General features: G+C 34.5%; 2 protein-coding genes across 4 annotated transcripts; one reads left to right on the top strand and one right to left on the bottom strand.

Moving 5' to 3' along the window:
- Nucleotides 1-25,329: 25,329 nt before the first annotated feature.
- On the top strand, nt 25,330-36,992 carry LOC122586962 (CBBY-like protein). Its single transcript, XM_043759007.1, has 11 exons — nt 25,330-25,660; nt 26,152-26,201; nt 26,292-26,355; nt 26,745-26,793; nt 26,872-26,940; nt 27,295-27,356; nt 27,768-27,848; nt 34,090-34,244; nt 34,356-34,440; nt 35,210-35,353; nt 36,667-36,992. The coding sequence occupies exons 1-11, from the start codon at nt 25,416-25,418 to the stop codon at nt 36,767-36,769; spliced, it is 1,107 nt and encodes a 368-aa protein (XP_043614942.1). The 5' UTR covers nt 25,330-25,415; the 3' UTR covers nt 36,770-36,992.
- A 337-nt stretch (nt 36,993-37,329) lies between these two features.
- On the bottom strand, nt 37,330-58,148 carry LOC122587027 (protein ZINC INDUCED FACILITATOR-LIKE 1-like). 3 transcript variants are annotated; one of them, XM_043759087.1, is made up of 17 exons: nt 57,979-58,148; nt 43,505-43,545; nt 43,362-43,422; nt 42,827-42,929; nt 42,634-42,736; nt 42,477-42,530; nt 42,223-42,285; nt 41,933-41,982; nt 41,712-41,790; nt 40,981-41,160; nt 39,622-39,709; nt 39,415-39,500; nt 39,213-39,320; nt 38,659-38,703; nt 38,469-38,557; nt 38,321-38,364; nt 37,330-37,691 (listed from the first exon to the last, which is right to left on the bottom strand). In XM_043759087.1, the coding sequence occupies exons 1-17, from the start codon at nt 58,124-58,126 to the stop codon at nt 37,600-37,602; spliced, it is 1,434 nt and encodes a 477-aa protein (XP_043615022.1). In that variant the 5' UTR covers nt 58,127-58,148; the 3' UTR covers nt 37,330-37,599. The 3 variants fall into 3 exon arrangements, with proteins under 3 accessions (XP_043615022.1, XP_043615023.1, XP_043615024.1); XM_043759088.1 differs by lacking the exon at nt 57,979-58,148 and adding an exon at nt 43,816-43,866; XM_043759089.1 differs by lacking the exon at nt 57,979-58,148 and adding an exon at nt 43,640-43,800.
- Between the last annotated feature and the right edge of the window lie 13,941 nt (nt 58,149-72,089).

Raw genomic sequence — 72,089 nt, 5'->3', positions numbered from 1 at the left:
CCTAGCGGCGCTACTGGGCCAAAACTTGAATCTCGTGGCACGAGGCAAGGAGATCGCGGCGCGAGTTTGGCACCCTCGAGGTCAGAAACATTTTGTTTGCACATCTCGTGGCGCTAGGTTGTGGCTAGCGACGCTACTGGGTCCCAAAAGAGAAATCTCGTGGCGCGAGGCAAGGAGGTCGCGGCGTGAGTCGAGGGGGTTTGAAGTCAGAACTTTAGCTTGAAGGAATTAGCGGCGCAACTGGGACGAATTTGGCCACCTCGCGACGCGAGGTAAGAAGCTAGCGGCGCGAGATTTGGAGGTCTGGGTCAGGGAGTTTCACTCAGAGAGATAGCGGCGCGAGTCATCCAGGTAAGTTTCCTTTTCCTTATATAAAAAAAAAAGAAAAAAAAGAAAAGGAAGATAAAAATAAATTACCACAGGGACCGATCCATTTTCTTTCTTACCCTCATTCTTTTCCCTCTAAAATTTCTTTCTTCTCCAAAATCACACACACTCACACGACCCATCACACACACACACACACTAAAGTTTATGATTTCTTCTCTTCTTCTACCCTTCAAGATCATCATCTCTTAATCTCCATTCCATCATCATCATGTCAAGAGGGGTATGTATTCTCATCTTTTCTTTTTTAATTTTTTTTTTATTTCAATTTTATTAGGGTTTTAATTAGTTCTTTAATTTCTTTTGATTAATGATAAATTATAGTGTAGTCATGTTTATGTTATTGTTTATTGTACCTAGAATTGATTAATTTTGCATGAATCTTAGAAAAACCTAATTAGGATTCATGTGACTACAAATTGGGGGTTTTTAATTTCAAGACATTCTTAGTTTCTTTTAATTAAAGTTTCTTTATACATTGTTCTTTAGAGTCATTTCACATCAGAAAAACCTAAAAACAAAAAAAAAAAAATCGAACAGACTAGCGGCGCTAGCTAGGGCACTAGCGGCGCGAGATCTGTTCTGTTTGACCCGTTTTCGTCATTTCTTCGCTGTAACTTTTCGTTATCGCTTCCAAGTTGTCTCCTTTTACTTATTTAGTATGTTTTTGGTTGTTTTTACAGAGACAACAGGGTGTTGAGAGGTATGAGGGCAACATTTGGCCCCGAGGTTATCAGTTCGATTATGTGGATGAACGCTACAATGCCCCTTCTGAGACACCAAGCAGCGTATTCAGGACATTGAGAACACCAACCCATCCTTGGCTTAAGTTCCTGAATACTTCAAAAGGGGAGCGGCAAGCCTACTTGAATAAGTTGTGTGAGATTGAAACTTTGATTTGGTCTCCCCTAGGACCATAGATTGCCAAATGATTAGGGAAGCTGGTCTCATGGAGTACTTTGAACAAAGAATGTTAACTGAGTTTTGGTCTGAACCAAGGGAGGAGATGGTGCAAATACCGATGTGGAAGAGAATCTTTAAATTGAGGAAAACAGTTGTTAAAAAGTGGTGCCAGGAGTTTTAGAGGATCGGGTGATCCACTTTCGATTGGGGGTAGGAAGCGCCACTGTACCGTTGTTGAGTTTGGATATCTATGTGGAATGTTCGAGGTTCTAGAAATTGAGGATGGCTCGGTATATCCGTTTGTAGACAGGAGTTCATTTCATACTTCTTCCTTTGATGATAACATGCCAATTGACGCTTATTGGTTTAGTATTTCGGGGAACGAAAAGTTTTATTCTGGGGTGAGTAAGGTGTCGGACATTCGGTCCAAGAGATTGAAGATTCTTCATAAGATGATCACCTACTCATTCCTCCATAGGGGAAATGCCACTGATAAGGTCACTGTTGATGATTTATGGTAGCTCAGACAGTTTGAGGAGCTTCCCACTTCTGGTTGGTTTTGTTGTGCTCCATATATTTTGGCTAGACACATGTATAGGTGTAAGGAGCATAGGTATATATGTGGTCATTTTGTAACCAAGATGGTGGAAAGGCTTGGTTGTGATACCCCCGAGGGTCGGTCGGAGATTACGCTTAGAATGGAGACCACCCTTTTGGACATCAAGGAGATGAAAAAGGCAAAAGTGATAAGGACCACTAACCCGAGTGATTTACACTCAGATGGGGAGCAGGAGCCGCCTGCACAGAGACCGAGGATGGACTCGCCACCTAGGGAGCAACAGCCACCTCCTAACCTTTATCCTTCTTATGATTTTACAGATTGGGGGACTAAGCTTGATCAGATATTGATGGAGCAGAGGCAGGTGCGAGATACTCAAGATATGCTATTGGATGGTACACGGACGATGTGGAGTCAGGTGACCCGCTTGGGTTACCAGAACGAGTATTGGAAACCTTATATTGACCATATGATTCGACCAGAGACTCCACCTCCACCACCACCTACTCAGGACTTTAGTCCTCCTCCCATCTTCATGCCTGCCAGCACTACTTTTGGGTTTTTCTGTCCACAACCTGGGCAACCCCCTCCGCAGCAACAACCCGGTTGGGTGGGCCAGAGTTCGAGCACGGCCGGAACTAGTGGGACACCAGGGGACGCTCCTGATATTCCCCAGTTTGGCACATATAGACATACGAGTGGGGAGCGCTACTCGGGGCATGCTTTTGACTTTTACAGGGGTATCTTTGGTGAGCCAGCCGATCCTGATGCCGGTGATGGTGTCCCTTCTTCTCATGACATGGAGGAGAATTGATTCACTCTCTCTTCTTTCTATTTTCTGCAACTTATTAGACATTTGAACTTTAATTTCTTTCAATTTGGTTGTAATTCCGCCGTGTTGGCGATGAGACACTTGTTTGTTTGTTTCTTGTACTTTATTTTATTTTGAACTATGTTGTTGGATATTTGGTTTTTCTTTTTGTTATTGGTGTTATCAGGGGATTGTTTCAAGTTAGCAAGTTGTTTTGTTTCGAGATTGCTTTTGGAATTTATGGAACAAACAAGCGGGCATGCTGCCCACTTAATTTTGGCAGTCAACCGTGCTATGGAAAATTCATGGTTTCACCTGGAGGTTTTTCATTTCTTTTCCTTTCTACATTTTGCATTTTTCCCTTTTTCCCATTATTCGCCTTAGTTATCCGTCCATTGAGCACAATGAACAACTTAAGTGTGGGGAGGGGGATGGTAAATTGGAAAAAATGAAAATTTCTTTTGAAGTTTCCTTCCTTTATTAGAATTTTGGTTATGTTTTTAAATTTTTGAGGCTTTAGGTTTTGTGCAAAGACGAAAAATGAAGTTAATTAAAGATTTTGGTAATCTAGGATAGAACTTGAGATTGTTTAACTTTAGCTTTCTTTTTCTAGTGCTTGTGGCATTTCATCATTCCAAGGGGCAATAGGCTTGTTCTAAACTTCAATATAATCTAGGTTGCTTGCTAATTGTACCTTAATGATAAATCAAATGTGAATAATAGCTTCACTAGATGATGTATTGGTAGGCACCGCTTGAGGTTTTCCATTTGAATTTTGCAAGTTGTATGCATAAAGTGCTTGAAATGTGTTAAATATACTTGTGGTAATTTGACTTAACATATGGTTTGCACACCGGATGTCCGGTCCTTAATTCTTATGTTATAGGTTGTAGCTCTAGTCATTCTGTTGGGTCTTCATATCGGGGTGTCTGGGGTGTTTCGGCATCAAATGGGTGGCACATGCGGGAACACGCGCAAAACATTTTCAATAGTCTAATGCTAATGTGGGCTTTGAGATTTGAACAAGTAGGTCCTAGGGGTGACTTCGTCTTACCTAGTTCACCTAAAGCTTCCAACTTGGGATGAGTTGTCCGAAAATTCGCTACACGGGTCTCATAGAAACTCACGGGTATTAAATTATAAAACTTTTTGTTCTCGTATGTGTTAGTATTTAGAGCATGGCCTTTGGATATGCAACCCAACCTTGAGTTCTAGTGTATGTCTCTTAACGATACTCACGTATCCGTAGCGAACCGCTGGTCGGACGCTTAAAGTACACTTTCGTATGACCACCTAATATGTGGATAGAGTTGCAATTCTAGACCGTAGGAGTATGTTTTGTCAAGAGACTCATAAGTATAACGTAATGAAAACCTTATGGAAAACCAATGGCGTGAGTGTTTAAGTGGACGAATATACCAATAGTCATTGTGGAATATTGCTAATAATAATTGTGATGCTTGCTAGTGGATTATAAGCTTAGTAAGAGCGAGCTTAAGGCAAAATGGAATGATAGAAATGTTAAAGAGGTGAACACAAGCATAGCAAGGATTCTAATTGTAACCGAAAGATGGTTTTGCTTTAGATTAGTAGAATTTGCTGATTTCGTCTAAAACTTTACTCATTAGTTTTTAAATGCATTTGCATTTGGTATTCAACACCGCTTGGTTGGAAACTTCCCCTTTAACTATAGATCGTTTTATAAAATTTTGTCGTGTTTTGTTTGAGTTTTGAGGTTTGTTTAAGTGCATACTTGCTTGAGGACAAGCAAGGTTTAAGTGTAGGGAGGTTTGATATGTCTCAATTTATACATGTTTCCCTCATATGATTTGGACGTTTTAGACACGTTTGATAACCGTTTATACATGTTTTGTGGTGCTTTATGGTATTTGCTAGTGATTTCAGGTCTAAAGCAAGTTTATCGCTCACAAATGGTAGAAAACGACTTAGGAAAGGTCCATATGCACTAACGAATGAGTATGGGTGAAGAACGAAGCTGAAACGGCAACTCCAGGCAAGACTAGCGGCACGAGGCAAGGAGCTAGCAGCGCTAGTCAAAGAACACAACCCAGTAGCGGCGCGAGCTAGTGTCCTAGCGGCGCTAGTTTCTAGTTTTTCGGTAAGAAATGCTCAAAAACACCTCTAGCGGCGCGACCCGAGTTCCTAGCGGCGTGAGATCGAGCTGACATCACCATTTTCAATCTCTTGGGTATAAATACCATCCACCATTCCACCCAAACCCTAGTCTTGGACACTTTAGCTCACACACTTATACTTCAGCCGTTTTTCAAGGTTTTCTAAGGGTTTTCATCACTCCAACATCATTGGAAGATTTGAAGATTGAATTTGGCTCTTGTTTAGTGATTGTAGCTAGATTATAACCTCAATTTGGATTATTACTTCATATTTGGTACATTATGTCTTCCTTCTTATTTCAATCTTTAGCTTTTAACATTATGAGTAGCTAAATCTTTATACATCTATGAAGATGAAGTGAAACAATTAGTTATGGTTGCATAGTATTTTGAATTCAAGTTGGTTTTACTTAACATTTTGTCAAGATCTTAATGAAGTGATTTCTTCTACTTAAATTTGTGTTCTTGGTAGTATTTGTGTTCTTCGATAGTGGTACTAGTTGAATGCAAGTATTATTTTAGTTGTTTGTCTATGAATAACTTTTGCTAGGTCATGGTATGATAGTAAAGAATACAAGTTTAATAGAAATTACTTTGTTAAGTGGATTTAACGGTTGGTGGTACCACGTTTCTTTCACAAAGATAAAATTGTTATTTAAATAATCAAACGAACTAGTTAGTTCAAGGAATTGCAATAGAGTTGGTGGTACCACTTGTTGCAAGAAATTGAGTTGATTAGGTGATTGAGTTGATTTTACAAACGTAGTGCACCCGTTTGTGTTTTTGACTTGTCACGATTATTATCACCAACAATATTGAATTTTGAGCTTAAACCATATGCAACCTAGACTTTTTGTGGAGCGGATTCGACATAGATGGCTTTTTAATTATTGTTTACACTAAAACCATTTTCGATTAATTCTTCGGAATTACTAATTTGTTTTAATTTCCGCAAACTAACTTTTCTAAACGCAAAGTGACAATTCGGTCACAAACCAAACTTTCTCTTGATTTACATTTTTACAACCTTAAGTACAACATTCAGTCCTTGTGTTCGATCCTGGTCTTACCAATTAACTATATTACATACGAACGGGTACACTGCCCGTAAGTGTGTGGTAGTCAGTAAGCGGTAGATCTTGTTATAAATTATTAAACTCGATTTCACACATCAATGAAGAAACATTAGGATTGTCTTTCGGAAGTTTCACTTTGGTGTACTTTGTTCTGGGAGTGGTCTCAGCTTGTTCCTTTTTGACATGTTTAACCGGGGTAGGACACTTCTTTGGTTCAGTTTTGACGAGTTTGGTCTTAACTCGTTTCTTTGAATAATATGAAGTTGGAGCTTTGGAAATTGGATTTTGAGGTTTGGATTTCTCTTTTGTTTCAACTTTGATTTTGGTAGATTCAATCTTTTTCTCTGTTTCCGAATCAAAAACATGTTCTCCCTCCATGAATTTATCAAAATCATCTTTAGTGAAATCATTTGTAAAATTAAATTGCACTGGAGAGTGAATTGTTTTGGATTTTTTCAAAAGTTTTGAACAATTAGAAATCTTGGTGTCCAACTTCACATCACGGGTAGTCTCGGAAATTAGGTCAACTTGAACTGACACATCTTTAATCTCACTAGAAAATTGAGTAGAAGTATCAACACATATACTAGCACTAAGCTTAGGGTGAACAACTAACTCTTCAAGAGTATTGCAAGTGAAAAACCTATAGAAGTACCATATCAAAACTAAATTATGCACAAGTTCTTCATCAGATAAATGTAGCAACATTTTGATAAGTACACTCAAGAGAATCAGTCAAGGTCTGAGTGGAGGTATCGGTATATGAAACACAAGTAGTCTGGGTAGAATGGTCTGCTAAAGAACTTAGGTTAGTTTGAGTAGAAACATTCACACAAACTTTCTTAGTATCAACAACAATAAATTCATCCTCTGAATTCGGACTTTGAGACTTTAGGTGATTAATTACATTTTGTTGAGATTCCACCTTTTGTTGCAAACCTTCTATTTGTTTTTCCAAAATTGTGGTTGGAACATACATTTTAGTTGGTTTAGGTGAATTACCGACAGACTCTTGATTTTGAAAATTTGATGCTATTTCTTCCAAATTAAAAATTGAAGATTCTTTAGATTTGTATGAAGCATTTATAGCATCATAATTAATCAAAAATTCATCTTTAGGTATTTTCTCAACTTCATCAGTCTCAAATTCGTTATCCAATGGACGAATAAATTGTTGTACCATACCAAGTCGAAGAAATTTTTCATCATACAAAGGTTCAATTTCCTCTTTGGCTTTTTGTAATGGAGTGATATTCTCAAATCCCAACCCGAGAAGAAGATCCGTTTTGTCAATTTTTGACTTGTTAAAATAGGCAGTGAAATCCAAGAGAGGGTTTTGTTCAACTTTATATAACTTCTCTTGATAGAAAAGTATATTCTTTTTAAATTCCTCAACTTGTTTTTCAAGATTTTCAATCTCAACGCCTTTTAAAAAACAAGTGTGATTTAAGTCGGAAATCTTTCTTTCGAGTTCAATATTGTTTGGTTTAGCTTCTTGGAGCTTTTTATTAAGAATATCAACATCCATTTGTCTAGCATTTGCCCGAAGCCATTCATTGGTCTTTTGAATTTCAAGATCTTGATTGGCTATTTCAAGATCATGAATGATCTTTTCAAGATTATGACATTTATTCAGTAACTTAGAATCAGGAGAGGCATTCAACTCACATTCTTTAACCAACACTTGGTCTTTATATGATTGAAAGTCTTGTTTAATAGCATCATGTTCAAAAAGTAATTTTGAATGTTCTTTAAGAAGTTTTGAAAATTCACTTTTAGACAATGAAATACTATTTTGCAACTTTTTGTTTTTGTTGGCTAAAGACTTAATATGAGTTGTCAAGTTTGACAAAGCTAATCTACATGACTCTTTATCCTTAATTGATGAAAAAGTAGAGTCGAGATTTACCTCATCATCCGGGTACTCATCATCAGTGCTTTCTGCTTCAAAAACCTTGTCCTTGGCCAACCTCGCCATAAAGCAAACATTAGCAGATAAATCTTCATCTTCATCATCGGAGAGTAATAGCCATTTGTCATCTTCAGCAAGCAATGCATGACTTCCACTTGTTTGGCTAACAACATCTTCTGCTTGTAATACTCATAGTTCCGCTTCCGAGGTTGCTTGCAATCAATAGCAAAATGACCTGGTTTTCCACAATTGTAGCACTTTTTATCTGATGCTTTACCCTTCTCAACAACTTGTTTCTCAAGTCCTTCCTTCTTCTCACCATGCTTTGATCCACTTCCTTCACCTTGCTCATAACTCTTTGAATGATAGTGTTCCTTCTTTGGAAATGCACTTGTAGAAGAAGTGCGGAGATTGTTGTTTGTTGGCCTTGCTTTGTAGAATTTCTTCTTGAAATGCTTAGTTACCGCGGCAAGAGCTTGATATAGTTCATCTGAGACACCATCTCTTGTAGCCATCATATCATCTCCCTCCTCATCAGATGAAGAAACAACTACCATTTGCCTTTTAAGAGCTTCAGAAACCTTCTTCAACAATCAATGCCAAAGGATCAGAAGATACAACTTCTGGCATTTTGCTTGATGAAGCTCTGTTTAGAACTTGATGTTCATTGAGTTTGAAAGATTCATGAAGATTATGGATGGTGAACTTGGTCAGATTTTGATGTTGCTTAATCTGTGTTCCAAAATTTTCCCATTCTGGACCAAGAGCTTTGATGAATTTGATGTTTAACTCAATCTCTGATTTCTTCACATTGTTCTTCCTAAGTTCATTTATGACATTGCAGAACCTACAGTAGACAGCCTCTAGAGATTCATTTGGTAATTTGCTGAAGTTGTCAAACTCAGTCAACACATTTGTCAATCTTATTGTTGAAGTCACGTCAGATCCTTCCATTTGTCTTGCCACCTCATCCCATATTTCCTTGGCTGTATCATAAGAATCAACAGAGCCATAGATTTCATCTGGTAGTGCTTTGTATAAGCATGATATAGCTCTGTTATCTGCAGTTGTTCTATCATTTTGTTCAGCATTCAAAAGATCAAGAGTAAGTATTGCACCAGTAGTGCGATGGCGATGAACTGCAAGTCCATTAAGGATGGAATCTTTAAGCAGGTGACCATTTGTTTGACATTCCACATAGTCTATAAATCTTTTCTTCCATAGTCCATAGGAACCACGGTAAAGAACTGGAGGTCTTGTATCTGAACACAATGCCAATGCTTCACGACAAGCCATTTGAAAATGATTTAAATTGAAAATTGAGTTGAAATAAGAGTTGAATAAAATTTGAAATGAAATGATCTTGGAGAGATCGTCCTAGAAGATCGTTCTAGAATGAAGATCGTCTTGTGAAAAAAAAACAGTTGAGACGATTTTGAAGAGATCGTCTTGAAAACTTTGAATAAACTTGAGTGGAATTTGTCTAAGTCTGAAATGAAATTGAAATTGAGGTTTGTTTTGTTATTCTGAGAAGTGAGATTCTGGAAATGAAACGATCTTGAAGAGGATCGTTTTGAACTTTGGAAATGAGACGGTCTTGGATGAAGATCGTCCTAGAGTACTTAAAAAAAAGTCTAAGTATTTTGATGAAAATCAGACAGAGTGTTAATATGAATTGGAAGGAAATGAATTGAGCAAAACCAATCTAGAAGATCAGTTACCCAAGAAGTGTGTGATTCCCAATCACAACAACTTCGAATGATTAACCAAACACACTAACTTTCAGAAAAATACTGAGACAATCTTGATGAAGATCGTCCTAGTATCAGGGAGCTGAGACGATCTTGGCAAGATCGTCTTAGCTTTCTGCCTTAATATTTTCAAAGTATAAACACTTTGAATTGACCAAACCAATCCGTGAGGATTAGTTAGCCACAACCAACACTTTCCAACACACAACACTTGTCAGAACGATCTTGTGAGGATCGTCCTACAAGGCTCAAACCACAAAAATGAAAGTATGAAGTATCAGACACTAAGACGATCTTGGGAAGATCGTCCTAGTGAGGATCGTCTGGTGGTCATCTTCTCCATCATGAAACAAGTCATTTTCATAAACTCCATTAATGACTTCATAAAACTTCAATATCTTCTGAATTACTTAGAGTTAGAACTTGAAACAACTTGCAAAATGCTTGTTTTCACCTCAGTTACAAATCTACAAACAAATTTCAACACAAAACACAACAGATTCGAAACCCAAAAATCGCGCCAAAAAAAGCTAAAATTCGAGCTAGAGATTTAGATCGAATTGGAACTTGAAATTTGACAGAAATGTGTTTTAAACTATCACGAATCTATTGGTGAACAAAAAACTATGATTTTATGAGATTTGATAGGCGAAAATTGAAGAAAAAGTGACGTGAAGAAAAACGGTTTTGTCTTTGAAATTTTGATGAATCTGTGATCAAATTCAGTAATGGATCGATATCAGAATGATGTTTTGCTCTGATACCATGTAACAACACGATTTTATCACTCAAATTCACATCAACAATGGCGGTTTAGTGTGAGTGTGTGTTCTTCGTGTTTGTATGTGTGTTGAGAGAGAATTGGGATCAAGTGTGTGTTATTCAGATGTAAGGGTATGAAAAATGTGTGTCAAAGTTATGTCAAGGTTATGATTTCTAAGGAATTGAGGGCTATTTATAGTCTAAACAAACCAACTATGCTAATTATCACAATTAGCCCCTCAACCTTAGAAATCATCAACACATGACTTAACAACAAGTAAGTCCATAACTTAAATTACAATGTATCACTATTTTTTGGATTTCTAACATTCTCCCCCTTAGTGATATATTGTAAGGTCTGAAGTACGTGTTGTTTTGTCTTGTAGGAATGAATTTGATGAGCCCGGTGGTGAAGACAATTGGTGTGTTGAAACAAGTCTTCAAAGCTTTCTCATTGTCTTTGGAGAACTTGATTCAATCTTGGTCTTGGACTTCTTGAAGTTAAATCATTTGTTGATTCTCAATGTTCTTTTTGAACAGAGAATGATGAGTGTGTGTATTAAATCTTCGAGGATTGTTGAATCAAAGATCAGAGTTGTCTTTTGAAATGCGTAAGGTATGAACTTGTCTTGAATTCTTCAATCTTCGAATCTTGAAGTCTTTTCTTTGAAGTCTTGGAATGAATTTTCAGAAATATGTACTCTCCCCCTTGATATGTGCAATGTAGCTTTTGGTAAAGTGTTGTTGTATGACTTGAAGATCTTTAATTTGATGAAGACTCTTTTTGAAGCTTTTCTTCTTTTGTCTTGAATCTTCAGCCTTTTGTCCTTTGAAGCTTTGATCTTTGTCACATCGTCTTGAACACTTTTGAGAGTAAACATTTGAATAAGGTTTTGGAAATTCTTTTATGAAAGTAATCATGCTCCTCCTCAATTCATGAGTAATCACAGTCTTTGATTGGAGCATTTTTGAACTTTTTGTAACATCTTGAGTGAGCATCCATTCATTATTGATCTTGATCTTCTTATCCTTAAAATCATTCTAATTTCTTCCCCAATCAAAAATCAATCATACTAACGGGTTGCATACAGAATATATGCAAGCCACTATGAAATAAATAACACAAATAAGCACGGGTTATACACTGAGTGTGCATAAGCCATTTTGAAATAAATAGTTCAATGAAGAACGGGTTGCATACAGAATATATGCAAGCCACTATGAAATAAATAACACAAATAAGCACGGGTTATACATTGAGTGTGCATAAGCCATTTTGAAATAAATAGTTCAATGAAGAACGGGTTGCATACAGAATATATGCAAGCCACTATGAAATAAATAACACAAATAAGCACGGGTTATACATTGAGTGTGCATAAGCCATTTTGAAATAAATAGTTCAATGAAGAACGGGTTGCATACAGAATATATGCAAGCCACTATGAAATAGAAGAAGAAAAGAAAAAAATGAAGAAAATCTTTTTGTTATTTTTCAAAATTTTATATTTTTGTATTTGATTTTTGTCTTTTCAAATTTTTATAATTTTTGAAAAAATGAATCAAGAATTCCTTCCATGGTAAAGTGAATCAAGGATCAAGATTTAGCATACCAAGTTTAGAGATTAAGAAATTAAACCTCTTTTCGTCCAGTGGTTTTGTGAACAAATCAGCGAGTTGGTAGTCAGTTCCCACGAAGTAGAGTTCGATGTCACCTTTCTCAACATGATCTTTGAGAAAATGATATCTCACATCAATGTGCTTTGAGCGTGAGTGATTGACTGAGTTGACAGCAATTGCAATGGCACTTTGTGAATCACAATAGATAAGGACACGATCATATTTCAGACCATAATCAGTAAGCTGTGTCTTCATCCATAACACTTGAGCACAGCAACTAGCAGCAGCCACATATTCAGCCTCCGCTGTTGACCTACACAATTTTGCTTCTTGGATGACCAACTTACAATCTTATCCCCTAAGAATTGTAAAGTACCAGATGTGCTCTTACGATCAAGCTTACAACATGCATGATCTGCATCTGAATAGGCAGTTAAATTGAAACCAGTATCCCTTGGATACCAGAGACCAAGATTGGGTGTACCCTTCAGATAACGAAAAATTCGTTTCATAGCTTGGTAATGTAAATCAGTCGGAGCGGCTTGATACCTAGCACACATACATGTTGCAAACATTATATCTAGGCGAGATGCTGTAAGATACAACAACGAACCAATCATGCTTCTATACCTCTTTTGGTCAAATGGTTTCCCATTTTTATCAGCATTAATGTTTGTATGAGCAGCCATTGGGGTTGAAATTGAAGAACATGTAGTCATATCAAACTTTTTCAACATATCCTTTATGTACTTACCTTGTGATATAAAAATACCAGTTGGTAATTGTTTGATTTGTAAACCCAAAAAGTAATGCATTTCCCCAATCATGCTCATTTCAAAATGATTGACCATTAGAGATGAAAAGTTTCGGCAAAAAGTTTGACTGGTTGACCCAAAAATAATGTCATCAACATATATTTGGACAAGTAAAACATGCTTACCTTGCTTACGAATAAACAGGGTAGGGTCAATAGTGTCTTTGGTAAAGCCTCCTTTGAGTAAGAAAGTATTTAAGGAATCATACCATGCTCGGGGTGCCTGCTTTAAACCATAGAGAGCCTTGTCTAACTTGTAGACATGGTTTGGCTTCTTAGGATCCACAAAACCTTCAGGTTGCTCCACGTAAACTTCTTCTTTGAGTTCTCCATTCAAGAACGCTGTCTTCACATCCATTTGAAACACTGTGAAGTTTCTGAATGCGGCATAAGCTAAGAATATACGAATGGCTTCCATTCTTGCAACAGGAGCGAAAGTTTCGTTGAAATCCACACCAGGTTGTTGGTAGTAACCCCTTGCGACCAATCTAACTTTGTTCCTTACTACAACTCCATTTTCATCCTTCTTGTTCTTGAAAATCCACTTGGTGCAAATTGGTTCTTCTTTCCTTGGATTTGGAACCAATCTCCATACCTTCAGTCTCACAAACTGAGCTAATTCATCTTGCATTGCTTTAACCCACTCTGGATCACTAAGAGCTTCAGAGACAGTTTTGGATTCGATGTTACTCAGTGAAAGTGCAACAAGACACTCATTGACTGTAGTACGGGTAGAAACACCAGCTTGTGGATCTCCGATGATCTGTTTTGTAGGATGATCTTTGCGCATACGCAACCACTTGTTGCCATGAGGAAGAGGATCTTGTTGATGAATGTCAACATTATCATCATTAAATCCAGAGTTCTGTTGAGAAATGGAATCATAGCTCGGAAGAACTCTTTCCTCAAAATTTGGATGATCAAAATCCAGTGGTACATACACATTTGGAGTATTCGATGGATTTGTTGTTTGGGTGATTTGAGAAGGTTGTTCTTGAAAATTCTTTTGAGAATAAATATCACTTGAAGATGATTCTTCTTGCTCTGAAGAATTTGAAGATGATTCACGATTGTTGTCAGGAACTGGTTCATTTGTTTGAATAGGATCATTGTTCGGAATTGGTTCATTGATGACTTGAGGTTCCTTTTCTTGAATCGGTTTTGAATTGTAGAATTCTTCGAAAAGAATATCTAGCTCTTCACTTGTTGGAGTTGGATATTTCTTGAACTTTGAAGCTAAGGTAGACGTCCTTGAGGAAGCACTTGAAGTACTTGGATCACTGATTGTTGGTAGCAAACTTTCTTGTTCAAATATCATGCCAAACATCTCGTCAAACCAAACATTCATGGTTTCTTGAATCGTGTTTGTTCGACGATTAAAGATGCGATATGCAATCGATGTCTTTGAGTAACCAACAAAGTAACCTTCGTCACCTTTCCTTTCAAACTTTCCAACATTTTCCCGATCATTCAAGGTATAACAGACACACCCAAAAATATGAAAGTAATTGATGTTGGGTTTGCGTTTGTTAATAACCTCATAAGGAGTCTTCTCACGACGCTGATTGATGATGGACCGATTTTGAGTGTGACAAGCAGTGTCAACAGCTTCAGCCCACATATTTGATGGTAACTTGGAATAAGCAAGCATTGTCCTTGCTGCTTCCACCAGCGTACGGTTTCTCCTTTCAACGACACCATTTTGTTGCGGGGTACGAGCAGTAGAGAATTGGTGAGTAATGCCTTTTGATTTGCAAAATTCATTGAAGATGGCATTTTTTGAACTCAGTACCGTTATCCGAACGGATATAACGGACTGGAAGTTGAAGATTCACTTGAGTGGAAGTGATGAACTCGATCAAAATTTGAGTTGTTTCATCTTTTGAAGCAAGAAACTTGACCCAAGCGTATCTTGAATAATCATCAACGATAACCAGAATATATCTCTTCCCGTTTCTGCTTTGTACTTTCATAGGCCCACAAAGATCCATGTGAAGCAAATGAAGAGGTGCCAAAGTATGTGGAATTTTCTTTGGTTTATGAGAAGTTCTCTTGATCTTCCCAACTGCACAAGAAGGACAGACATGCTCACTCTCATACTTGTAGTCAAGCAAGCCTACAACAAGTTGCTTGTTGACTAAAGCATTGATGGTTTGATAATTCAAGTGAGAAAGCCTTCTATGCCACAACCAAGAATTTTTCGAAGTAGCTTTTGAAACAAGACAGATATTATGAGTTGGTTGGTTATCATCAAGATTAATTGTGAAAAGATTATCTTCACGATCTCCGCATAGGATATCAATTCCATTTAGAGTTTGGACTTTGCACAGAGATTGTCGAAAAAGAACTTGAAGGTTGTTGTCACAGAACTGTCCAACACTGAACAAGTTATGACTCAGACCTTCAACATAATGGACTTTCTTAATGACAATTCCGTTTCTTTCAATATTTCCATAACCTAGAATTGGAGCAAAATTGTTGTTTCCGAAACGAACAGTTCCCATGAACCTTTCAACAAAGTTCTTGAGCAATGATTTATTGTCAGTCATGTGTTTTGAACACCCGGAATCGAGTATCCATACACAGATGGTTATTTCCTGCAATCAAAAATTTTAACCGACTTTAGGTACCCACTTAAAGACAGGTCCTTTGTGGTTAGTTAACACAGGCAGGGAGTATAACTTAGGATATGCATACAAACATGCTTTAGAATCAATATGAGCATTAACAAGCACACCATCAATAAGCACATTCGTATAAAAAGTACGCACATTCACATTTGAATTAAAAGTAACATGTTTAACAGCATTCAAACAAGCACAACCATTATCATTGTTTACAGCCCCACAAGGCATAGCCTTGGATTTATTAACATTGTTCACTAAAGATGAATTGTTTAAATCAACAGAAACTCTTTTCTTTCTGTTACCAACACTCTTTCTCCACCTCCTCTTCTTCTTTTCCTCAATAGACAATTGCTTAAAATTGATCTTAGGTTCTAATGACTTAGGAACCCATTTGGTTTTTTCACCTATTGAATTGACACTAAGAAGATTAGAACGAGGGGTTTTAAACTTATTCATCTTTTTTGTCTCTTTTGGGGTTGAGGAAACTTCTTGCTTCTTAGGTTTTGCAATTGAAAACCATCCATATCTATCCCTATATCTAGTTACACCATTTGAAGTATCCCTAGTTAGCAAAACGGAGCTAGACTTAGGTACTTTAGAAATTGAACTAGATTGAGAGTTAGACAAAGAAGCATTTGGATTGTCATTTGGAAGTTTCACTTTGTGATACCTTGGTTTTGGTGAGGTCTCAGCTTGTTTCTTTTTAACATGTTTGTCAGGTTTTGGAGGGTTAGGACTCTTTTGTTCAGTCTTGACAGAAGGGGTAGAACTCTTTTGTTCAGCCTTGACGAGTTAGGGTTTAACTCGTTCTTGGAAGTAATATGATGTTGGAGCTTTGGACACTGATTTTAGTTTTTGAGATTCTCCTTTTATTTCTTTTTGAAAATTTATGATTTTGATAGATTCAATCTTTTTCTCAGTTTCTGAGTCAAAAACATATTCTCCCTCCATGAATTTATCAAAATTATCTTTGGTGAATTCATTCGAAAATGTAGAAATATCAGGAATCTTGTTGTCCAACATCATACCACGGGTAGTCTCAGGAATAAGATCGACTTGGACTGAAACATCCTTGGTTTCACAAGAAGATTGAGTAGAAGTATCAACACCTATACTAGCACAAAGCTTAGGGTGAACAACTAGCTCATCAAGATTTTTGCATGTGAAAAATCTATAAAAGTACCATATCAAAACTAAGTTATGCGCAAGATCTTCATCAGATAAATCAGATTGCACATAATTTGCAGCTATAGAAGTAGCAGTAGTTTGACAATAACATGTAAAACAGTCAATCACAGTCTGGGTGGATGAACTTGTAGATGATTCACAAGTAGTCTGAGTGAAATGTTCTACTAAGAGATTGAAATTAGTTTGGGTAGAAACATTCACATAAACTTTTTTGATATCAACAACAACTGATTCATTCTTTGAATTCGGACCTTGAGACTGTAGACTATGAATGAGTTTTTGTTGAGATTCCACTGTTTGTTGTAAACCTTCTATTTGTTTTTCCAAAAATGTGGATGAAATATACAATTTAGTTGGTTTTGGTGGAGAAATGACAAATTCTTGGTTTTGAAAATTAGACGCAATCTCTTCTAATTCAAAAATTGTTGAATTTTTCGTTTCATAGGAAGTATTGATAGCATCATAATTAACCAAAAATTTATTCTTTTGAATCTTCTCAACTTCATCAGTCTCAAATTCGTCATCCAAAGGACGAATGAATTGTTGTACCATACCAAGTCTCAAAAATTTCTCATCATACAAAGGTATAATTTCTTCTTTTGCTTTTTGTAATGGAGTGATATTCTCAAAACCCAACCCAAGAAGAAGTTCCGATCTATCAATCTTTGATTTATTGAAATAGGCAGTGAAATCCAAAAGAGGATTTTGTTCAACTTTGTACAACTTTTCTTGATAGAAAAGTATATTCTTTTTATGTTCCTCAATTTGTCTTTCAAGGTTTTCAATCTCAATGCCTTTTAAAAAACAATTATGATTTAAATCAGAAACTTTTCTTTCGAGTTCAATTGTTTTTGGTGTAGCTTCTTGAAGCTTCTTATTCAGAATATCAACATCCATTTGTCTTGCATTTGCCCGAAGCCATTCATTGGTCTTTTGAACTTCAAGATCTTGATTGGCTTTTTCAAGATCAAAAATGGTCTTTTCTAAATTATGGCACTTTTCCAATAACTTAAAACCAGGAGACGCATTCATCTCACATTCTTTAACCAACAATTGTTCTTTATAGTTTTGAAATTCTTGTTTCACAGCATCATACTCAAAAAGTAGTTTAGAATTTTCTTCAAGAAGTTTTGTGTACTCCCCTTTTGAAAATAAAATGCTATTTTTCAATTTCTTGTTTTTGTTGGCTAAAGAAGTGTAATGATTTGTCAGGTTTGATAAGGCAATTCTACAAGACTCTTTATCCTTAATTGATGAAAAAGTAGAGTCGAGATTTACCTCATCATCGGGATATTCCTCGTTAATACTGTCAGCCTCCAACACTTTGTCTTTGCTCAACGTTGCCATGAAACATACATTTGCAGACAGATCTTCATCTTCATCATCAGACAGCAAAAGCCATTTGTCATCTTCAGCAATTAAGGCTTGACCGGCTCTAACTTGTTTTGCCAAGAGCATCTTCTGCTTGTAGTATTCATAATTCTTCTTGGGAGGCAGCTTGCAATCCACAGCAAAATGACCAAGAACTCCACAGTTGTAACACTTTTTGTCAGATATTTTTCCTTTTTCCATGATTTGTTTCTCAGTTTCTGCTTTCTTATCTCCATTCTTGGAACCAGTTGTTTCACCTTGTTCAAAACTCTTGTGATGATATTGTTCCTTCTTTGGAAATGCACTTGTTGATGAAGTACGAAGATTGTTGTTAGTTGGCCTCGCTTTGAAATACTTTTTCTTGAAATGCTTAGTCACAGCGGCAAGAGCTTGGTAGAATTCATCAGGAACACCATCTCTTGGAGCCAAGAAATCTTCTCCTTCCTCATCAGACGAAGAAACAACAGTCATTTGTCTTTTAAGAGCCTCAGAAACCTTTCTTTCAACAACCAATGCCAAAGGATCAGTAGATACAACTTCTGGCACTTTGTTGAATGAATATTTGCTTAGAACTTGATGCTCATTCAACTTGAAAGATTCATAAAGAGTATGAATGGTGAATTTGGTCAGATCTTGATGTTGCTTGATTTGAGTTCCATAATCTTCCCACTCGGGACCAAGTGCTTTGATGAATTTGATGTTCAGCTCAATTTCAGATTTCTTGACTTTGTTCTTTCTCAGTTCATTGATCACATTGCAAAATCTGTAGTACATGGACTCGAGAGATTCATTTGGTGATTTCTGAAAATTGTCAAACTCAGTTAAGACATTTGTCAGTCGGATTGTTGAGGTTACATCGGCACCTTCCATTTGTCTAGCAACTTCATCCCAAATCTCCTTTGTTGTGTCATAAGAATCAACTGAGCCATAGATCTCATCAGGAAGTGCTTGGTACAAGCATGACCTAGCTCTGTTGTTAGCAGCAGTACGATCTCTTTGTTCGGCATTCAAAAGATCAGGAGTCAAAATAGCACCGGTAGTAGGATGATGATGCATAACAAGTCCATTCATGATTGAATCCTTAAGCATGTGACCATTAGTCTGACGTTCCACATAATCCATGAACCTTTTCTTCCAAAGTCCATAGTTACCACGATAAAGAACTGGAGGTCTTGTATCAGTACCCAGAGCCAACGCTTCACGAGTAGCCATTAGAAATTGATTTGAGAATTGAATTGATTTTTGAAGAAAGTATGAAACGATCTAAAATGAGATAGAATGAAACGATCTAAAGTTAGAAAGATAGGAAAACGATCTAAATTGATAAAGGAATTGAGACGATCTAAATTTTTATTGGAAACGAAACGATCTAAATCTTGATTGGAAATGAAACGATCTAAATTGAATTTTGGATGAAAAATTCTAAGTATTCTGAATGAATTTGGACAGAGTTTTGGTATGTAATGTAATGGAATGAATTGAGCAAAACCAATCACGAAGATCAGTTATCCAAGAAGTAATCAAACCAGGAATTTGTTTGAGTGAAATATGAAACGATCTAAAAGAGATCGTTTTGGATTCACCAAAACTGAAACGATCTAAAAGAGATCGTTTTGGTTTTTCAAAGTCTGAAACGATCTAAAAGAGATCGTTTTAGATTTCTTCACTGAATTTCACCAAAACTTGATTATTTTCAAGAAATTAAATTGACCAAAACCAATCCAAATGATCAGTTAGCCACAATCAACTCTTCACACCACAACCACACTTGTCAAAACGATCTAAATTGTATCGTTTTACAAGCCACAACACTGAAATGTAAGTATCCAGGAAAAAAAAACTAAAACGATCTAAATAAGATCGTTTTAGCTTCACAATGTTGTCTTCAACCTCTGAACATGAACAACTCCATTGACAATTTTTAAAACTTCAATATCTTTTGATTTTCTGGGAATTGGAACATGAAACTACTTGCAAACAGTTTGTTTTCACCTTAGCAACGATCCGATTAACACAATTCAGCTTATAACACAACAGAATCAAATCCCAAATTTTAGCGCCAAAAACTCAAAATCTGAACTTTTGATCCAGATCGAATTAGAACACGAAACTTGAGAGGATTATGTAATTAACTATGAGGAATCGAACGGTGAACAAACATTTGTGATTTTATGTGATTTGAGAGGTTATTTTGAATTTTCAGTGATTTTTTTTTTAAAAAAGACGAACAAAAACAGGATTAAAAACAGAATTAAAAGGTGATTGTTTCATGAATTGTAATTGAATTCAGTTATGGATCGAGATCAAAATGATGTTTTGCTCTGATACCACATGTAACAACACAATTTTATCACTCGAATTCACATCAACAATGGCGGTTTAGTGTGAGTGTGTGTTCTTGGTGATTGTATGTGTGTTGAGAGAGAATTGGGATCAAGTGTGTGTTATTCAGATGTAATGGTATGAAAAATGTGTGTCAAAGTTATGTCAAGGTTATGATTTCTAAGGAATTGAGGGCTATTTATAGTCTAAACAAACCAACTATGCAAATTATCACAATTAGCCCCTCAACCTTAAAAATCATCAACACATGACTTAACAACAAGTAAGTCCATAACTTAAATTACAATGTATCACTATTTTTTGGATTTCTAACATACCACATGTAGATAACACGATTTTAGCACCAGATTCACAGATTCAATGGTGGATAGGAAGTGTGTGTTCTTGGTGTTTTAGTGTATGTTTTTAGAGAGAGAGAGAGAGAGAGAGAGAGAGAGGAATGATTGGAATTAAGTGTGTGTAAAGTTACAGTAATGAATGAGAAAGGCTTATAGTTGTTATGATTTCTAAAGTGTGAGGGGTTATTTATAGTCTAACTATACATTTATGCTAATTATCACATCTATTCCCTCAACCTTAGAAATCATTCATCTATGACTTAACAACAAGTATGACCACTAATCTTAAATTACAATTTATCACTATTTTGAATTTCTAACAATGTGAATTTTAAATTTTGAGATAGTGTTTACAACTGTAACCCAAAAGCCAATTGTTTTTCTATTAATTGTTTCCATATATATTATACATAAAAATAAGAAAATATATTATAATATTTTGTTGTTAAAAGTTCACGTGAACTTATTTGACTTTTTTGCACCATAATCTGTATTTTCACATATCTCAAAGTAAGAGATTCAAGTCAGGCAATTATTTTGTGACTTTTCTTCATCTAACTCCCACCCACCCTTATATACCACACATACCATTCCCTCATTTCCCATCAAACAGAATAAGAATAAAACCACCATTTTAGCACACCTTTAACTTCTCGTTCTACATTATATCTTTATTCCATCAGTTGAATTGAGGAAAGCAGACTCTTAAAGGTTTATACAAGCTTGCATTTGATGTAGGTTTCGGGTTTCACGGGTCAAACCGCCAAACTGCGGGTTTTGACCCGGCCCGAACCGGAACCGGAAAACCATTAATATGCTGAATCGTAACCTGATCCGTTTGGTGACTGGGCGGGTTCGTCGCAGGTCACGGGTTTGCGGGTCGTTTGTTCATCCCTAATCGTGGTGCAATGGATTTTGTCGTATGTTATAAAGTGATTCTTGATTTATCTCCTTCAAGAGATTCTTAACAAAATGGATATTTTGACGTGTACCAATTGCGATATGTAGTGGGCTATCATCGTCATCGTTGATTTTAGTAGTTAGTGCATCTTTGTCTTTGATGAGATATTCTTGGGCTTTCTCTAAGTGGTCGTTCACAATAGCTCCATATAATGGTCGATACTTCCTTAAATATATAAACATAAGTAAACACACATTAGTTATATAGAAATTCATAAATTATATCAACTATGGAAAAAATTACATAATAGACAAGAGTATAGTACCTGATAGATGTAATATGTAATTTGCCAGATAGTTTTAAAAGGGAAATCACCTGGGAAACAGAATAACCCCTTAGCTTCACCCGCACCATCTAAAAGCCTATTGTCAGCAATTTCCCCATTTACAAAGCAATTATCAAAGTCGATTAAAGCAATTGATCCATTCTCTTCCCAATATACGAAATCACTTCCTACTAAAGCTTCTGACATCATTGGTGGACGACTGGACGCTCAAATTAGATGGAAGACGATTTTGTTGTTCTTGTTAAATTGATTGAAGATAAAGTGGTTTGATTTGTGATGTTATTGTTTTGATTTGTATAGTTTTGGGTTTATTGTTTTGGAAGGGGTGGAAGAGAGAGGCAATGCAGTGATGGAAGGTGATTAGTTCCAATTGAGTGACATCACCATGACTTTTTTATAACGCTCAAATTATACATATTTATTTGAGCGTTTTCGTGTTGTTTAACGTATAAACATGACCCATTTGAATGTAAATTAATGTATTTTAGTTGCTTATTATTTGCATAAGTATTTTTGTAGGTTGCATTGGAAATTGATGGGGAAATGCACTAAAAAAAAGACGATAAAAATGTTGTTGCACTGTTTTATCTACAATTTATTCATTCGGACTCCGATCGAGACGATTCAACTTTCTACGGATTCAGAAGATCATTATCTACAAGTTTCATGTTGATCACTTTCAATGAATTAGCCACCATAATCACTTTTTGGAAGTTTGAAGCATAAAGATAAATATGAAAGCGACATTAATCACCTCGGCCCCATTCAATTAATATATGCAAGAACTAATTGAAATATTACATTTCAATAGGACGTTTCTGTTTATTATTCACTACTGTATACATAGGCCAATTGCCAGAGGATTCATTCCAAACATTTTATGAAGATTCAAGGCTATAAATGGCATTCGCAGAATATCATTTCAAGTGTGACAGGAGAAGATTCTCCACACCATTTAGTTATATTGGGGCACAACCACTTCACCAAAAATAATTGTACTTTTGTTCATTAGTTTTAGTTTGTAAAATCAAATTGTTTACATTAAACTCCTAAGTTATTCTCAAGTTCAAGTTTAGTTCATTCAGTTAATAATTGTGAGAAGATTGTTCGTTGAAGTTATTTTTAGAAGTTAATAATAAATTTGGTTTTGATAAAATTTAGTGTGCAAAAAGTCTCATCAATTTAGTTAAGATTCACGAAGATTTAGTTTTAGTTATTGGAATTACTTTCAAATTAATTAGGTAGATCACAAAGGTTACGTGGAAAAGCCATTGAGATCTCACTTTGAGTAGAAGTTAATTGTCCTTAATTTACCATTTCAAGGTTAGAATCTCACATTAACTTATTAGTTTATCAATCGGATAGTAACAGTCTAATTATAAACTGCGATTGAAAACATTTTTTGGTTACAAAGATCAAACAAACTCTTTTTGTCAAAAATATTTAAAAAACTATTTTTAGGCTGTAATTACCTTAAGATTTATCTTTTGCTCCTCTTACGTCAAAATTTACTATTCGGTCATTTAAAAGCTTTCAAAAAAATCACTTGTAGTTTGTTAAGCAACGTGACAACTCGGTCACAAACCTCCCACTTTTACACTTTCACTTTTAGACTAATATTAATATTGTCATTAAGGAAGTGATATTCATACAGCGGAATTTAGCCATCTTCAACAAACGTACAAATTGTAATGCACATAATACAACTGAATAATGAAGGTATTGTTGTAGATGTCTAATTTTTGTTGTAGAAATATCATTTCCCTTGTTATTAACAACTAAACTAATTCCCTTGGACGATCTTGGACTTACTACTAGCTATATTATACGCGACAGGGTACACTGCCCGTGTGTGTAATATAATTATTAGTATATTCTTGTTATATAAATTTAAAACTTGGGTGATTTTTACGAGCAAAACGATTTAATAAAATATGCACTAAAATACACACATCACTTTTATACCCGATTTACACGAGTACCACCTTTACATCAATTACATTTATATCAACATACATTATTTTACGCTGCACCACCACCAATAGTTGCCGTCATTACCATCAGTCGTCACCACATTGCGCAACTACCGTGCTAATTTAAGTAATTTTCACTATATTAAAACAATGAGATGGATTTAGATAATTTGAAAATGTCCCCTTTTTGTTTATTTAGTTAATTTTCACTATTTCAAAATAATGGATATGGATTTATTAAACCAACACTAATTAAATTTTAAGGCGAAGGGGAGTTTTTGTACATGTTACTTTTAATTATTGCTCCAATCTTGTACGATTGACTTTATGCATGTTTATTATGTTTTTATGTTGTTGTTTAATATATTTGAATGCAGTTTTTTATGCTATGTTTTGTTGGATATGTTGGAAGGGGCGTTATACCATACTAGACTTATGCCCGCGCAATGTGGCGGTGGGGGTAGTGATGGTGGAGGTGGTGGTGGTGACGGTGGTGGGGGAGGCGGTGGGGACAACGATATGGACGACGATGGTGGTGAATGCTGTAATTGATGTTAAATGTGGTATTGTAGTTATTCTAAATGTCAAGGAGTCTATATTTTAATTATTTCATTAAGGGTATTATAAGTAAATTAAATGAAAATGTTTAATTTAGTGAATAAAAGAAAGGATATTTTTGGTTTTTAAAAGGCGAAAAGTTTAAAAAAAAAAATTGATTTTTTTTACGAGTATTAGATAGCATAGATTATTTTTGAATGTGACCATCAATACTCGGCCATCAAGTATAGTTACGGTTGATACTAGGGGTGAGCAAAAACCAAACCGAAAACCGAAAAAACCAAAAACCATTGGTTTTGGTTTTTTAAAAACCGAAAGTTATGGTTCGGTTTTGGTTTTTAATGAAAAACCGAACCATAAAAATCGAACCGAACCAAAAATGTATATTGTTTACTTTATTTTATATTTATTTCGTACTATTATTAGTTTTTGGTAACTATGTTAATATAATAATATCATCTATATGTTTTAAGTAAAAATACACAACAAGATTGATTTGTTTTAATAATTGTATAATTAAACAAAGCATAAAACATATAAACAATTATATATAAACTTTGTTTGAAGTTTGTACAACTTTGTTGTAGTTTTATTGTTATTAATATTGTTTAAAAAAACTTGTTGAAATTAATTATAGTGTAATTATAAGGTATAAACTTACAAACTTTTCAAGCTCAATTATACCAAAACCACAAGTGGTTAAAAACCGACTAAAACCGAAAAACCGAACCGAAATAGACCCAAACCGAAAAAACCGAAACCGAAAAATCCAAAACCCAATGGTTTTAGTTTTCAAAAACCGAATTATAATGATTTGATTTCGCTTTTAGTCAAAAACCGACCCAAACCGAACCGTACTCGCCCCTAGTTGATACACTACTATTCTGACCGGTTTGGCCGATACTCAGTCATCAGGTATTGTGACCCGCTTGGGCAGTGTTGTTGTAGGTTTATCTAAGCAAATCGGAAAGGATAAAAAGGAGAAGAAAAGAAAGAAAAAGGACACAATTGAGTTTGAGGTGGAAAAAAAAAAAGAAAAAATGAGGGTAATTCAAATCAGACCTCCTCCTCTTGTTCTTATTCCCGGTGGACACACCACCATCACAACCAACAACAGACTAATCCAAAAGAAGTCATTATTATCATATAGTAACAGGCAACCACTAGCTACTTCAGCTCCATCACCACCACCACCATTTTCTACTTTTAGGCTTCATTCTTCTTCTTCTTCACCTCAGAATGCTACTGCTTCCAATCAACTTGCTGTTCTTCTTGAACTTGAAGGGTGAGAACGATATTTATTTTATAATTCTTCATTTACTTTTATTTATTTATCAATTTAGTTGTTAGTAGTTAGACGGGTAATTTTCCCCGAGTTCTTTTTATTTATTTTTCAACAAATTTAGTATAAAATCAAAGATTGTTGTTATATGTGTGTATATATATGTATACAGTACAATTCTTTAATACAGCAACCTTTGAACTCGAAACAATTTAATTAATAATAAATACTTGTAATGTAATACTGTAGTATAAGTGGGTATTCAGAGAACTACCTAGGGAGGGTCAAGCACGAACCGTTACCTCTGATGTTTGTATACTCGTAGCCGTTTCCTAGACTTTATTTCCTTGGCCATCTGAAAATCTATGTCAGGGTCTCTTCTGAGTGCTTCATGACACCTTACCACTAAATAGACCATTTTGGAGAAGGTTAATATTAAGAATAATCGTATTATAATTTTGATAATTTTTGCTTTTTTTCCCCCATTTGAGCAGGGTCCTCATGGACGTATATGGTATCGGAAATCGTGAAGCCTTCAATTTAGGTGACCTGCTGAATTTTTTTTTTTTTTTTGCGCAACTGCTAGTTCGAACTATATTGTAACTTTCTTTCCTTCTTTATGTTATTTATACAGCATTTAAGAAATTAGGTTTGGATTGTGCACATTGGACAGAACCCATCTATTTAGATCTCCAGAGGTGCGCTTTCTTTCCTTTTTAATTTTTTTTTTTTAATATTAGTATCAGTAAGTTCATCAATTTTATTATTCGGCTAAATTGTTCATGGTAGTATTGTTATTCGTCTGGTTATAAATACTTGTGGTTTTGTTCTGTCTTCATGGGAGTCTATGGTACATTCAGGGAAATATTTTAGTGAATTCATTAAGTTAAATCTTTGTGGGCGCCTCAGCATATGATTGTTTATCAAATACATTGGCAAGTGCCTCCAGCCCAACATATTAAATACTACTCTATGCTAGTTGAGCCACCAGCTTCAATTTTGATGCGTCATCTAACATAAAAATACCCTGCACAGTTGCTCGTGTATATGTTTTGGAATATTCTAACATTAGCAATCTATGTTGCAGGAAGAGCTTTGGTGGTGAGGAGGAAATGCTAACTCTGTACTTCAATAAGGTAATTTTGTTCATATCATACTAGGCAATTATGTCATGCCTAAAAAAGTGTTTCTCCTGTTGCTAATCTGTTTCTCAGATAGGTTGGCCTACTTCACTCCCCACTAATGAGAAGGGAAGCTTCATGAAAAGTGTTCTGAGAGAAAAGGTATACGTATTGCTGCTTGTTCTTCTCTACGTTTTTGTAACCTTAAAATCATCACGTCTTGGTAAATCTTGATCATTATTTTGGGTAAGTATATCTGGAAGCATATTTCTGCTCTACCACCACTTTTTAATACTATTTTAATGAAAATGATAATCAAATTTTTGATTACTATTTTTTTCATTGCCGCGCTATTGTCAAGCGGTATTTGGGGTGTCCCTTTAAAGGTTGTTGTTACTATTCCTGTGGTAGACATATTGTAAAGACCGAATGTGTGTGACTGAGTGATATTTGGCTTTCTAAAAAAAACTGCTTTTGTTGTTGTTGATGTGCCAAGACATTGGGGCTTGTTCGCAGAAAAATGCATTGGAAGATCTTGTCATTTCGAAATCATTGCCACTGAGACCTGGTGCTGAAGAGTGAGTTGCCTAAACCTTTTATATAAACAATATCAAGCTTTATGCAGTTTGTCCATTAGAAATTTAGGGCACAAACCCAGAATTTTATTTCAACAAGTGATAACAATCTTATTCCATAGTTCTATACGGAACACCCGAGAAATATTATTTCAATTAAGCTTACTTTGATGGTTCAGTCATAAATGAGAGTTATAGTTCTAAATTATTTCCATTGATATCTTACTTTAGCTGTTTTAATGCATAAATTACTTGATATTCTGGTTCTTTTTCACTATTAGAATATGGTCTCTACTCTCTACTAGTTCATACCAATATGGGTTGTATATTGCTTTTTTGGCATTTGTTTTCTCCAGCCATTATGTTACAACCACCATTTGTTATTCTACTTAAAGATTGTTCTTCCATCTGCAGATTTATTGACGATGCACATAAAGAAGGTGTTCCTGTTGTTGTACTAGCTGCCTATGGTAAATGTGGTGAAAATGTAGCCAGGTCAGTAACTTTATTTAAGATTACTTTAAGTCATGGATCTGCATAACTGCATTTATGAGGTTGTTACTGTTACAACTTATACAGTGATTTTGCCTTTACTATATATAAAAGATATACTGGAAGGAAAAGTTTATGAATAGAAATGGGGAACGGAGATAATGAGTTGTATGATCTTCGTAGGCAAAACCTAGAATCGTTTGGATGTTACATACTGCGTATAAGATAAACCTTAAGGCTTGTGCCGAAATGATGACTGACTAGCATGATCAAAAAATGATGCCGGCCATTCATGAGTCATGATACATTAACACTGCTTTTTAAAATTATGTACGTCTAATGAACAAAATTGATGTTTTTTACAAGCACATACATGTGTATTATAAGTTGCCAATACTTTGTAGAGGAATAACCAATGAACAAGGTGTTTTTCTACATTCGGATATGAAATTAAGGTTCATATATGGTAGGACATCGGTGTTAGATAATCTTGACACTAATGGGTCTTTATGTTTCTGTTTTAATTAGAGTATGTCTAGTTCTAGTCTTTAAGTTGGAAAGTAAGTTTTATGTTGGTCCTGTTAGTCAAGTTGTGTCATTAGCAATTAAAATGAGCCTAGTAACTTTATATCAATAGGATATAAAGAGTCAGCATCATAGCATGTTTTTCGGTAAAACGTCGTCGCCCCTGGTTCAAATTTTATAAATCACAAATAAAGTACTGGCACCCTATCTGAGTGATAGGATGACATTTTACAACCATGCAAAAACAAATGCAACAACCAAAAGAAACAAATACCCTATCTAGACATAATGAAAAACGCGACTATGGCTAGAAGATATAGAATTACTGATCATGAACTAATGAGAAAGGAAAGTCCCATGCTATTAAAAATCTCTCTAGTCGCCGTGTTTTCTTGTATCGAAAAGTCATAAGCTTTAGACGAACCATACTTAGAATCATCTTGATCAACTGGTCCTTCGAGAGCTGCTTCTTTTTAAACAGCCTGTTATTCCTTTCCTGCCATATAAGATAAACCGAGGCTCCAAGAAGCAACTTTAGAGCAATTGCTTGCATGGACCTTTTAGTGCAATAGGCTGAATTTCTGCAATAATATCATCCCAAACTTGTGAAGTAACTTGAGCACCTGCTTTAGATGCAATAGACATCCAAACCTGTGATGAAAAAAGACACTCAAAAAGTCAGGTTGCATTTCACAAAGAGGACATACAACTGGACCATCTAAAACCGAGCTCTGAACATCCCAATGGGTCAACATATCTTGCGTTTTAAGCTTTCTTTTGAGAACCAACCACATTAAGAACTCATGTCGCATGCTTAGGTATACCATGTGAATACCACACTAAAGAGAACAATGGAACCTCTGAATCCCGATTTCTTATATCATTCCAAATAGTAGAAATAGAGAAATCTGTTAACAATCCATTTCTAGTTCTCCACATTACTTTATCCGGCTGTGAAGTTAAGATAGGACAGGATGCATTTGGGAATTTGCCATTCCATTCATGCGGCCATACCCAGTTTCCTTCATTTACCAAATTCGCTACCAAAGTGTCATGTTGAAACCCTTCTTGTGCAATCAATCTATATGAAATGGTATCAATTAAAGGGCTATGAGGACACCAATTCGAGAACCAAGCTCATGTAGAAAGACCATCTCCAATTTGGTGCCAATTTGGTGCCAAATATGTTGTCTAAAGATAGATCGTACCCGCATAATCTTTCTCCAACTCCAAGTACAATTACCACTACCATTGACTTCTCAAAAGTTTCGCCCTTTTAACTTATACGTATGAATCCATTTTACCCAAAGGGATTCCTTTTGAGTAATGATGTTCCAAATATGAGTAGAAATAAGAGCATAATTAAAAGTATCTAATTTGCGAACACCCAACCCTCCTTCACTCTTGGGAAGACAAACAATCTCCCAAGATACCTTCGCTTTGCCTTTTTTCAAGTCTCCCTGACTCCATAAATGTAACACCCCGCCTTACCACAACACAATATTGTCCGCTTTGCCCGCAGGCTCACGGCTTTGTTTCTGGTTGTTCGGGCAAACCTCCCAGAAGGTTCACCCATATGGCATTGCTGCCGCTCGAGCACGCTTAACTGTGGAGTTCTCATCTCATCCACAGCCAATACGCCCAAAACGCGTTATGCTATGTAAGGCCAATGGTTTTACTATCAGGATCCCCCATGTATGTTAGGATGTATGTTTTCACACCCCCTCAACACAACTCAACGTCTTCGTTGAGTCATGCAAGTGCGCCATACACTCCTGACAATCCCAAGGGTTGCTCTGATACCACTTGTAACACCCCGCCTTACCACAACACAATATTGTTCGCTTTGCTCGCAAGCTCACGACTTTGTTTCTGGTTGCTCGGGTAAACTTCCCAGAAGGGTCACCAATAAGGCATTAATGCCGCCCGAGCACGCTTAACTGTGGAGTTCTCCTTTCATCCACAGCTAATACGCCCAAAACGCGTTGTGTTGTGTAAGACCATTGATGTCACTTATATCCAGGATCCCCCTTGTATGTTAAGATGTATGCTTTCACACCCTTCAACACAACTCAATGTCCTCGTTGAGTTATGCAAGTGCGTTATACACTCCTAACAGTCCAAGGGTTGCTCTGATACCACTTGTAACACCCTGCCTTACCACAACACAATATTGTCTGCTTTGCAGCAAGTGCGTTATACACTCCTAACAGTCCAAGGGTTGCTCTGATACCACTTGTAACACCCTGCCTTACCACAACACAATATTGTCTGCTTTGCCCGCAGGCTCACGGGCTTTGTTTCTGGTTGCTCGGGCAAACTTCCCAGAAGGGTCACCCATACGGCATTGCTGTAGCCCGAGCACGCTTAACTGTGGAGTTCTCCTGTCATCCACAGCCAATACACCCAAAACGCGTTGTGCTATGTAAGGCCAATGGTTTTACTTATAACCAGGATCCCCCTTGTAAGGCCAATAAACTTGTAAAGAAGAAAGAACAGAGTTTACCGGTTGTAGTTTACCTGCAAAAGAAAGGAATTTATTTTTCCAGTCTGAGACACGCTTCTGAACTCTTTCAACCAACTCCTTGCAATCATGTCAATACAATCTGGACAAAATCAAAGGAACTCCAAGGTATTTGACCGGTAATGTATCCTATTCAAAAGGAAGAACATTCAGGATTGCAAGCTTCACATGGTTTAACACATTACAAAAGAAAGCAGTGCTTTTTGGAATACTAGGTATGAGACTGGATGCGCTTTTGAATTCCTCAAGTGAATCCATAATAACTTGAGCCGAATCAGTGTCACCATGTGAAAAAAGAAACAAGTCATCCGCAAAACACAAATTCACAAGTTTTAGCTCAGAGCAATGATGATGGTCTCGAAAACCATTTGAAGCATCAACTCTTCTATGCAAGATCAAAGTGAGAACTTCCATAACCAAAGTAAAAAGGTAGGGAGATAATGGATCACCTTATCTTCTACCCCTTTTTCCGCAAAAAAAAAACATGCAATGAATCATTAATACATATAGAAAGGAAGTAGTAGACACATTCCATGATCCAGTTAACTATCTGCGCATGGAATCCAAAACCATAAAGAATTGTCCTCAAAAAACCCAATCAACAGTATCATACGCTTTTTGGATGTCAACCTTAAAAGCACACCGAGCGGAACCTCTATCAAGGTGATAATCATGCATCAACTCTTGGTACGTAAGAATATTATCTAATATTCTCCTACCCGGAACTAAAGCTGACTGATTATCACTCACCAAACCAATCAGATTAGATTTCGGCCTATTTGCAATGATTTTGGTAGCATCATAGCATGTTTAGTGGTAAGTTTCTGCACGTTGCTTAGTAGTAGGTTAACTTGACCAAATTATGGAATGGCACTTGGTGGAAATGTGGTCCTCCCATGTCCATTTCTTTAGGATACTTGGCAGTTATTTGAGTATTTTAAGGGTCGCATGTGGTGATGTAATATGCCTATATAAGGCTTGTTTTGCTATTGAATGAAAGATCATCACAAACTACCGTAAAACAAGTCTTTCTTTTTCTGTTTTCTATATAGTCATATTAATATATATATCAAACACTAAAAACTAGCAAACACATAAAGGGAGTCCCTTCACGTGGTATCAAAGCCTTATGGCTCGATCTTAGCATGTTAAAACAGCAAGTCAGCAAGTAGAAACAGCAAGACAGCAAGTTTGTTAACCGGTTAAGCAAGGCAGAAAGTTCTAGCAGGCAGCAAGAAGAAAGAAGCGCGCAGAGAAGAAACAAAGGCAACAAGAACATGTCTGACAAATGATAAGAGTATGGTTGTACGTGAGCAAGATCAAGGAAGTATTCCACTTCAGTGCCCAACGTTAACAGAGACCAACTATGCATCGTGGTCCATCTCGGTTGAAATGGTGTTGAGGGCACAAGGCCTTTGGAAGACAGTGACGGGAGAAGATGAAGATGAGAAGAGAAACTACACGACAAAAGCGATAATCTATAATACTCTTCCTGAAAATGTTGTTTTGCAGGTTGCTAAACACAAGAATGCGCAAGATGTTTGAAAATCTATCAGGACTCGGTGTTTAGGAACCGAAAGGGTGCAAAAGGCGAGACTACAAACATTGAAGGGCGAGATGGAGAAACTAAAGATGAAGGAGGGTGAGACGATCAATGATTTTGAGGGAAAGATGGGTAGTATAATTGAAAGGTTCGAGTGTCTTGGCTTGGCTTGTGTGTTGATGAAGAAGAAACCGTGAGAAAGTTTCTCAATTCAGTTACAAAGAAGTATTTACCAATTGTTTCTTCTATTGAACAATATGGTGATATTGAAAATATGCCACTTGTTGAAGCCGTGGGGATACTAAAAGCATATGAAGATAGGCTTGAGGGTTTTGAAGAAAAAGAAGAAAATCATAACCTAACTTATGTTAACACATGGAGAGATTGGTGGTAGGCACTATGGACAAAGTAGGGGCCGTGGAAGTGGATTTGGTAGAGGTGAAAAAGGACGTGGAAGAGGTCGGTTTGATAAGAGTAAGTTTAGATGCTATGAGTGTGGAGAGTTTGGCCATTTTGCAAATGAATGCACTAAATGGAAGGGTAAAGAAAAAGAGGCAAACTTGATCGAGATGGATGATGAACCGGCTTTGCTTTGAAGAAATTATGGGTTGATGTCAAGATTATAGGGGTGATTGTTAGATAATCTTGACACTAATGGGTCTTTATGTTTCTGTTTTAGTTAGAGTATGTCTAGTTCTAATCTTTAAGTTGGAAAGTGTCTAAGTTTTATGTTGGTCCTGTTAGTCAAGTTGTGTCATTAGCAATTAAAATGAGTCTAGTAACTTTATATCAATAGGATATAAAGAGTCAGCATCATAGCATGTTTAGTAGCAAGTTTTTGCACGTTGCTTAGTAGTAGGTTAACTTGACCAAGTTATGGAATGACGGTTGGTGGAAATGTGGTCCTCCCATGTCCATTTCTTTAGGATACTTGGCAGTTATTTGACTATTTTAAGGGTCACATGTGGTGATGTAATATAAGGCTTGTTTTGCTATTGAATGAAAGATCATCACAAAGTAGTTTCCGTAAAACAAGTCTTTCACTTTCTGTTTTCTATATAGTCATATTAATATATATCAAACACTAAAAACTAGCAAACACATAAAGGCAGTCCCTTCAATCGGCAAGACGGGTGTATATTGCCTGTTGAGAAATGGGGCAAACAGGTTCAAGTCAAAAGGTGTCATGCTTGGTGCACATCAAAAGGGTTTGGGTTGACACACAAACATTATCAGTTCATTTTCTGAAGTTTATAGAAGTAATTGATGCGTTAGTTATGATTACAAAACCACTCATAGTGAAATAACAATCTAAATCATTGGAAAAATAATGATTTGAGGCTTAATGCATCAAACATAGTCTTTGACAAATTTTAACCAGTTCGATCCATTTGATAGTTTGCCTAAATTTTTGATTTCACCAGTTTGAGATAAAAAACAACTCATTTCACCTGGTTCATAACTAAATCGGTAAGAATTGCCACCTCCAATATGCTACCGGATGAATGGGCAATATGTTGAATTCTGCTGAAACACCTGCTGCTTATTTTGAACATTAGAGTAGGCAGCCTCATTATCTCTCTTCTCTTTCTGCACTACAGTGATCCACCTTTTAATTGATCTTCAATCTTTTCTTTTCTCGATAATTGTAGGGCCATTATTGAAAAACTTGGTGAAGATTGGATGTCAAAGATCAAAATTATTGGGAAATCAGAGGTGGAGCAAAGCTTTTATGGCCAGCTTGTCTTTGGTAAAGGAGTTTCTTCTAGTTTGGATGAGCAATTAATGAATGAAGCAAGAAAAGCAGGTAGATTACTAATCCCCAGTTGCTTTTGTATGTATATATTCGAATCTACGCACTTCTCTATCCAGAGAATCTGATGATAAGGAAGTGCCCTGTGAATACTTTTTGGGTCAGCATCCACCGAGAGACAAAAAATTGCTAAAGAGGTCGCATCCGTGCTGAAATTGAGTATTGACATTGATACAACTTCAAGTGAAAGGTAGTTCTACCTTTTCTATTTGTTTTGTGTGTGTTTTTGTGCCTACTCCATTACTGATATGACTTCAATACATAATAAAATTCTAGTATTACCCATTCTTGTAAGCAAGATGTTGAGTCACGTTAAGAGGTGGTCATTTTGGCTGATTTACTTGGGTAAATTTTCATCTTTAGATGGTCAAGCTAACTAAGTAGGAAACTTGTTAAATGGGCCAAACATCTCAACAGTTACCCACAATGTATTTTTAATTCCGAAAACCTAATATATTGAAGCAGTTGGATTATAAATATAGTGTAATTTGTATAATCTTATAATTCATGCTATTTGTTTATAGATAGGTTCAAATTGTTAGGGACATATGTGCTTCTAGTGCAGCCAACCCGTACCAAAACATGACCAGTCTAGACCCGAATCTGCGTTGACTCATTAAACGCCATACCACACATTTTGCCACCTGTAAATATTTCTTACGGCCTGTGAACTTGTAATCACACATTTACTCTGAAGGCCTGTAAATCTAACATCATTCTGGTTGACAGACTTCGCACATGAACCATTCAGTATGACGTCTTTGACATATTTTGACATTTTTTAAAATAATGAAGATAGTTTGTGTAAAAACCAAGTTCATCATCTATATAGACTAGCTTGTAAGTTTGTGTAAAAACCAAGTTCATCATCTATATTGACTAGCTTGTAGCCTTACATAGTTACATCCAGAAATACTTGTGATATATTTGCTTTAAACTGATCCATTCTATCTATATAGGATACAGAAAGTTGTGGCTGCGCTAAGAGCAGGAGCTGAATACGCAGATGTACCTGTTCCCAATTGTGTCCTTGTTGCTGGTAGTCTTCCTGGGGTTACTGCAGCTGAGCAAATTGGCATGCCATGTGTTGTCCTACGCAGCAGGTATTACCTTATATCATATGAAACTTTATCTAGTCTGTAGCTTAACGGGTGTTTTTACCAAAAAAGTTTTACATTGTTCTCACTAAACAAATATCGGTAAGGTATTTTCGTCTTTTTATTGCTAGTTTAACCATATTACATGCCTACATGCAACTTTTTCAATAACTCAAATGGGCTCTCTAGGTCCAACTTATATCTGTTACAATAAGTTTTTCGACTATTATAATTATAATTATAATTATAATTATAACTTTAATTATAATTAAATTTTTTGTTTGCAAATGTGGTCTGATTGTAACTTGCCACACACATAGGAAATAAATGTCTTGTTCTCCTTTTAAAAAGTAAAAATAATAATTATTGTCTTGTTCTTTTAATCAAATTTTATTGTCTTGTTCTTTTAATCAAATTAAGGTGCATGATGGCATTTAGCTGCTTTTCAAAACTAAAAATAAAAAAAGAGAAAAAAACTGCATTCAGCTTTGCAAATTAATGACATCGTTGATGTTTTTGGGATTGCCTATCTTATGCACATATGTAACCCAACAATAAAGCTCCATATTCAGCATTCAACGAATCAACGCTATGTCCGCCTGGTTACAATTTTTATGCAAATTTGACCAAAATTAACGGTAAAACAATACATAGCAGTCTTTGTAATTGTCCGAAATCAGATGCACAAATGAGATCACATACGTATGCCCTTTGTCCTTGTAAACGCAACACTTTTCCATTTTGGAAAATTCAACCTTTTCTATTTATTATTGGAAGTTAGAACCTACTTCATGTTTTTGTTCCTCATTCATCAGTACTTGAAATTAGTAACTCTGGTTGTAGTCCACAAAGTTTTTACTATTTTAACCTTAATAAAGTTGTCTTAGGCATTTAATTTGCAGTCGATTCATTTCTCTTAAACATGTCTCAAGTTAACTATCACAATTCACAACTATGTCGGAATTTTGGCTGTAAAAGTTTTTTAATGTGCCACTATAAATTTAACTTTATGCAATCCTGATGTGAGAAAATTTAGTCATGTACCCCAACAGTCAATGTTAGTCATTAACATCAAAATCATCATCGGATAATAGAAAACTAGTTTTTCTAAAGCATATGATAATCAAGTATTCCATGTTTTTTCAGTGATCCGTTTTCTGACATACCTAGTTTGAAATTTAATTACAATGAGAGAAAATAATTATTCCTGCTTGGATTTGACAAGACTATCAGAATTTTGTAATCGCTTTAGGTCCACATTTGCACTATATAACACTGATGTAATATGAAGGTTGCTGTTTCTTCTCTCCATGCTACAGGTCGACATCCAGGGCCGAGTTTCCTTCAGCGAATGCTGTAATGGACAGTTTTGGTGCTCCAGATTTGACAATATCTAGACTACGACTCATGAGATCTTCCTGACTATAACCTCATATCAATTGAGCATGCTCATTGGTGTGAAGATTTATGTTCACCAACCTTTAGATCCCGGGGTACCTAGAAACCATCCAATTGTTATGGAGATTAGGTTTTCATGTTCATATGTTGTGTATTTCACTTGTTACGAGATGTTGATGTGACATTTGACTGTCTTTTATGTCGCTACACTTTCTTAAAGTGGTAACAAGATGTTTGTTCATAATAATCTCCTACTCACTCTGTTATTTGATCATCTTGTATCATATTGGGTGGTTTTAATTCAGAAAAAAGAACTATAACTGCGTAAGAAATATTATCATTAAGATTCAAAAACTTGCGTGAAGTATTATTGATTTCTTCTCCAATTAAACTTCATATTGATGGGACTAATATATAAAGTCTTCACAATTGTTAGACTCATTTATAATATATTGTATTAGCCTATGTTTCCAAATATTGTAAAGTACCAATTGGTAATACTCTCTAAATATAGAGGCTTCATTGTATACCTGATTAATCAATAACACAAACTATTTTATTCAGGTAATAAAATAAACAATACAGTCTACAACTATAAATAATATTGATTCACATGAAGTTATACTACAGAATGTTATACAATAAATCATTACAGCTTTTAATCATATGAAAGCAACACATTGATCAATAAGAAGGCAAAGTAACACAAGCATCAAGACAAAACTAGAGGCCTTTCCACTGTTACGATATTGGCTTATATCATGTCCGCGACTAGAGTCCACACGTACAATCGTCACAATCACAAAGAATAAGGAGAATGAAATCAGGTTCAAGCGTGATTGTTGTACTGTCTTCTAGTAATGGTTTGAGATCAAAAATGGCTTGAACGTCAGAAGAACACCAATTCCCTCTATTACATTTAAAAGAAAAAATATCATTTGATCCCCTGCAATGAAATAGCAAGTAAATCGAATTAGATCCCATAAAAGTTAAAGTGCCTTATAGACTTTCCAATCGCGACGAATTATTGTTTACTAGTGTGAGACAACAGGTTCTTTAATTACCCCCGTCTTTTCTGCTAAAAGGCTTTATTCACCAAAATACTAATTTATAAGGCTTTACCAGGTGGGTTTATAAACATTCTACAAAACTGTCTTCTAGGATGGTAGTACAGCAAAAACAACAATTGTATTCGATATTGGCATAAGCGGGGTATTATGGAGGTCAGATGTAGACACTCTTACCTCTATCCAAAGATAGAATTAGACTGTTTTCTAGGATGGTAAGGCTTGATATAAAGTGCACAAATACATTTCCAGCAAATAGACATTTCTGGAAAACTGATAAAAAATTATTCATCATACCTCATTCGACGTATATTCCTTAATCTATTCATTTTTGACGTCTTAGATTAGGTTGTTGAAAGAAAGTAATATACAAATCCAAGATTTGTTAGATATGTCCCAAAGATTTAACAGGTGATACCAGTCCGATCCATAAAAGGCACTCTTATGATATGCAAGCACAAAAAGAAGAGTGAAGAAACAAAAAAGAAACGAACAGGCAATCACGTACCAGGAAGAAAGGCGGCATTTTGTCTCTTTTGGGACCAAGACAATCTACAAAGGAAAAGGCATAGAAATGAGATGTATTGCAATATGATTGTGGATCTAAGTTACCTGATGTGACCGAAAAAATGGTTTTTAAAGAATTGACTACTTACAGTGCTCCACCACATGCTGGACCGATTGCTTTACATATTGACTGCAAAGTCATGGATATACCATTCGCCGCACCTCTTTGGCGTTGTTCCTGTTATCATTATACATGTGTATAGAATATAATCATAATGTATAGCTAAACAACGTTTCAGAAAATAAAGAACCTTAGAAATGAGAAGCAAGATATCTTACCACAGCTTTATTTTGTAACATGAATGTCCCTGTTACGATGGAAATCTGGTAATAAAAATTGAAATAATAGGTTATGGTATGGAAGTAATGTGACGATGACTTAGAACGCTGTTAGACGATTGAATACTCGGACCATGATTTTGTAATATCCATTAGACAAAATTTTTGGTAATGAAATGGTATTGTTGGTATCAGTTTGTAGTAGTGCTGGCTACTATGGATGGGAACATGTTAAAATAGGTCAACTCTTCAGAGTGGGGTCAAAAGGATCTGGTAACATTCCTGTTTGTCCATTTTTTTACATAGATTTTAGGGCTGTAAACACTTTACTATACTTTATCAGTAGTGTCTTTATTCCCTAAATGTTTAGTTTCACCAATTATCAATCAAATATAACTCAAAACCACTTATTTTCACATATATGGGTTGAACTTACGATGCATAATATAAAAAGTGAGTGCCTGATGTGGTTCTCGAGTATGACTCACGTGTCCATCTCAAACTAAGCATATCAGAATTTAATCAAGAAAATTACATGGAGTAGACAACATTACCGATAGAACATTCTTCATGATCGATGCACAATTTAATGTAATATTAAGTATGACTCCCGATAGCAGGGCTATATATGGATAAGACGCGAGTAGAGGTATAGACAAGATCTACACAAATAAGAGTTATGTTAACCTGAGAAAAACAATCAAGTTATCTCATACTTATTTTCTTAACTATTAGTTGGGTGCATTAAGTGCTTACTCCCGCAATGCGAGCCACCATGATGGGGCCAATAAATCTCTCTGCAATTGGATATAATATGGTCTGGAAAAGGAGAAGGCCCATCCCTACAAGAAGATTAATATGTAACCATGAAATTGAAACAAATAAATGAATATGAAAATTCCTATAAAGCCTAAATTGCAGGCATTAAAGATAACGTCAAAGAGTTGGTAACTACTTTCTCACCTGTGATAGACAAAACCATGCCAACATCTTCAGTAGAAAAGCTCAGGCCCCCCAAATTTTTAGGACTCACGGCCCACAATGAAAAGATCTGTAATCGATAAAAAAAGTTTAGAGTATTACAAGTTATTGTGGGTAAACTTCTGTTAATGTCAACTAGCATGGTACCCGCGTGTTGCGGCGGGATATCATGGTAAAGGCTTTTCATGTCGTGATTAACATGTAAAAATAAGCGTGGACAATCAATTAAACAATAGCATACAATGGATAACGTAGCTGCAACAACGGCCAATGATAATCTAAAAATAGATACAATTAAACATATATCTAACAAATATCTATATACGCAACTTGCAACTTAGATGTAAAATTAAATAATTCCAAATGTAAAGTTTAAAGGACCTACATATAGAAATTACGCATCGTGTAATACTTCTCTATACACTACATTTGCCGATGAAGAAGAGTTAGTAGATGGACCTATGTTAGCCATTTGAGGATACAATGAAAAGATCGAAAGGTTTGTTAATAGAATGGTAGTATGAAAGTTTTGTGTGAAATGAAATGTATTTATATACAACTCAAATAAATCATGACATTTTAATTATGGAAATTATTATGAAATAATTAAAAGATTGATACAAAAGTTTTGAAAAGTTTGAAAATAAGTTTGAAAGTATGTGTTGATGGTGCCGTAGGATTTGATAACAATAATTAGTAACTACCATAATTAGTAGTTATAGAAAGTTTTAATAGATAAGAATGAATTGTGATAAGAATGAATTAATAACTATCATAATTAGGAAAATATTTGATAACAAAGAATTGATTTTGTTCACATAGGAGGTACGTAAATTGATTGATAACAATGAATAAGCAGCAATCATTTTTTACTCGAGAAGTTTTGTACGAAAATTGTTTTGTTTAGTGAGGGCATAGACATTTCCCACCTTGTAACTTTCAACAGGGGCTATAATCTTTAATAAATAGTATAGATAAATGGTAAAATGTACGAATAAAAGGAATCCAGACATTAGGAGTTAGTTCAACAAATTTACAATATTAGTTTCTATAGTGATTGGCTTTCCAAAAGATTAGACAAAACAAATATATTGCATGTATACCGTCATTATTCCCAAATTGACAATATACTTTAAGTGTAATGTAATATTTGTGGAATAGTTTAAATGTGTCAAAAGTACAAAATTTTGGACAACTGTTTTGGGTCAACCCCCAATCGATTTTCACCAATTTCAAAAACATGCCCATTGACCTGTTACTCAACACACTCATTTTTTGCATATCAGTGCATTTCATCAATTAAAACGTTGTTTTATATATGTTAATAGGAATTAAAATTACCTCAGTGTAAGCCATGTCATGAAGTGAAAAAACGCAATAGACAATGATAGAAGACATTAATGGCCAGTTCTTGAGGAGACTCATTATACTAGAATCATTCTTTTCATCTGTCTTATCCATCTCATTGGGAACAAAAGAAGCAGACTCTAACTCACTCTTCTTATGAAAGTGCAATGTTTCCTGCAGTTTGAGATGATGAATTAAGAGAAAATTCATGTTTTTCAAGATAACTTTTAACAAAGAAAGACCATATTAATATTTGTTTGATCTCTTCACTTAGAATTTAGATTTCAATTTCCAAGGGAGTTGGAACTCTAATCAAAATGAGTATCATATACGAGTAATTAATAAGTATGTAAACATATCTGTCGAAAATTACACATAAGAATGCAAAATAAACTAGTTAGAAATGTCAAAAACAATACTCAAGTCTTTCATACTTTAGTGTGTCAAATATTATATTTCATTCTTATGACATAAATTTTCAAGTTTCGTTTAGACCCATGTTTACTCAGGCATAAGCTCATATTCCGACACTCCATGTTTTTACCAAAGAATGCAGTGTTTAATCCTTGATACTATTTTTTTGATTAAAGATATTCTTGTACCATTTGATACTTTCAGATAACTGGCTCAGAATTTATCTTAACGTTTAATGTAATGAACATATAATGTTAAGCTACAACCTGATACGTGTAAAAGAAATATGGGGATTCAATACGAAACTCTACCGGAAGCCATATTGCGCCGCCAATGGTCACAAAAAGTGCAAAAATGGAGATGCAAAGGCAAGGCAATAAGTATGGAAATCTGCATCACAAGTCACAATTTACACTTTATTAGGTCCTACAAGCTGAATTGCATTACTAACAAAAATAAGTAGTAAGAACATTTGCAGATATTAACATCACTGTAGAGAATAAAGAAGTAAATGAAGGAGGGGCGAAATTACCTCCCAAATAAAGAATCGGGTGATACCAGACCTGGAAACTTCTCCGCAGGCTTAAATTAAATCAAACATACATACATTAAAAAAATTATATAGCAACATAGTTTAACAAATAATAGCATTTTAACTTTTTGCATGATTCTCGTATCAAGATTGTGAGTCTGTGACTCTATACAACCATAGTAAATTAAAAATATACATTATAATCTATTATTAAGATGTTATATGAACCTCTTGTATATATTTAGAGTATATAGCATCTCAAGATATAAGTAACAAGTGAGTATATCAACCTGTGCAAGGTAACCTCCCAATGCCGGGCCAACAATCAGTCCTATACCCCATGATGTACTAATCTGAAAAATAACATTAGTAGTTGATAAATATCCAGGTGAAAGATCAATGTCACAATGTGAATGTGTTACTGTGGCGATTAATCCTAAAATATAAGGGAAAGGGTAGACGCCGATTTGGTTATTTTATAGCTTTTAGGAACGTTTGCGCTTGAAATGCAAAGTAAAAGGAAAAAAAAGAGCCAATTGCTTACAGCGGATAATCCTAGCGCTTGATGTTCTTCCCCAAAAAGTTCACATGCATATGCCTGCTTATAGCAATGGTTGGGAACAATCAGATACTATAAAAACAGGGGAGGTATAACAGGGTTAGAAACATGAAAGTACAATAAAATGTAAAGCACAGAAAACCTTTATTGGTCCAAGTAGCCCGTTCAAAAATCCAAGAAAAAACCTTGTAAGGATAGCCATCCAATAGTTGACACTAAAACCGAACATTGTGTTGAAAATAACCCTGAATAAGATAATAGTGACAAACTCTGTAAGAAAAAATACGATCAGCAATACAGTATTAGGAAAAATTGTAAGGCAAGTGGTTACGAACACTGATGTAATGCCTATAATAATAACTGGTTTTCGACCATATCGATCAGCAACTACTCCCCAAAAGACAGATGTCAACGCCCTTCCAACCATATATGCAGATCCTTCATAAGATTAACATTAACATATGGTTACAAGCTTTCAGTAGAGGTAAGAAATGATAATGTAAACCAATAAGATTGATTTATGAAGCATAAATTAAGATGACCATTTCAACCCAATTACACCTGAATGGGCCAATTCATGTCATATTTGATTTCTGGCATATCAAATGGGCAAAAAAAAGGCAGCTAGAAAGGGAACATGTCAAATAGTTCAAACGCACCTAAAGTTTTTCTTTTATTCAAAAGCTTCTTGGAAATTTTCATTTAAAAATAATGTTGAATAACCATAGTTTACACACTAAAAATTTACGCAGAATTCAAAATATTTGAACAAATAGTGTTTTGGGTCAACCTAATCGAACTGTGAAAAAAAAAGTAGTGGGCAGAGCTTGATTTCATCATAATGTTATACAAAATTAACTATTTACTCACCAACAAAACCTGCATAGTAACTGATGTCCTCCTCTGTATCCGCGATGTTGAAATCTCTTATCTAAATGGGTAATCAAGATAAAGAGTTTTGGATATATAATGAAATCGTAAACAAAGGGATAGTCCCAAGAGAGCAAACATACCATGAAATAAAGAAATGGAAATAGAGATGATATTGGCAGTGCTGAAAAAAAAAATGAATGTCAGACATGAACATCAATGCTTTGTTACATATAGAGTTGTATTAACATGTGTAGCAAGAGTTCTAGAAACAACACGAATCAAATTGTTGCTTGATTATACTCCAACTTTACAAAATTCATTTATGAAACACAATGGTCGTTAAATCCTAGTCTTTTCTACAAGTAACTGAAGTATCCCAAGTTCAACACACAAGCCAACTCCTTCGACTCTAAAACAACCTGATATGTCAAGCAAGGCAGGTAATTCCTACCTTTGAGTTCAAATATAGAAGAAACAGGAAGTTATGTCCAAGGGTTAATCATAAATCGCCACAAAACATAGTATATTTAAGGGCACGTTTTTGGTAGAAATGAAATCTTTAGAAGGAATTGGAATCTGAAAGAATGGAATTTGACGGAATGTTTTTGATTTTTCGAGAATTCAAGTAACGGAAGGAATCAAATTCCTTCCTTCATCCCCATGGAATGGAGATTCTATCAAATGATAGAATGTTTACATTCCTACGGAATGAGATTCCTAATTCTTTAAACAACCAAACGCATTAAGGAATGTAATTCAATTCCAATTTCATCAGATTCCATCAAATCCTGTGAAACAAACGCGACCTTAGCGTGCGTCGGAATGTAAATAATTAAGGACGAAGTATTATAGTGTATACAAACTACCAAAACCTCCGTTGTATATACCAACTTAGTAAAATAAAGAGATTTTCATATATGTCCTATTTTAAAGACATAATTATATATATGTTTAAAACATGCTTTAAAAACATTGTATTTATGCATTAAAAACTTACCTCTAAGACATATATATAATTATATTTTTAAAATGAGATATATATAAAATTTTCCATTCAAAATATTCAAATAAAAGGCTATGGGGGAGGTTGCAATTAATAACCTCGGGAAAATAGTAGCTACATTTGACTCTCTGCACCAAATATCCTTCTAGATCAATTTGGTATTGTTCCATGTTATCTTGACAGTTGACTATATCTCCCTACCCATTAAAGCATTGAGATTTTTTTTTTTTTTTAAACAGATACATAACATCCAACCAATTCAATTAAGCCTACCAATTTTACTTCTATGTTATCCTTTTTTAGTTTATTCTTAGATCCCCTTATATTACAAAACTACCAATATCATCCCTACTAACATAAAATATGTATTATGTAGGTTAATAAAAGAATTTCCTTGCATAATATACAAGTTTTATTTCAACTTCATATCTATATCATTATTTCTTGGGAATAACATATTAAAGGTTCGTATCTAGATGATATAGGTGTTGGATATTTTTTATTCAACACAACTAAGTATGTTTCGACTAAATTTATCTTTTTTAGATACACTGATACACTTATCTTTTGAATTTAAACATAATATGCACATAACTTATTATTATTGTTTTATTATTTGTTTTTTTCTTTGAACAACAACTCCTATATCTAAACTAATCTAAAAACAAAAAGTAAGTAACTCCCAATGCCGTCTTCCACGGGTTTTGGGTCCCAATACCGTCTTCGACAGTGTATGGGGGAGGTTGATATGTAGACAGCCTTACCCCTACCAAAGATAGAGAAGCTGCTTTCAGGTTCTACCATAGGTAGAAAAGGACCTCCAGCCTTGCTGGACATAAGGATCGAACCCATAACCTCTAAACTAATCTATAAAGTATAAACTCTTTCATAATATATCATTGCCATAATATATCATTATTAAACATTGTTTTGATAATTCAATTTTCTATCTATCGATCTTTACAAGTTAATTTATCATAGATAAAATAATAGATTTATGAAATCTGTATGTTAACACGGGATCAAAATCTAGTATTATATCATATGAAGTATTAGAATGGAACAATAAAAATAAAAATTAAGAAACAAAGTTAGTATGTTGGGAATTAGTTTGGGATGGAGATTCTCACAAGTTGTTTTTAACATGAGGGGTCAAATTAAAAGCATTTGGACCATTGATTAAAATTGATGGTCAATATTAAAAATATACCACCAAATTATTGACCATTGATTATAATTCAGTGATCAAGATCTCATCAACTTGAAGAATTTGAAGGAATCCCTTTGAAGAATTCAGTGCTATTGATTTCGGGTTCCCATAACAAGGTGATTGAGTAATAATGGAATGAGTAATTTGGCTGGAACATGATGCACGAATTTGAGAGGAATACACACACAAATTTTAGGGTTCATTATGTGTTGGGATTAACCTTAACTTAGGGTTAATGACTCTCTATTTATATGGAGAGTATTTACACATTCAACCCCTTTGGTTTTTAATGTGTGCATCATTAGACCTCTTAGTTTACAATCACCTAATGGGAAACCCTATACTATGTCTCTAAGAGTAAATAAGCCCATTATATATTTACTAGACATAGAGATTTCAGTTATCGTCAATTATCATATCAAGAATGACACATGATCAGTGACGGTCACACTAACGTGGTTCCAACATTCTCCCACTTCACCAAGCGATCATTAATCTATGAGTATTTAGTAAGTTCGGCCGGGATATTACTCGATTTGTTTTAAACCGAAATCATAGCCAATAAGTACAGTCGTAGAGAAGAACATCAACTTAGGACCCCCACTAATCAAACTATGACTCAAATTTAGAACTAATAAGCAATGATCAATTGACTAAGACAAATTTTGTTATATAATGTCTTTACACTGTTATGAGCTCAAAGTGTAACTAATAGACAAACAAAATCTGAATAAGGAAGAAAAATTTTCATTAACATAATAATAATGACCAATAAGTACAACATGCTATCATAATGGGTCTTTTAGTAAGCCTCATCTTCGACACGTGTCCTTCGGTCATTGGATCCATTAGCATATTTATGTGTACTTATGTACTTAATACAAAGAACATTTTCCTCAATCCGTTCACGTAAAACAGATACTTTGTATTGAGATACATCTCAGCGCCAGTTGAACTGTTACTGTTCAAGCAAGTTACGGTAGCTGAGTTATCACAGTAAAGCTTCAATGGTCTAATAATAAAGTTGACGACTTTCGAGTCCACTGACCAGGTTCTTTAACAACATCTCATGACATGAAATTATGAACGTTCAGACATCATGGTAGACGTTGCAGTCAGTTTCTACTTATGACTCCATCAAAAGATAGGTTTGCCAGCTAATCATAAATATACATCCGGAAGTAGATTTCTTATTGGAATTAAAACATCCCACTACTTCTAAGTTGTCACCTCTTCTATAAGTTAATATGTAGTCTTTTGTCCTTTGCACATATCGTAAAACCTTTTAGCCGCTTTCCAGTGTCCGAATTTGGGATTAGATAAGTAACTCCCAAGCATACCGGCAATATGAGCGATATCTAGACGAGTACAACCCTGAGCGTACGTAATGCTCTTAACTACTTACGAGTAAGGTATCATCTTCATTTGCTACTTATTAATCTCAATGTTCGGACTTCGGAAACAATCACATACGTCTCCTTTTACTAATAGATCTATAGTGGGTGTGTAGTGTTGCAAGTTATTGCGTTCTAAGATGTGTTCAATATAAGTCTTTTGAGAAAGAACTAGAACATCATTACGCCTATCCCAATGTATTTCGATACCTGTGACATCAAAGGCATCACCGAGATCTTTTATGTCGACATTCTGCGAAAAGTAAACGCTTTGACTCGTGCAACATATCCAAGTTATTACTTGCAAGTATATCATCCACATGCAAAACAAGGATTGTAAATTTACTCCCACTGATCTTGAGATAGGTGCATTAATCCACTTGATTTTCTTAGGAAGTCTTGTCCTCTTATGACTTCATTAAACTTAACGTACCATTTTAGTGATGCTTGCTTCAACCTGCATATGGACTTATTCAACTTGCAGATCATGTACTATTTACTTTATGGAACTTCAGGTTCACATGTATCCGTCTTAATGCAAGTTTGCATTTAGGAAAGTGGTCTTGACATCCATCTAATGTAACTCTAAATCATAATGAGATACGAATGCCATGATGATCCTTAAGGAATCTTTATGAGACAGGAGATAAGGTCTCTTGATAATTGATTCCTTCCTTTTGAGTAAAGCCCTTCGCAAATGGTTATGGCCTTATAGCGTGTGACGTTTCCATTCGGGTCTAGTTAGGTTTTGAAGATCCACTTACAACTTATAGATTTGGATTCTTCAAGAAATTCAACCAAGTCCCAAACATCATTATGCTATATGGAATTAAGCTCTCAAATTATGGCTTCATTCCACTAAGCGGCATGATCGCTATTAATGGCTTCTTAATAAGAGGTAGGATTAGTAAGCTTTCCAATGTCCTCAACTTCAGTTATGAAACCATCAAGGTTATGGTCTTGTGTGACCTAGATAATCTCCTGAGTTGATTTTCAGGTTAAGTAAGGAAAATGCTTTAGCATTATTAATAAGATGTTTTAACATTAGTAGTATCCTGATTAAGAGGATTAGGTTTTTTGATTTTGATTAGGAGAAAGTGGATCAGTGATATTAGGAGCAACGTTGGGTACAAGAGGAGTTATCGGAGGAGTAATAATAACCGACGAGTGGTTCCCCCGCTTCTTGTACTTCCTGCAAATCTTAAGTTATGATTTGTCGTGCTCCCACTGATCTCTTAGTTCTCATGAAATGTGACATACTATGTGTCAATAATGCAAGTAGAGTAGGAAAGACAACAAAGCTAATAACCGATAAAGAAACAGGTAAGGGATTTAGGATCCAGTTTCTTTAAGTTAGGATTATAGAGTTATGCTTTGGCAGTACAACCTCATACGTTCATATAATTCAGACAGACAGTTTGCTTTCTGTCCAGGAGTCTTAAGGACAGATTCTAATGGAACTCTTATTGAGTATATGAACAGTTGTGCGTAAGGCCTAAGTCTAAAGGAAAGTAGGTAAGTTAGTGTTGATAAACATACTTTTAACCATGTCCATTAAGGTTCTATTTCTCCCTTTTTTTTAGCAACAGAAAATTTTGTTGAGGAGAACCAAACATGGTATATTGGTTACTTATGTCTTGTTCCTTTTCAAAAGTTATGGAAAGGATTAAGAGCTTAACCAATATCAATATGTCAACCATAATACTCACCTCCTCTATCTGATCTCACAACTTTTATTTTATGATCAAGTTAGTTTAAAACCAAAATTTTAAGATCAATAAAAGTCTCTAAGGGTTCACATCAGATATAGGTGCATATAATGTGAATAATCGTGAATGAATGTAATAAGTGATGTATGTTCTGAGATGGTTGCAGGATAGGGGCTACTAACATCAAAGTGAATTATTTCCAACTTCTAGGGGCTCTTTTCTTAATCCGTTAAGCCATTGAATACATGTTTCAAAATCACAAAAGTCAAGAGAATGTAATATTTCATCCTTTATGAGTCGTATCATGCAAACTCGTGAAATGTGACCAAGATGTTTATGCCACATTATGGAGAAATTCTCTAATTATTTAGGTGATTTTGTCTTTGTTTTAGTTATGTCATCAATATTAGGAGACAACAAAGACTGTGAGAAATTATGATCTAGTTCTAACTTACACAACAATTCATCAAAGAAACTATGACCAAGAAATTCATTATTATGAGTAATGGCAATCTCGTCGTAACCATGAATTATTACATAACTTTCAAGGTCTTAAACTAGAAAATTAGACACAAGGTTCCGAGAAATTCTCGGTACACATAAGGTATCCACTAGTCTAATACACTTTCAAGTGTTTATATGTAAATCATAAGTCTCCATGGTTTCGACATATAAGAGATCAACCATTTCAACTCTAAGCTTTCTTGGGTCATTTGATAGCTTCTGAATTGTAGGGAATCCTTATGTTGAGTTAATCACATGAACCATAGAACTAGTTACACTCACACATGTATTAATAGATACATCAAACATAAAAGAATCAAATATTACACGAAATAAGTTACCTTTCTTAGCTAGCAGTTCCTTGAAATTAAGGCAATCTGGGCACAATGAGATTTGCAGTTAGGATTGCTAGTCAAGGACTTAAAGCTAGAGGCAGTAGCACCATGATTATCCTTTTGAACTGTAATTGTAGCCTTATTACTGTTATATCTTTCCTCTTAATGGAATCAGCAGTAGTAGTAAGGTGATCACTTTAGGTTGGCCCAACTTAAGACGAACATTTTCTTGCACATACATTGCATTTAGTTCACTCATCGACCATTTATCCTTCATAGTGCTAAAGTTAATTTTGAAGGTGTCAAAATGAGCATGCAATGAGATCATTAGAAAATGCACAAAAAAATTGTCAAAGACTTCCATTTTAGGACTCTTAAGCTTATAAGTAATGTTAGTCATCTTCATTATATGTTCACAAATATTGCTATTTTCTTTATTCTTAAGCTACTTGCATACGCTTTATACATTCCCTTAGATACTATGATGAAGTTCTTGACCATCATTAGTGACAAGTGATTCGCCCTATCCCATTTTCTTAAAATTCGCTATCTGAGTTGCAGAAAAGTTAGCAGTAATAGCAGTGGGTTCATTATGACGAATGACATAGTCAAGGTCTAGCATCTTTAGAGTTAGAGGTAATTAATCCTTTCATAAAGCAAAATTTGCACGAATAAGTGGCTTAATGCCTAAGTTAGGTACTACAGTGGAAATAAAGAGGATATTAATTTATGATATAAGCAATAAAAGATTATTAAAGTAATGCCTAAAACTAAAGGCAATAAGATTATAGTGACATAATTAGCTATTTAAGGCAAACCAACTAATGTCTAATAGTAATGGAACTAAAATAATGCCTAAAATAAGTAGGCCTAATAATAATGTTCCTCATAATGACATAATTAGATAACTAAGGCAAACTAAGTAATGTCTCTAAACATAATGGAACTAAAGTAATGCCTAAAATACGTAAGAGGCTAACGTAGTGTTCCTAAAAGTAATGAGACTAATACCATTATACTAATGAAGCTAGTGATAAGTAAACCTATTGTAAACACCAAAACCATAAGTTAACATAAGGCTCTACTTAGAATTTACATCACCTTTGGGTAGAAGTAACTAATATCTAAGTACAAATGAGCATTAGGGTCATGCAACACAACGCTTATCTTTTGACCTTTGGGCACAAAATATATAATCGTGTATATTATGCATGAAAATAATCCTTTTAGCACACAAAAGTATATTAAATCACCTTTGGGCAGAATCAAGATACTTAGTGTTCATTATGCAAAAGGAAAAGAACGATGGCACCATGAGAATCACATTTGACCTTTGGGCACAAATGATGAAACTATGTACATTAGTGCGAAGCCCCCACACATTACGGGGGTCTGGGGCAGCGTCCCTGGAAGCGGGGTCTAAGGGGCGGCAACCCCTGGCGGGGTCCAAGGGGCAGAGCCACAAAATCATATGGTAAAAATGTCTTAGAAAAAATTATTTTTGAAACATTATAGAGAAACATTTTTTCCACAAACACCTACATGATTAATGTACTACACATATACATACCCAAATAGATAAAACTTTTTCTTAAACCTTACCTCAATCTTTCTATTAAAAATCAAAACAACTCAACTTTTTTATTCTTCCAATGAAGATATCTATCTCAAAATTAATGCTTCGATAACCAATGACTTCCAAAGAATAAGCTAATGACAACGAAGGTAACATTGGTATTTATTTTCTATTTATTGCTTCTTACTTTTAAAAAAACGTTACAATATTACCATTTAAATTTTGAAAAATTAAATTGTACTAAAATTGAAGTGGGGGCAACTGACCCCACTGCCCCCATCCTACCTCCGTCCCTGGAGCTTGTTGGAGCTGGAATTTTATTATGAATCATTAATATTATTAGTGGTAGAGCCAGTAAAAGGACTAAACGTGCTCAACCCCCACTAAACATCCATGATTTCCATTGCAAGGCTAGCACATACAGAACTGCTTCAATGGTTTATTTGAGTCGAGCCACCCTAGTCTCCAATAATATATCGTCATGCCAATCATAAAGATACCATGAGCTGATGAGCAAGAACTTAAAAAAAGAAAAGAAAACAAAAGGAAGAGAGGAAATGGGTGAGAACCCTTTGCTCCCATGTACCGTTTTTCGTTTTGGGTACCCAGAGCGATAGAACTTATGACCTCTAGTCATAGAACTTATGCCCGATAAGTCACCATCTTCATACATGGATCTCAAGATATTGTTTATATACTTGCTTTGGCAAATTTTAAACCTATGACCTTTAGTCTTCATCTTTATGGATCTATATGGTCACATAATGGCGGTATCACTATATAAACTTTAGACGAGTGTCACAACAATCATAATTGCAGTCACCAATTATCTGCATATAGCTTCTTTCCTCGCTTCTAGTGAGTTTTTGTACATTAATTTCATTTTATTTTTGAGATGAGTTTTTCACTTAACATCGTTTTTCAATATATACAAACACATATATGTTCTATGTTTTTTTCTTCCCATCTTGAGTATTTTGGGAAGAAAGATTGAAGAAAGATTGCATATAGAATTTTTTTTTTTTTTTTTTTTACTGGTTTGTATATGAAGACTTTCAATTGTTAAGTGCTTTTTACTCTTTATGTCTGAATATGAAGACTTTTAAACTTGATTGCTTTTTACTCTTTATTTTCATTGAGACAAAAATATTGAAGGGGAACTTGAAAGTTGAACCACTTTAAAGTTTAAATCATTAGAGAATTATATTTCCCCCCAATAATATATACTTTGGAAGTATAAACTTTGTTAATTAAAAAAAATTTTAAAAAAATTGTTTTCTTTTTAAATTTGGAAGCCCTAAAATAAGCCAATTTACTACAACTTTTTTAGTATGTAAAACGTTTTAAATTTACTTATTATTATTAGATTTTAACATAATTAGTCTTACCTCTTTTATATACTGTGAAAAAAGTTTGGTATTCTTGTTGAAACGAAAACAGAAGATGTCGGTGTCTTCAGAGTTAGCTTTGGAACAGTAGATATATTATCTTCATAGTCATTTATAACTGGAAATTCTGGTTTTGCCTTTGAATATTATTATTATTATTATTATTATTATTATTATTATTATTATTATTATTTTTATTAAAAGATATATTTATCGATCAATTTTTTTTAATGACATATTATTCAACTCCTACTTTTAAATTACACGAATGTTTAAGATGGAGCTCAGTATTATAAAAAAAACCATATTATTCACCCCTAAAAATGTAAAAATGGAGACTCGAACTCAAATCGATCCTTTCAAGATAAAAAACATACCAAATCTTCTGTAGTTCAAATTAATATTATTATAGTTTTTTTTTAATATAGATTACACGCGAATATCGAAAGTTAATATAATTTGTCTTAACAAACCAAATTAAAATACTAGAGTAATATTCATTTTGACTTAACTTTATTATTTACTCTATTCCGAAAAATAAAACTTCATCATTAACCGTTTCAAAAGAAAACTTTATCATCAACGCAACAAAAAAAGCGTGCCGAATTTTGTTCAACGAGATTTAGTTGTTCAACCATGCCCGATTTTGTTGAGCCGATTAGGGAGTCTACCAGACAAAGTACATTTGAATTTGACTTGAACAAGGAGCCAATATAGACTTGAACGAGGTCCCATATGAGTTCGAGGGTCCACACATGTTGGACTTAAATAAAGCGCCATTGAAGTATGGTTCAAATTTAATGGACGATATTCCACAAGTATTTCATCTATACATAACGAATATACAACATGTTTTCAGTGATGGAAACTGTGGATATCGAGCATTAGCTGTTGGTCTTGGACTTAATGAAGACAATTTTTATGAGTACATTCGACAACAAATGAGAGAAGAGTTGCAAAATCGATATGATTTATACTCGAGGATTTTCGTTATCGATATAAATTCATTGTATGATGACCTGTGTTTCTTTGGCTCCCCTTGTCCACCGGAATATCGGATGAAAATGCCTGAGGCAGGTGTTCTAATTGCTAATAAGCTTGGCGTGATCGTCCAATCTTTAGACAAGAGAGACAGTACGACGATTTTTCCGTTTTGGTGTGGTCCGGAAGATGTTCAACATCACAGAGCTCTTACAATTGCCCTTGTAAATGGAGAAACACATTTTGTCATGGTGGAATTACAAGGCGAGTACCCAATGCCTGTTATCACGCCTTATTGGACATTTCACTATGGCCCGTCTGCAGCCGGATGGGAAATCATGTATAAATCGCGTCTAGATCTATATATCAGCCTTTGTCTTCGTGAGAGTGGTGTTATTAATATATTTGATTAATTAAGTTAGTGTTTTTATACTTTTATTATTTTATTACTAGAGATATAAAATAAACCTTTGCATTTTGTTAATTATTTTAGTGTTTGTACTTTTATCATGTTATTATTAGAGATTAAAATAAACCTTTATATTTTTATATTTTTTTGTTATGATGTTGATACATAAATTATAAAAAAAAAATGAAACATTAAAATACTAATTTTGATTAAAGATAAATAAAAATATAATCATTACTTTAAAACAACATAATTATTACTTTTTCTTAGTTAAAAAGTTAGTAAAAATTAATAATTATTATAAAAAATTAGTCCAAAGTTGAATTATGGGTACAAAAGGTTTTTTTATGGTCTAATTATCAAGCCACTAGACTATTAACTATTAAGAATGCAGTTACTATGTGGATGAAGAATTTCGTTCACGTGGTGTCGTGTGAGCATGCAAAAATTCTTAAAAAAAATTGGAGTGAGACTACCTTTTATAGTGGGACAATTTCTGACATATGATCATCGTCTCGTCTAATAGACATTAACAAAAATACTAAGAGTCACAAGACAAAAAAAAAAAAAAAACAAATATCACAATACGTTTTTCATGTACTTTGAAATGAGCTCTCTTGCACGATAAATGATAAGAAGACACTAAGTATTATATCTAAGTTTATATCTTTTAATTATGTCGTGTTATCTTAATTTTAATATAAAAACTGACATAATTTGAGTTGACCAATGACAACTCTCAATTTCTCAAGCACATGTAATGATATAATTTATTCTTTTTGGTTTTTATCATTAATTTATACTTTTAAATCTTTTACTTAAAATAATAATTTTATTCGCACACATAAAATATAAAACTCGTGTCTATAAAAAATATCCAACTAATTAAATAATTTTAAAATTGTTTTTTTAATAAATACAAAAGACCAACTTGACTCATAATTAGTCTTCATCTAACTATAAAATTATTTTTATTTAAGTTATTTTTAATTATAACTTATTAAATTATCAATGATTATATTAAAAAAATAAGCAGATATCTACACTTTTATGAAAAACAAATACTACAACAAAAAGTATAAGAAACATTTGGATTGTATGGTTAAGAAGACAAACAACAAGATTTGACATGATATTGATAAACGAACAAGTTAAATGTTTTTGTCAATAATCCATTACTTTGATTTTCAACACATTCTTTATATTTGAATTTACGGCTTTGTTCTTTCATAACCTTAATTGCATTCTTTATATTTTAATTTACTGATTTGTTTTTTCACAACTTTTTATTAACTACACATATTTGATTTTATCTTTAATATGTCATAAACAATCCGTATATTTAACACGGATTTAAATCTAATATATGTTAAACATATAAATATATATTGACATGTATTATCAACTTTACCTTAAATAGTAATTTAGAATAACTCATGCATTGCGTAAGTAAAAAAAACCTAGTTACAGTATTATTAAAATATATAAATGATTTAATAAAGTTAAATATAATTAATTATTAAATTATCAATAAAATTCACCCGAATTAAAAAAAAGAAAAAAAGAAGAAGATCTTTCTTAAATTATCACAATGGTCAAGTCAAATTCATGTTTTAATTACAAATTCACTATTAATAATTGAAAACTTCAAAAAGTCAAGATCCATATGTTCCGTGCCATTTTTAAAAAATATTTTTTTACTTTCCGACGTACCAATATCAATATCAATATCAATATAATAAAAGTATAATTATCGCCAACGTGTACCATGCAACTGTCACAATCCATATGTTCCGTGCGTTTTTGTTTTAAATGATATAATCATCTACAACTTGGTAAAATGCAACTGCGACGTTCCGACGTACGAGTATTAATATTACTTAATATTTATGTATATGCATCCAAATCCAAAATTAACTAATTAATATATATATATATATATTAAAAACAAAGGTACAAAAATACGTGCAAAGAATAGTAAAGGATTATTTTTTATTTAGGTCCATTTTAATTTTCTTAATGGATCTTCTTCATTTTCTTTTAGAACCATCTTATATTCTTAATTTTGGGCTTGACAAATTATGTTTTGATTTTTTAAATTGATTCTAATTGGTTTACAAAGATCACTTATTTTAATTGCATATTATTATTTTTTAAGTTTGTAACATTTTTTAAGATTATCTCATCTTATTATAAGTGAACTATTACATAGTATATATACACATCACAGTAAGGTGTATGTTTTAAATATATACACCTAACCATCTTTAAAAAATTTGTTTGAAATACTTATTAGTTTCAATGTTATTTCGGTTGATGTTTTATTCTTATGGATTATTTTTGTTTCACTTTCTATCTTCAATGATTTGGGAAAATTAGCTTTTATTATGTTTGTATTAATACTTTGTAATTTTTTTTTTTATAAATATTCTACTTTCATATTTATTATCTTTTAGAAATTATATAATATATTAATCTGTTATAAAATTATACGGTCGTTTTTTTTTTGAACATCAGTAGTGATTGAACTCAGTGGCATGCCTCTTAATCGTCCAGTAGAGATCGACCACGTCACCAGCACACTCAATCCGAGGGCATGACAAGCGGTGGAAGTCTCACTACCGTTCTGGAGGAAACTAGCTAATACTAGAGAAAACCCCCATGCTCCACCTCATTGGCAAAGACTTCCCAATATGCCTTTCAAAAGTTTTATAATTGCTTAATCATTAAAAACCAATATCAACTCAGGTTTTAAACTATATAATGTTTCTAAAAGTATGTAGTAATTTTTACATAGCACGGAACACAATAAATATAATGTCTCCCGAGACAACGTCCGGGTAACATATGTCGTTAATTTCAATAAACATTAAATTAACGCAACTATGCAACATTTTCAGTTTTGCAATATGTAGTTCTTTTAATCTGCGAACATGTTTTTCATGTCACCAGGGTACGGCCACCTAAACGTTGACTGTAATTGTCCGGTAATCCTAAAGATGGTGATATACTGATATACTGATATATATATATATATATATATTCATATTTGTATTTATATTTTATAATACATCTACCATATTACTACTTTAATAACTTATACTGTATATATTTTATGTACCAAAAAAATATGATACGAATACACCACTGAAACCATAATTAATTAATTACTCACTGTTTAAATCAAACCAAAAACAGATTGTTAATAAGCTTGTACAACTAAAAAGTAAAATGTAATTTTTGGCTCATACCATACACTCCTCTTATACCATGCAGTTTTTCTTTCTTCTTGAGAGGCCAACAAATTTAATACTTTATTAAAAAACCATGTCCAACAAAACGGTATGAGACTAAACACCATACATCGACACAAATACAACAACATAATACACCTGTAAGAGACAAAAGAGAAAAAAGCCTAGCTAACCAAAGAATAACAATGTTAGTCCTAGGAACGTAAGACACAAAGGAAAAGAACATTCACCAAAGTCTTCTACCATCACAATAATAGATCACATGGAAACATAAATCAGCCACGAATAATCACAATAATAATGACTATAAAACGGCGAGTTCAAAGTAAATTAATCATCCAATAATCGGCCTCTTAAACCTCAATTCCTAGCTACGCTATTGTACACCATATGTATCTTTTTCTAAGACATATATATATATATATCGGAGTTGGGTATTGTAAAACAAATTTTAAGGTAAAACAAATAAGTCAAAATCTTGAAACATAAATCATGGTTAAATTGATGCACGAAAATTCACGAAACAATTGATGTACGATGACTTTCATGATACACGATCAGTATCGATGAAAAAACCTATTGTTTTATTTGTTTTACTTTAATAGTTGTTTTATTTTACCTAAAACCTATATCTATATCTATATCTATATATATCGAACTTTCAAGTTGGCTAACAAATATATTCAGATAGCAAATAGTAATTGACAATCATCATATCATAATCTTTATATGTCGTATTTTTTATTTACAAGTTTTATAAAGTGTCTAATACTAAGCTAATACATTATACATAAGTAATTTTTGTATACACAGTACTAATATATATTAAACTTAATATATGTTAAACTTACCAGCACACAAGACGACGACCCATATAATAATGAGCTGCTTGATGGGTAACCCGGTTTGTCCTTGCTTTTGACGATCTACTTTACAACCTGGGCAATTCTCATGTTCTTCCAAAAGCTTTTCTTTTAGTTCAACGTTGTTGCTCATCATTATATAGATAAATATAATAAATATCGCCTAGCTAGCTAGCTTTCCGAGTTATAATTTTGCTTTGAAAGCTTACGAATGAATGTGAAATCAAATGGAGTTTTTTTTTTTTCTCCTCCTTTCTCCTATCTATATAGAAGAGCTAGAAAACGAGTTGGATGGATCGAGGAGAAGGATGAGGTATGTATATATATATATATTACTATATTAGAGGAGTAATTAATATTTGAGTTTTGCAACAAGAAAAAAAACTTCAAAATTCAACGAATCAAATCAAATCTAATAATATAATATACTAGTCTTAATGCCCGTCGATGTACGGATTGATTATAATTATACGAATCCGTCACTTAATATTTATGATGATTTTGGTTTGCGAATTTTGAATATATGATTGAAAACCTTTAACTGTATTTTGTTCGAAAGGCTAATATATGCCTAATAACTTAACTCATACATAAAAACACATTAAAATTGAAATGATAAATATACGTGATATTAGGGACTGTTTTTGTGTGTACATCTATTAATAATAATGAGTTTTATGATATAAATTAGAAACATAGTTTGAATGGGATTCTTAGTTTAGATAAAATTATTATTTTAAATGTATATTATAGTTATATTCGTATTAGATAAGGATTATTATCAGATATTTAAAAACTAACTTAATTTTAATTGATAAACTAAATGACACATGTCGAGCAAGGATTACGCCACATGTCGTAGAAAGAACCCTTGAATCCTGTATCAGATAGCATAAATAAGTTACCATATAGATCCATCAAATATTGGTACATATTCAACTTCTGTCCTTCAAACTCAATAACAACAATATTTGATTTTTATTTAAAATAATATAAGTAATCCGTATTGCAGACTTTACATAAGCTTAGGTACTGTCCTTTTAAAAAAAAAAGTTACAAATTAAACATTTGAATTTGATAAACATACATAGTCCCCCTGAATTTTACATAATCACCCCTGAATTTTACATAATCCCCCTGCTTTACCTAAGATAGGTACTTCATACTTTACCTAACATTTTCCCAAAATATAAACATTTATATTTCTATGATTATATCTAAACGTAAAAATGTTAAAAACCTTTAAAATAAATATATGTTATAGGAATAGGTATATGTTAACCAAAGTCTAACAATTTTGGTTTTTGAATCTTCGAGGGAACAAAGAGCAATTAGCTTAATGGTAAAAGATGTCTCATATAGGTTTTTGAGTAATGCAAGACCCAACTGGTTTAAGTCTTGCTGAAGAACATAGTTTTATTTTAATTAATATTGTGTTTTTAGGTTGTTTAATTGGGAGTTTGTCCTTCTACAAGGTATTGAGGATGAAAGGTTATCTAATACGAACTCGATTAATACAATGTAACCTAGATCCCTTATTACGAGCAATTGATCTAAAGGAAAAAAATCTTGAGGGAAAGTATCTTAAATCAATCCCCTCTACGTGTTTAATATCTATAGTACTAGTGTTCAGGCCCGTCCATTGGACGGGTAGTCTCAAGCTATATAAATATTATACTAATTATAAAACAAAAAGTGTATGGCCAATATCACAACTTAATGAATACGAAAGCTAAAGAATAAATATATGAAAATTAACTCCATATAAATATTGATTCCAGTTTATCTTTTATTTCAGCTTTAGTTGAATAAAATGAGAAACAAAATGTGTATGACCAATATCACAACTTAATCAATACGAAAGCTACAGAAGAAACATATGAAAATTAACTTCATATAAATATTGATTTCATTTTACCTTTTTTTTTCCAACTTTAGTTAAAAGAGAAACAAAAAGTGTATGACTAATATCACAACTTAATCAATACGAAAGCTAAAGAAGAAACATATGAAAATTAACTCCATATATACATTGATTTCAGTTTACCTTTTTTTTTTCAACTTTAGTTAAATAAAAAGAGAAACAAAAAACCTTTTTGATAGTCGATCGTAGATTCTTATTTTTGCCGTAGGTTTTTTTAATAATAAAGATTTTTTTATAAGATTTTTTTTTATTAAAGATCTGCCATGTTTTATTAAATATAGGAAAAATTACACTTTTGGTCCCTGAACTTGACATGTTTTTCACTTTTAGTCACTAAACTTCAAATTTTGCAAATTATACACTGAACTTGTCACTTTTTTACACTTTTGGTCACTGCGCCCAGTTTCGTTAGTTTTGCTCCGTTAATTTGCCCAGATTCGTTAGTTTTTTTTCTCCACTTTTTGTCCTTCCCATTATTCCATAACTAAAATCGATAATCGACAAACTTCAGTGATGAAAAGTTTAATTTACCTAACTTTTTTTATATATACTTCATTCGGCCAATTTTAAATGTTATTATTTTGATTTTTTGATAGTATTTTTTACTTTTAACTTTGACTCTAAACATTTTTATCTGTAATATATAGTAGTTGGTGTAAATTAAATCAATGAAAAGTATATTTAAAAAGTAGTTCATTATTATATGTTTTATAACAAATTTATATAACACGGACAAAAATTACGGTTAAATCATAAGGCGTTATAGATTATCAAAAAAACCTACAACACGTTACTTCAGATAAATGTTACAATATCTTATTTTTATTTTCATTTATTAATAGTTAATAAAATGAATTAACAAAAACTATATAAGTTTATATAACACAAAAATAAAAATTACGGTTAAAGTAGACATAAGAAGACTCAAAATTCAAACATTGTCACTAAATAAATCTATCTTTATAAATAAAAATTTCAATAACAATTATTTCATCGTCGTTGAAAAAAAAATAATTATTTCATCTAATCAAACTACTGTATAACCAATAGAGTAGTAAACTGTATACATAAAAAGTTTGTTTCAAAACATAATAAATGTATATGTATTTTCACTAATCGGTCAAAACAATATATAAAACCTGAAGTTGGACCGATTATCGATTTTAGTTATGGAATAATGAGAAGGACGAAAAGTGAAAAAAAATTAACGAATCTGGGCAAGTTAACGGAGAAAAACTAACAAAGTTGACGCAGTGACCAAAAGTGAAAAAATGTGACAAGTTCAGTGTATAATTTGCAAATTTTGAAGTTCAGTGACTAAAAGTGAAAAACGTGTCAATTTCAGGGACCAAAAGTGTAATTTTCCCTTAAATATATATTAAAAAATAGAGGATTAATAAGGATGGAGTATTATGAATTATTTCATCGTCGTTGAAAAAAAAATAATTATTAATCTAATCAAACTACTGTATAACCAATAGAGTAGTAAACTGTAAACATAAAAAATTTGTTTCAAAACATAATAAATGAATATGTATTTTCACTAATCTGTCAAAACAATATGTAAAACCTGAAGTTGGACCGATTATCGATTTTAGTTATGGAATAATGGGAAGGACGAAAAGTGAAAAAAAATTAACAAATCTGGGCAAGTTAACGAAAAAAAACTAACAAAGTTGAAGCAGTGACCAAAAGTGAAAAAATGTGACAAGTTCAGTGTATAATTTGCAAATTTTGAAGTTTAGTGACTAAAAGTGAAAAACGTGTCAACTTCAGGGACCAAAAGTGTAACTTTCCCTTAAATATATATTAAAAAATAGAGGATTAATAAGGATGAAGTATTAGACTAAAAGAGGGGGATTAGGGGTGCCAAGTGTACCCCCAACCCCCTTTTTTAGTTATATTATAGATAGATTAATTTTATAATAATGCGGAGCAGTGATTTCTATAAAGGGATATAAGCAGAAAATATAGATTAGTTATATCTACGTCCTTAAGTTAATGCGATTGCATTGATTAGGTTCATTGTACACCCTGGTTATTTTATTGAACTCCAATAAGTATACTTTCAAATCAGAATAGACTATATGAATCCATCTCATAATAGGCTCGCATCATGGCATAAAGTAAGTGTAGAACTCACTCCCAAAAGCTACACATAGACTTATAAACCACCAACCAATCCCATACTTGGTCGATGTGGGATCATATCAATACCCCGAAAACCTAATTTTTTACTTGTGATTTAAATTGTAACTTGTTTGTACGTCGAATCAAATCTACGATAAAAACGGGGTGATGGGTGTTTTGAGGTTGTTCGCTGGCGATTCCCCGAAGGTAGGGTTCTTTACGCCAATTGAACAAGATGAAGATGTTGTATGTGTTATCGTATGATGTCATGCCCCCTGGAGGTCTCTTGATTTCTTATTTATAGGGAAAGATTGTTAGCACGGGAAATGGTTTGGCGCCATATGGACTTTTTCCCTAGGGTTTCCTAGGCCTCCGGTTCCCGTCAACCATTTCCTTAATTATCTCTTTTTAAAGGCGGAACTGAATCCCTTTATTTATGGGTGATTAGCTCCTTTCCATTTTATCTTGTACAGATGTCTAATATCCCTTCGTGCCGCAGTGCATTCTATCGATGCTGTAGGCGGAAGGTTCTGCGTATCGCAGAAGGGATATACCATGTTGAAACACGAGGACCGTTCAAATCGTGATCTAAACAACTACAAACGTGCGGAATCCGATTGTAATTGTCTTTGTGGATTCTGAATAAACATGAACATATATGCACGAATTGAACAAAGAACAAGAGATATAAAACGAATTCCTTTATTATTTAGTCATCTCGATTACAATACAATGATAAATCCGTATAGAAAACATCTCAATGATTACGGATTACAATCAATGAGACGACAATAATAATGAATTACATGGGCGGACACGGTGTATAGATCTCTACACCGATCCTATGAATAGCTTTCTGACTAGTCTAAAACCATTAACCCTAAATTGTAACCTAAGTCGTGTATATATAGGCTATTGAGTGGGCTGGGCTTCTATCATGTTCGTGGGCTTCGAGCTCCTTCGCACGAACTGCTGCCTCGTGCTGACGTCATCACGAAGTGATGATGACATCATCACGACCTTGATGATGTCTTCTTTTCATCATAATCAGTCCTTTGAATTGTATTGCAACGGACAATAAAAGCCTCTCAGAAATTGCTTCTACAGACTCCCCCTTTTCCGTTGCAATCAATTCTAGATGAACTCCAATAATCAATAGCTACCGAAAAACCTGAATCCACTGGCTCTCCCTTAACTGATGATATCGAGTCTTCTTGTTAAAACTCGATCTTCTGACATCGCATCCTGATCTTCAAACTGCAAAGTCCCCGTCCTTCTATGACAACCAACTAACCCAACACATCTCATTGTAGTTCTCCCCCTCAACAGTTAACCACCTCCGAATTAAGCATTGCCACCTTCCACTTAGGATCGTCGCTCTCCTTGCCTAATCGGCATATAATAGAGAAATTGAATTTCCAACAATTAACATCAAATCAACCAGCTATAACAAAGATAAGAAACTCTACAACCTGCATCACAAAATGTAATACCATAGACCCTGTCTCAAATATAGCAGCATCAAACTCCATTAATCTCGCAATAAAACTTATATATCTCCTGATTATTATCCTTACATCATGGAATATAGAAAGGTTCAATCTTCAAATACTCAAACAACAAATAACCAGCTTCATCATTTCAATACTTCAATAAAGTTTTAACTATGTCTAGTATCTTCATTGCTCCAATACTTCGACAAAAGCTTCCATAACTGCTATATAGAAGATCATTTGTTGAACAGTATCAATCAAGACTGAAAACACTATGATTTTCATTACTCAAGCATTTTAAAAGTGTAAACGCCGTCAATTGTTAATTTTAACAGAATAACACTTTGATCACCACTTCGTCTCGAGTATATTAGAGTTTTGCTGAGAAAACCGAAGAACATTCTGAAATTTTTATTCCCCCTTTTTCTCGGCAAAAACTCTCAAAATCAGCCTATAATAGGTTACTGTATATCCTATTCTTGAGGTTCTTCAAAATGCTTAGAGCTCACGACGTTTAAAGCTCTTCGCCAAACAGGGTATACCTGTTTTCCCTCCAAATTTTCATGGGAAAACCTATTTACGTGAAACATTGGTATTCACGTAAATTTTTATTAATAAGGCTGTGGGAAAATTTTGATAATTGCCGAAATTTTTCATCCAAAACGTGCCGAAAACGCACAAAAACGGACCGAAAATTTTTCGAACGCTACCAAACTTCAAATCTCCATGAATCATACCATTTTAAGACCGAATTTTTATTATTATTTTTTTTTTTGGCTTTTCTACTACCCTGCTTTGTGTGCTTCTTTGAATATGGATGCACACAACTTGGAACCTCTTTACTCGATCTGTTTCTTGTTATAAGATTCAAACAAGGAAGTAGACATCTTCATGTTAGTACAAACACGAACTTGTTTCAGATCGATATATCATCTTCAACATGATGTCAGCGTGAAGTAAAGAATACTAAGGCATGACGTAAGCACGAACTTGATTATAAAAATGTGATTATCTTCGTGGTGATGTCAGCACTAGGGAAAGTCCTCTTCGTGACGAACTTAATCAGAATTCGTGATATCTTGTTCATGAACTCGTAGTGACGTCCTCGTGAACTTGATCCACTTCATGCTGACGTAAGCACGAAATCAAAGGAAATATCATGCGAATACTAGCCACTTCGTGCTGACGTAAGCACGAGGCTAAATCCTCTTCGTGCTGACGTAAGCACGAAGTTCCACGAATTTCTTCATCTTCACGAATTTACACACGAATTCAACAGAAAATCCTCAATACAGATCACGATTGAAGACTGAAAACGTCTTCCCTGCTCTGATACCATGTTAAAACACGAGGACCGTTCAAATCGTGATCTAAACAACTACAAACGTGCGGAATCCGATTGTAATTGTCTTTGAGGATTCTGAATAAACATGAACATATATGCACTAATTGAACAAAGAACAAGAGATATAAAACGAATTCCTTGAACAAAGAAATTGCTTCTACATACCATCAAGCCCCCAGTCTAAGGGGATGAGTTTTGCAAAATACTTGTTACCTTGTACTTTCCTTTTAAAGGGGGTTTTGTGTAAAATCGTTGCAACGCCTAATTTAAATTGATTTGAAAGATATTTAAGTGTGGTAGATGGGCACGTATCTCAAGGTGACGTAATCGACGGTTCTGGAGCGCATGCAGCCGCATATATAAATTGATTTTCTTTTTCATTTTTATTTCAAACGTCTCAAAAAAATTTTCCTCTCCCTCTCTTAGGGTTTCTGGCGTAACCATCTTCCGGTCTCCCTTGTAGGTACGTTCTTCTGCTGCTTGTGTCTTTTTAACTTTGCCACTTTTGTGATCTTTTTGATGTCGAAAACTGGTATTAAAGTGACTAAATCGACCGTTATTCGGTCGATGTTAAAATTTTTTGTAGAGAAGTATTTTCCTGGAAAACTATCATCTTTTAGGCTTCCGGTTGATGGGGAAAGGATTCTGACCCCACCAGAGGGGTATGTTGGTATTTATATAAAATCGATGTCTGAGGGGATTGTGAGGTATCCTTTTTCATCTTTTCTTCTTGAGGTATTGGATTATTTGGATGTGCATATTTCCACTGTTACCCCATTAGGTTTGTCTAGGATTATGTGTAGGGCCTATGGTGGAGAACCATCGCTTGATTTATGTAGGTATTTCGTGCAAACTTGTCCTTCTTGTGAATGGGTTACGGTAGAAAATCGCTCCAAGAGTGGTTGTTTTCGTAGGGGTGGGTTAGATATTCGCAGTTGGAAGAGGGACTTTGTGTTTATGGAGTCCTCTCTTTTTCCTCCTGGCTATGAATCTGTTGTTGATAGAAGCTTACTATGTGTTCATAAGAAATATGAGAATCCTGTTCCCGAGTACACCGTTGATGATTTTTGTCGATATATTCGATCTAATCCCATAAGAGTGGTTTTGTACCTTGATGTTATTTTGTATAAAGCAAAAGTGCTTGGTTTTCTTCCTGGTGGTGTAAACATTGATGGTAAGGCTTGTTGTTGTGTTTTTGCTTGAATATTTGGGTTGTTTGTATTCATACATTATGTTTTTTCTTTGACATGACTTTCAGAAAGTTTGTGAGGAAGGGTGTGAAGGAGGTGACTGTGGTACCTTCTGCTGGGGGACAAAGGAGCAATGTTGCTGATAGTCCTTCACAGAGTGCTGATTCTGCTGTTGCTCATAATGATCCTCCTGAGATCTCAAGCTCTGTGAATCCTGTTGGCCTAAGTGTGGATACCTTGGGTCTCGAGATTTTAGAAGTTTCTGCTACAGATAAGAAGAAGAAGAAAGATGTTACTGGTCTTGACGTACCAAACACTGTTGTCGGTAGTGTGAAGAGGAGGAAGGTTGGTGATGATGTGAAGGCTGCTGAGTTCCGAAAGCCTTTTGATTCCAAGACAGGTATTTTATTATTCCCTTAAGTGCTATTATTTATCTTTTCTTCTTCTTCTTCTTTTGTATATAATTGCAATTTTTCGTTATTCCATGGGATGTTTGGTTGGATGGAGGGAGAGGACATGAATTCTGAAGATGTGAAGAAGATAAATGAAATGGAGAATGAGACCTTCTTGCGAGTGTTTAAAAAGGATCGCCAGTTTCACACATATCTTGATTCGGTGGCTGCGAAGCGTTTCACAAGAATGTCTCTGGATCTTAGGTCAAAGAGCTTGGAGGTGCAGTCTTTGTTGGCTACCGTTGATGATCTCAGAGCAAAGGAGTCCAGGTTCGTTACTTCTGTGGAGTCGTCGGATATTGTTCAAGTCTTGAAGCAAAAAATGAATGATTTGAAAGCAGAGAATGTTGTTCGTGGGGAAGTTGTGGACAAGGTGAATCAGGAGTTGGTTGTGGAGCAAAGTACTTGTAGAGCGTTGCGTGACGAGCTGAATGTGATGAAGAAGGAGAGAGTTAGGCTTGTGACAAAGGTTATCCCTTACGTTTGTAGGTCATTGTTATATTATGATAAGGTGGGGCAACTTTTGGGTGAGTTGACATCTGCTGAGAGGGCTGAGGAAAAAGCCACTATGCTTGACGAGTTTGCAGTATAGGGGAAGTGTGATGTTCTATGTAGGGCTGATTATGTTGCTGATGCTGCTCACCAAGTGGATCTTGTGGACCAGAAGTGGAAGGATACTGTCTTTCCTTACCTAGCTAAGATTGTTGCTGACCCAACAGCCGTTGTGGATGACCTGCTGAAGATTGTGCCTGATACTATTGTCCCGGAACCTAAGGCTGATCCTCAATGAAAATTTGCTGGCCTGCATGCCTTTGGTCCGGCGTTTATGTCATTTTAGACATCTTGTTAGTTCTGCAACTTGTGATGTTGCCTAAACAATTTACTTTGCTATGTTACACAGTTTGATGGTTGCGCTGTGGATATCTCTTTTGTTGCAGATGGACATATTTATTAGTTTGGGGGTTATCCAAACTAAGTATGTGAATACTAGCTAGTTTTAATTATTTTTGCTATTCTGCTTATTTTGCAGGTGGATACTGTGTAGCCTTAATGTGGCTATATTTTGCAGTTCTTGTTCCGGTTTTTCGGGCAGATTATGACTGCATGTGGTCGGCACTTTTTTTGTACCTTTGTATAGATACCTACGAGTTTTAGCATGTTTTTTATGGATATATATCCAGTGGTGGTGTGGGTATTTACAATGGGACTATACTTTCAAACTCTTATGAACTCTTGTCCTCTTAAATTTTCTCCGGAGTTCTAAAATTACATGGGCGTCCCCATTTGGGTGCTCTTAGCACATATTAATTATATTTGATGAAAATAAAGGAGCCTTTATTTAATAAAGAGGAGGTTACAGACCATAACCTCTAGGCTTTTTCATAATAAAAATAGAAAACACACTTTGTGAAATAGATATTACGCATTCAGTCGTCCGTAGTAAGGTCCTTCGCTCCATGAGAGCCAGTGCGACCCGTCTTGTCCTTCCTCAGTCATTCTTTTTGCCTTCATTGATAGGGTTCCATTTCCTCCATCCGACTGGTACTTGATCATTCCATGCACCACGGAGGGGATCACCTCAAACTTCTGAATTTCGGGTCTTCCTAAGATCATCTCGAAAGGCGAATCTCCTTGTAACACGTGGAATGATATCTTTTCTGTGCGTTCCCATCGTCCTTTTCCAATAGTCATTTTTGCCGTTAGTTTTCCGTTTGGCTATCCGAGTTCTCCTGAGTATCCCTGGATCAGAGTATCGGTTCTTTTGAAATTCATTCGTGACACAGGATGTAATTTCCAAAAGGCCTTTTCGTAAAGAACATCACATTCAGTTCCCGTGTCGACACATATTTCCTTCACTTTTGAGACTTCAAGTATTGCTGAGATCACGAAGGGGTCTCGAAAGATTCGAGTATTTGATGGTGGTCTTTTATTCTTGTCTTTAAATTTATGTTGTACAAGTAACTATCTAAACTAACACACACTTTAACGAGTAGAGAACCTGGTCAATGCAATATAGCCTAGTGGTAAGTTACAGGATCGTTCGCATGGACGCGTTGCGTTACCTAATCTAGTAGTACGTGTAATTCTAGTTTGTTTGGGTGTTTGTCACTAACTCCTAATAAACTAATACTTTTGACAGTAAAATAAATAAAATCTAACCACGCGCTTTGCAGCGAGAGGCTAATCTAAAAGTAGTTTGGAAAAAGCAAATAACAGTAATTAAATTAAAATACTTGTTTGGCATCTCCGATCTCATGGTACGACCAAATACTATCTTACTGGTTTGTTAGCCTGTTGGAAACTTAATCACGGTTCAGATTCTCGTTAGATTCATTTTACCTAGTTAGTAGTGCTGTTGCTAGACTCACACTACCCATTAAAACAAATTCTCGCTAGATTAATTGTTTTAAGCATTATGACCTAAAGTTTGTGTTACTAATTCATCTTTTAATTACCTGGCTCTTAAGCCATGACCAGATATAATTCCCTTCGGTGACCACAGTGCTCGTTTCCAAGTCAAAGGATTGCGTCTGGTATTGTTAAGCTTCATGTTCAAATCATCCTAGTTACTATGGTTCTGGATCCCTCGGTTACAAGTGAATCACTTTTTACTTCTAGTTATAGACCGACTAGTTCTTTTCTGTCCTAGCATATTAGTCCCAGTGCATGATCATAGACAACCTTTAGAATTAAACTAATATGTTCAGATATAAAACCGATAGCAACATGAATTACTGATAAACATGGATCTACGATAAACAGTAAAGCACATTTCAACAGAATCTAAACAAACACAGTAAAACGATAAGCGTCTACATGATCACATTGATCCAAACAAGTATTTAGCCTACTAGCCTAACATTATTAAAGGAATAACAAAGTCTGAGAAGATAAAAGACATAGTTTAATAATAAAGAGTAAATAAAGATGAAAGATCTAGACCAAGAGTGAAGATCGGAAGGTGTTTAGATGCTCCAAAACCTTCTTGGAATCTGCAATTTCGATCTAGGGTTGAGGGTTAGTTCGACTTAAATAAGGGTTTAAGTCGGTTTCAGATCTGGGCCGACCAGCGGCGCCGGTCCTGTGCTTCCTTGGGCTAGCGGCGCTGGTTGGTCGAGGAGAGGCCGCTGGTGAACGAGTAGCGGCACTGGTTGGCAGGGGAGCGGACGCTGGTGAGTACCAGCGGCGCTGGTTAGGTGGCCAGCGGCCGCTGGTGGTTGCTGTTTTGCACTTGTGTCTTCGTTTGGCTCCCGAACCACTTCCTTGTGTCTTGTAACTTCATAGGCTTCCTTCTTGAGTCTCATGATGTCATTTACCCTCTCTCGCATCTTCCGGGAACCTGCATAATCACATCATTCATTAAGTACCAATAGTTTCGGAATAATAACTCATTTAAGCATATAAATGAAGCCTTTCTTTAGGGGTTTTTATCACAAAATGGACGCTCATCATATACCCCCGCACTTAAGCTTTTGCTTGTCCTCAAGCAAATAGTCCAAGAAAAATAAAACAATTGATGAGTGGACATTTTAAGTGTTAAAGTATTCTACTATATCTAATTCATTTGAAAGTATAGTCATGCAAAATGATTTGAGAAAGCTTTAGACAAAATCAGTAAGCTATAGCTAGAGGTTGGATAATCAGTCAATTAAAACTAAAAGCTAACTATTTTTTTGTGTTAATACCTCTAAAACAATTCTATACTTCCACATGTCTTACAGCTCAATCTTACTACCTTTTGCAGACTAGTTAACCACTTAATTCAAGTTTGTATAGCAATCGGAACTACTAGCTACTAGCAAGGCATTTATAATACAAAAGTGTGTGTACTTGTGAGTCACTACTTAGATATACTTCTATACTACTGTCATGTTTGCTAGCTAGATACAAAAGCAGTCATACAATATTATCATCTTTAATAGTTGAGACAGCAGTGACAAGTCAGTGATTCCTCACGCGCAGAGCGACATAACTCAACTAAAAGTTTTACATCAAGACAGCGGTGACAGGTCGGTTGTTCCCCACGCGCAGAGCGACATAACATGATGCATTTATATAGATTTTACTCGTTAATAGTTCTTTGAACTTTTATGTAATCTGCTGATTGCCTTTTCTTTAAGATTTATTACATTATTCATGCAATAGACATTATCAGAGATCCCAGATGACTCATAATCCTATTCCGCACGCAACTAGTTCTCATTAAATAGTGTAAGATTTAAGGTAAACCATACATCTAAATTAGTTCCTACACAAGCACGTATATTAAGTCCAATTAATATACCTATGCTAATGACTAGATAACTCTGATTTGCTAGGTATATTAAAGTCCGGTTAAGTGTTCTATGGCAAACGTAATCGCATACAGTTTCAGTCTAAGCTCTAATCTAGTTGGAAGCATGAACAGCCACAAATCTATAGTTCAGCTACCAATTCTAACTAACCGTTCATCCTACCAAGCTAATGTTGCATAATTATCGTCATCTTTTGTCTACTTACAAAGCTTTTATTCTCAAAATAGTTTTCAGATACTTAAAACTTAAAATTTGCATGAAATAAGTAGTAGATAACTTGTTTAAAATCAAACAATTTGACCAAGGGTTTTTCCTATTCCATCCCCCCACACTTTAATTGTACAATGCTCGTTGTACTAGACATACATAAGAAAGGGTAATAGGAAAAACACGTAAAACTTAGGAGCAAAAGGATTAACGAAACTTCCTGGGTCTGAAATTGCATGATTATTGTTTGAAGATGGCATTTTGTGGAGCGACTTGAACATGATGAGCTTCTGATAACTTCAATCATCTCCATTTGATGGCGATCCATGGTTGCTTCTCTATCTTCTTTTCTTTTTGATATTTTCTGATTTTAATTTTTTTTTGGACTTTTGGGTTTTCTGATTTTTTTGTATTTTTGGCGATTAGGTGTGCAAAACGGAGTTGTAAACGACACTGATGGGGCGAAAAGTGGTACTGGTGGTGACCAGCGGCGCTGGTGAGGTTCCAAGCGGCGCTGGTGGTTGTTGCTGAGCATGCAACGGCGCTGGTGGTGATGCCAGCGGCGCTGGGCTGCCCTGATGCAGTCCCAGCGGCGTTGGTTCTTGACTTGCGGTGCTCGTGGCTCCTGTACATGTTCCGAAATCTGATTTCTTCAGCGATTTGATGCTCGAACTCCCCCACACTTAGCTTTTGGCCAAGTGCATGGTTTCATTCAGACTACAAAGCATTATACTTCTGCACACTTCGATCATTCTATCAAAATAGAAAAATACGAGCTAAAACAAAAACGAAAAATAAAAACATAAAATACGATTGCAATAAGTTACTTGTTTCTTCAATCTTCGAAAGCTTGCATTTGTGATACTCATAACATTTTCATAAAATATCGCAAATGATAAAATTTAAAACAATCACTTGGTTGCAATTAGTCACAATTTCCTAAAAATGAAAAATAAAAATAAAAATTAAAAATACTGCTTGGGTTGCCTCCCAATAAGCGCTAAGTTTAACGAGTCTTCAGTCGGACTCAGTCTAGGAACTAGGTTGAGGAGTACGGGTTAGG

This window comes from Erigeron canadensis, chromosome 2, assembly GCF_010389155.1.
Source record: "Erigeron canadensis isolate Cc75 chromosome 2, C_canadensis_v1, whole genome shotgun sequence".
In the NCBI taxonomy this organism is placed as follows: domain Eukaryota; kingdom Viridiplantae; phylum Streptophyta; class Magnoliopsida; order Asterales; family Asteraceae; genus Erigeron; species Erigeron canadensis.
This window is presented reverse-complemented; position numbering and strand designations above follow the sequence as displayed.

Bases quoted from the DNA above. Each gene is read 5' to 3' on its own strand.
- LOC122586962 (XM_043759007.1), top strand. From the start codon at position 25,416: ATGAGGGTAATTCAAATCAGACCTCCTCCTCTTGTTCTTATTCCCGGT. The intron at 27,849-34,089 runs GTCAGTAACTTT...CGATAATTGTAG, and splicing joins TGTGGTGAAAATGTAGCCAG to GGCCATTATTGAAAAACTTG. The intron at 34,245-34,355 runs GTAGATTACTAA...TTTTTGGGTCAG, and splicing joins GAATGAAGCAAGAAAAGCAG to CATCCACCGAGAGACAAAAA.
- LOC122587027 (XM_043759087.1), bottom strand. From the start codon at position 58,126: ATGATGAGCAACAACGTTGAACTAAAAGAAAAGCTTTTGGAAGAACAT. The intron at 42,930-43,361 runs GTGAGTAAATAG...AATCTTATGAAG, and splicing joins TTACTATGCAGGTTTTGTTG to GATCTGCATATATGGTTGGA. The intron at 37,692-38,320 runs GTACGTGATTGC...ATTTCATTGCAG, and splicing joins AAATGCCGCCTTTCTTCCTG to GGGATCAAATGATATTTTTT.